This window comes from Arachis stenosperma, chromosome 6 (genome assembly GCF_014773155.1).
Source record: "Arachis stenosperma cultivar V10309 chromosome 6, arast.V10309.gnm1.PFL2, whole genome shotgun sequence".
Taxonomy (NCBI): Eukaryota; Viridiplantae; Streptophyta; class Magnoliopsida; order Fabales; family Fabaceae; genus Arachis; species Arachis stenosperma.
In genome coordinates, this window is record NC_080382.1 from 15,913,766 (window position 1) to 15,985,854 (window position 72,089).

General features: G+C 30.0%; 4 protein-coding genes and 1 pseudogene across 5 annotated transcripts; 2 read left to right on the top strand and 3 right to left on the bottom strand.

Annotated features, from left to right (window-relative positions):
• Positions 1 to 9,688: 9,688 nt before the first annotated feature.
• On the bottom strand, positions 9,689 to 12,159 carry LOC130935910 (myb family transcription factor PHL5-like). 2 transcript variants are annotated; one of them, XM_057865830.1, is made up of 7 exons: positions 11,651 to 12,159; positions 10,992 to 11,148; positions 10,826 to 10,902; positions 10,693 to 10,732; positions 10,492 to 10,549; positions 10,114 to 10,186; positions 9,689 to 10,002 (listed from the first exon to the last, which is right to left on the bottom strand). In XM_057865830.1, exons 1-7 carry the CDS (start codon positions 12,005 to 12,007, stop codon positions 9,892 to 9,894), a joined length of 873 nt encoding a protein of 290 aa, XP_057721813.1. In that variant the 5' UTR covers positions 12,008 to 12,159; the 3' UTR covers positions 9,689 to 9,891. The 2 variants fall into 2 exon arrangements, with proteins under 2 accessions (XP_057721813.1, XP_057721814.1); XM_057865831.1 differs by having other exon boundaries at positions 10,114 to 10,183; positions 11,651 to 12,146.
• An 8,890-nt stretch (positions 12,160 to 21,049) lies between these two features.
• On the bottom strand, positions 21,050 to 23,245 carry LOC130936087 (myb family transcription factor PHL5-like). The gene is made up of 6 exons (XM_057866072.1): positions 22,401 to 23,245; positions 22,164 to 22,335; positions 21,943 to 22,062; positions 21,617 to 21,683; positions 21,453 to 21,522; positions 21,050 to 21,360 (listed from the first exon to the last, which is right to left on the bottom strand). Exons 1-6 carry the CDS (start codon positions 22,875 to 22,877, stop codon positions 21,232 to 21,234), a joined length of 1,035 nt encoding a protein of 344 aa, XP_057722055.1. The 5' UTR covers positions 22,878 to 23,245; the 3' UTR covers positions 21,050 to 21,231.
• An 8,814-nt stretch (positions 23,246 to 32,059) lies between these two features.
• Positions 32,060 to 38,684, bottom strand: LOC130935952 (probable LRR receptor-like protein kinase At1g51890; annotated as a pseudogene).
• A 12,672-nt stretch (positions 38,685 to 51,356) lies between these two features.
• LOC130933745 (uncharacterized) lies at positions 51,357 to 52,502 on the top strand. Its single transcript, XM_057863362.1, has one exon. The coding sequence runs from the start codon at positions 51,357 to 51,359 to the stop codon at positions 52,500 to 52,502; it is 1,146 nt and encodes a 381-aa protein (XP_057719345.1).
• A 14,099-nt stretch (positions 52,503 to 66,601) lies between these two features.
• Positions 66,602 to 67,653, top strand: LOC130936107 (uncharacterized). The gene has a single exon (XM_057866097.1). It carries the CDS (start codon positions 66,624 to 66,626, stop codon positions 67,269 to 67,271), a length of 648 nt encoding a protein of 215 aa, XP_057722080.1. The 5' UTR covers positions 66,602 to 66,623; the 3' UTR covers positions 67,272 to 67,653.
• Positions 67,654 to 72,089: the final 4,436 nt, after the last annotated feature.

Below are 72,089 nucleotides of genomic sequence, written 5' to 3' on the forward strand. Positions count from 1 at the left end.
GCTTTCCTACAGTCTTCATCCAATCCTTCTTACTCCTTTCCATGGCAAGCTCATGTAGGGTTTCACCGTTGTCAGTGGCTACCTCCCATCCTCTCAGTGAAAACGTTGCCTATGCTCTGTCACAGCATGGGTAATCAGCTGTCGGTTCTCGGTCAGGCCGGAATAAAATCCATCGATTTTTTTGCGTCTGTCACTAACGCCCCGCCTGCTAGGAGTTTGAAGCACGTCACAGTCATTCAATCATTGAATCCTACTCAGAATACCACAGACAAGGTTAGACCTTCCGGATTCTCTTGAATGCTGCCATCAGTTCTCGCCTATACCACGAAGACTCTGATCTTACGGAATGGCTGGCTCGTTTGTCAGGCGAGCACTCGGTTGTCAGGCGATCAACCATGCATCGTGTATCAGGAATCCAAGAGATATTCACTAAGCCTCGTATGCTTGTAGAACAAGAGTGGTTGTCAGTCACTTTGTTCATAAGTGAGAATGATGATGAGTGTCACGGATCATCACATTCATCAAGTTGAAGAACAGGTGATATCTTGGAACAAGAACAAGCGGAATTGAATAGAAGAACAATAGTAATTGCATTAGTACTCGAGGTACAGCAGAGCTCCACACCTTAATCTATGGTGTGTAGAAACTCCACCGTTGAAAATACATAAGAACAAGGTCTAGGCATGGCCGTGAGGCCAGCCTCCCAGTGATCAAAAGATTCAAAGATCTCAAGATGAAAATACAATAGTAAAAGGTCCTACTTATAGAAAACTAGTAGCCTAAGGTGTACAGAGATGAGTAAATGGCATAAAAATCCACTTCCGGGCCCACTTGGTGTGTGCTTGGGCTGAGCAATGAAGCATTTTCGTGTAGAGACTCTCCTTGGAGTTAAACGCCAGCTTTTATGCCAGTTTGGGCGTTTAACTCCCATTTAGGTGCCGGCGTTTAACGCTGGAATTCCTGAAGGTGACTTTGAACGCCGGTTTGGGCCATCAAATCTTGGGCAAAGTATAGACTATCATATATTGCTGGAAAGCCCAGGATGTCTACTTTCCAACGCCGTTGAGATCGCGCCAATTGGGCTTCTGTAGCTCCAGAAAATCTACTTCGAGTGCAGGGAGGTCAGAATCCAACAGCATCTGCAGTCCTTTTGAGTCTCTGGATCAGATTTTTGCTCAGATCCCTCAATTTCAGCCAGAAAATACCTGAAATCACAGAAAAACACACAAACTCATAGTAAAGTCCAGAAAAGTGAATTTTAACTAAAAAATAATAAAAATATAATAAAAACTAACTAGATTATACTAAAAACATACTAAAAACAATGCCAAAAAGCGTACAAATTATCCGCTCATCACTAGTCCACTATTAATAGGACCTTTTGATATTGTATCTCTACCTCATGACACTTTACACGTTTCTCATTATATCTTCTACAGCATGAGTCTCTAAACCCCATGGTTGGGGGTGAGGAGCTCTGCTGTGTCTTGATGGATTAATGCAATTACTACTGTTTTTCATTCAATCATGCTTGCTTCCATTCTAAGATATCACTTGTTCCTAAACCTGATGAATGTGATGATCCGTGACACTCATTATCATTCTCAACTATGAACGTGTGCCTGACAACCACCTCCGTTCTACCTTAGATTAAGTAGATATCTCTTGGATTCTTTAACTGGAATCTTCGTGGTATAAGCTAGAATTGATGGCGGCATTCAAGAGGATCCGGAAGGTCTAAACCTTGTCTGTGGTATTCTGAGTAGGATTCAAGGATCGAATGACTGTGACGAGCTTCAAACTCCTGAGGGCTGGGCGTTAGTGACAGACGTAAAAGAATCACTGGATTCTATTCCAACCTGATTGAGAACCGACAGATGATTAGCCGTGCTGTGACAGAGCGCGTTGAACATTTTCACTGAGAGGATGGGAGGTAGCCATTGACAACGGTGAAACCCTACATACAGCTTGCCATGGAAGGAGCCTTGCGTGTTTGAAGAAGAAGACAGTAGGAAAGCAGAGGTTCAGAAGACAGAGCATCTCCAAAACCTCAACCCGTTTCCCATTACTGCAGAACAAGTACTTATTTCATGTTCTTTTGCTTTTTACAATCAACCCTGATAATTATTGATATCTTGACTAAGAGTTACAAGATAACCATAGCTTGCTTCAAGCCGACAATCTCCGTGGGATCGACCCTTACTCACGTAAGGTATTACTTGGACGACCCAGTGCACTTGCTGGTTAGTTGTGCGGGATTGCAAAAGTGTGATTGCAATTTCGTGCACCAGAGAGCAAGTTACAAGCCCAATGCAATATGGAGGAGGGCTTGAGGAAGAAGGCGCAGGAGAGTTATTCGAGCTTGTTCAAGGACCTCGTGGAGGTGAGAAAGGACTTGTTGAATTCTCGGAATGCTTACGCCGAGTTGGAGGATTCTATTGCTGAAGGAGCCGAGGAGGCCTGGAGGATTTTTAAGGAGCAGGTCGGAGTCCTTGCTCCCGACCTGGATCTCTCTCCTTTTTGGATCCCGACAAGGTCGTCATTGATGGTGCCATAGTTTCTCCTCCTGCTCTCGAGGTTGTCTCTGAGTCAGATTTGAAGACTCGGGGGCAGAGAATCATTGAGTCCCTCCTCGTCTAAAGGATGCTCCGAGTTCCTCAAGGTCTCACAGAACCTCCTCTCCATCTCCTACGGACACTTCTCTCCCTGGTCCTGATGGCGCTCCGACTACTCTTCCCGACTCTAGTGGTGATGTTCTCTAAAAAATTTGTTGGCTATATGAGGGCCCGGCCTGTGGGTCCCCTCTTTTTTAAACTCTCTTTTTTTTATGTTTGTGGTGGTGACTTGGTTGACATTTTCCTTGGTCTCTTAAGGCCGTAAACAAAAAATACTTAGAAATACATTTTTTGGATAAGGGTTTAAGTTTAACAAAAAATACCCTTTTTTGGATAAGGGTTTTAGTTACCTTTTGGTGTGCATGCTTTTCTGATTTTGGCGTTTTTGAAAAACCCCTTTGATCTTTTGAAAACCTTTTTCTAGGTTGTCTGTCCCTTTTGAGCCTTTTTGTTTTAAGGGCTTAGGACAGCCTTTAACTTTGGCTTTTTAATAGGTTTTTCGATCTCTTTTTAGTATTCCTTATACTCAATTTTTTGATTCATTGAGTTCCTATGACTTAGGTTATTTTTGCGATGCGTTTTTTTCTCCTACTCGGTTTTTCATCTCGACTTATGAGTCGGAGTGTCTCCGAGTTTCTTACGATCAACCTTTATAACCTCTTTACACCGACTTGTACCTTGTTGTTTTATCCTGACGACCATCTAGGTCGGTTCATGGGATTTTCACGCTTTGTCGAGCTTAAGTCGGTGCGTTTCATAGAAAGAAAAAACAGACGAGAAGGAATTTATAAGAGATATTGCAAAGGATCTTTATTTATTTGGGAAGGTACCTTACTGCTACTAAGGGTTTTTAATAATCTATTCCCCCTTAGTCTCTACTGTGATGCCTCGTTAAAAACTCTTCTTCAGAAAAAAACCCTTTGATTTTTGGGAAAAAATCGTGAAGTTGGGAAAAGAGTACATCAGGGAGTAGAGTTCGCATTTAACTATAGTACCTTTTCATGTTACAAGCATGCCACGACCTTGGTAACTCGGTGCCATTTAGGTCGGTCACCTTATAATAGTCTTTTCCTAGGACTTCCCTAATCTTGTATGGTCCCTTCCAATTAGCGGCGAGCTTTCCTTCCCCAGACTTGTTGACTCCTATGTCATTTCTGATTAAGACCAAGTCGTTTGGGGTGAAGCTCTTTCAAATGACTTTTTTGTTGTACCTGATAGTCATCCTTTGTTTCAATGCTACTTCTCTTATCTGGGCTTGCTCTCCGACTTCGGGGAGCAAATCAAGTTCCTCTTTGTGCCCCTGTATGTTCCCGATTTCATCATGGAGGATCACCCTTGGGCTTTGTTAACTGATTTCTACTGGTATCATAGCTTCTACACCATAGACAAGTCGGAAGAGCATTTCTCCAGTGGCAGATTGTGGTGTCGTCTGGTAAGCCCACAACACTTGGGGGAGCTCCTCTGTCCAGGCTCCTTTTGCATCTTGTAGTCTTTTCTTTAGCCCTGCCAATATGACTTTGTTGGCTGCCTCAGCTTGTCCATTTGCTTGGGGATGATGTTCCACCGAGGTGAATTGGTGTTTGATCTTCATACTGGCCACTAGGTTTCTAAAGGTGGAGTCGGTAAACTGGGTTCCGTTATCTGTAGTAATGGAATAAGGTATTCCATACCTTGTGATGATATTTTTGTAGAGGAACCTCCGACTTCTTTGGGCTGTGATGGTGGCTAATGGTTCTGCTTCTATCCACTTTGTGAAGTAATCTATTCCCACGATTAATTATTTGACTTGTTCTGGCGCTTAGGGAAAAGGACCTAACAAATCCATTCCCCACTTTGCGAAGGGCCATGGAGAAGTTATACTAATGAGCTCCTCGGGGGGAGCCACGTGAAAATTTGCGTGCATTTGGCATGGTTGGCACTTTTTCACAAATTCTGTGGCATCTTTCTGCAAGGTCGGCTAGTAGAATCCAGCTCGGATTACTTTTCTAGCTAGCGACCTGGCTCCGAGATGGTTTTCGCAGATCCCATTATGAACCTCCTCTAGTACTTCAGTGGTCCTTGAGGTCGGTACACACTTCAACAATGGCGTTGATATTCCTCTTTTATAAAGGATATTTTTCACCAGAGTGTAATGTTGTGCTTCCCTCCGGATTTTCTTAATCCCTTTTTCCTCTTTGGAGAGGATGTCGAATTTTAGGTATTCGACCAAGGGATTCATCCATCCGAGGTTTAGCCCAGTTACCTCAAGGACATCTCGTTTGTTCTCCACTTTTACCACAGAGGGTTCTTGGAGAGTTTCTTGGATCAAGCTTCTATTATTCCCTCCTGGCTTGGTACTTGCTAACTTGGATAGGGCGTCTGCTCTGCTATTGAGATCCCGGGTTATGTGCTTAACCTCGGTTTCCGCAAAGTGCCCGAGGTACCCCAGAGTTCTTTCCAAGTATCTTTTCATGTTTGGGTCTTTAGCCTGATACTCTCCATTTATCTGGGAGGTCACCACTTGAGAGTCACTGTATATCATCACTTTTGTCGCACCGACTTCTTCTGCCAGCTTCAATCCTGCAATCAGGGCTTCATATTCTGCCTGATTATTTGAAGCTGGGAATTCAAATTTGAGGGATACCTCTATTTGGGTTCCCCTTTCGTCAGCCAGTATTATGCCTGCACCGCTTCCTGTCTTGTTTGAGGATCCATCTACGTAAAGTTCCCATGCAGCTGGCTTCTCTTGATCTCCCGCGTATTCTGCTACGAAGTCGGTGAGGCATTGGGCTTTGATTGCTGTCCGAGTTTCATACTTCAAGTCAAACTCGGAGAGCTCTATTGCCCATTGAACCATTCTCCTTGCAACATCCGTCTTTTGGAAGATTTGCTTCATGGGTTGGTTCGTTCGGACTCTTATCGTATGAGCTTGAAAGTAAGGCCGTAGCCTCCGTGAGGCTATTACTAAGGAGTAAGCAAATTTCTCCAGTTTGTGGTACCTTAGTTCGGGGCCGTGTAGAACTTTGCTGATGAAGTACACTGGATGTTGTCCGACCTCGTCCTCCCTTATCAGGGCTGATGCGACAACTTTGTCTACTACGGACAGATATAGGACGAGATCTTCCCCAACTAGAGGTCGGGTTAGGATTGGAGGTTGGCTCAAGAACCTTTTGAACTCCTGTAACGCTCCTTCGCATTCTGGAGTCCATTCAAAGTGGCATCCCTTTCTTAATAAAGAGAACAGTAGAAGGGATTTTAATGCTGATCCTGCCAAGAACCTGGAGAGGGCTGCAAGTCGGTCATTTAGTTGTTGAACATCCCTTAAGCAAGTCAGGCTCTTCATTTCCAGTATAGCTTGACACTTATCGGGATTGGCTTCAATCCCTCTTTGCGTCAGCATAAACCCTAGGAATTTTCCGGCCTCCACTGCGAAGGTACACTTTGCGGGATTTAGCCTCATCCCGTGCAACCTTATGGTGTCGAAAACTTGCGAGAGGTCTGTCAAGAGATCAGCTTCTTCCTTAGTTTTTATTAGCATGTCGTCTACGTAGACTTCCATTAAGCTCCCGAGGTGGGGGGGCGAACACCTTGTTCATCAGCCTTTGGTATGTGGCCCCTGCATTTTTTAATCCAAATGGCATGACCACGTAGCAGAAATTTGCTCGGGGTGTGATGAACGATGTTTTTTCTTGGTCTGCCTCATACATAGGGATTTGATTATATCCCGAGTAGGCATTCATGAACGACAAGTATTGATACCTCGAGCTAGAGTCTACTAGAGTATCAATACTTGGGAGTGGATAAGGGTCCTTGGGACACGCCTTATTTAAGTTGGTGTAGTCGACGCACATCCTCCATTGGCCATTTTGCTTCTTGACTAGCACTACATTTGCTAGCCATGTTGGATATTTAACTTCTCTGATGAAGCCGGCTTCTAGGAGTGCCTGTACTTGTTCCTCCACCACTAGGGCTCATTCAGGGCCTAGCTTGCGCCTTCGCTGTTGTACAGGTCGGGATCCTGGATACACCGAGAGCTTGTGGGACATAAGTTCGGGATCTATCCCAGGCATGTCGGAGGCTTTCCAGGCAAAGAGGTCAGAATTGTCTCTTAGGAGCTTAGTCAACCCTTGCTTCAGGGTTTTCCCTAGGTTGGCTCCTATGTTGGTATTTTTCCCCTCCTCTTTGCCGACCTGTATTTCCTCGGTTTTTCCTCCTAGCTGTGGTCGCAACTCTTCTTTGGCCCTTGCACCGCCGAGCTCTATGGTGTGAACCTCTTTGCCTTTTCCCCTCAGGTTCAAGCTTTCATTGTAGCACTTTCTTGCCAATTTCTGGTCTCCTCGCACCGTTGCTACCCTCGCTGTTGTCGGGAATTTCATGCAGAGATGGGGGGTGGATACCACCGCTTCGAGTCGATTTAGGGTAGCTCTTCCGATTAGGGCATTATATGCTGACCCTACGTCGATGACTATGAAGTCTATACTCAGAGTTTTGGATTTTTCCCCCTTTCCAAAGGTAGTATGAAGGGGTAAGAATCCCAGTGGCTTTATTGGCGTGTCGCCTAGCCCGTATAAGGTGTCGGGGTAGGCTCTTAGCTCCCTCTCATCCAACCCTAGCTTGTCAAACGCGGGTTTGAAAAGGATGTTCGCCGAGCTTCCTTGATCTACTAGAGTTCTGTGGAGATGGGCATTGGCTAGGATCATGGTTATCACCACTGGATCGTCGTGTCCAGGGATTACTCCTTGCCTATCCCCCTTTGTAAATGAGATGGTAGGAAGGTCACGCGATTCGCTCCCGACCTGGTAGACTCGCTTGAGATGTCTCTTGCGAGAGGACTTGGTGAGTCCCCCTCCCGCGAATCCACCTGAGATCATATGTATATGTCTCTCCGGAGTCTGCGGTGGTAGGTCTCTTCTATCCGCGTCATCTCGCTTTCTCTTCCCATGATTGTCCGACCTTTCCATGAGATGTCTGTCAAGTCGGCCTTCTCTGGCCAGCTTTTCTATCACATTTTTGAGGTCGTAACAGTCGTTTGTTGAGTGACCATATATTTTATGGTACTCGCAGTAATCGCTGCGACTCCCCCCTTTTTTATTTTTAATGGGTCTGGGAGGCGGCAGCATTTCAGTATTGCAAATTTCTCTGTATACGTCCACTATAGAAACCTTTAGAGGAGTATAAGAGTGATATTTCCTGGGTCTGTCGAGACCGAGGTCTTCTTTCTTCTTGGGCTCCCTCTCCCTTTCTTTTATCGAGAGAGGGTGCCCAGATCGCCAACTCGATCTCTCAGTCTGGCATTTTCCTCCATGTTGATGTACTTTTCCGCTCTCTCCTGTACATTACTCAAAGAGGTCGGGTGCCTTTTTTATATGGATTGTGAGAAGGGTCCTTCCCTAAGTCCATTTACTAATCCCATGATAACTGCCTCTATGGGCAGATCTTGAATTTCCAAACACGCTTTGTTGAACCTTTCCATGTAATCACGCAGAGGTTCTCCGACCTCCTGTTTAACTCCCAAGAGGCTCGGTGCGTGTTTTACTTTATCCTTCTGGATGGAGAATCGCATCAGGAATTTTCTTGAGAGGTCCTCAAAACTGGTAACCGACCTTGGAGAGAGGCTATCGAACCACTTCATCGCCACTTTTGACAGGGGTCGGAAAAGCCTTGCAACGTGTTGCATCAGAAGCATCATCCAGATACATCCGACTTTTGAAATTGCTTAAATGATGCTTTAGGTCTGTGGTTCCGTCATAGAGGTTCATATCAGGGCTTTTGAAGTTTCTTGGAACCTTCGCCCTCATTATGTCCTCGTTGAACGGGTCCTCTCCTCCCAAGGGCGACCCTTCTCGGTTGCCGCGGGAGTCTCGGCTTTTAAGGGAGGATTCAAGCTTTGTGAGTTTTTCTTCCAACTCTTTTCGTCATTCTATTTCCTCCCTGAGGTTTCGCTCTGCCTCTCGTTGTCGTTCTAGTTCCTGTTCCAGTTGCTCCAGACGACCTTGGTGGCCGTGGACCAGCCCCATTAGCTCGGTTGCATGGGGTGACCCTTCCTTTCCGGACTCTCGTCCTTCCGAGGAATTTGCCTTTGGGTTTTTGAGCCCAGATGTGCCTTCTTTATGCTGGTCGCTGGTTCCTTGATGAAGGGTCAGGTCTGCGTCATTATTTCCGGTATCTGGATTTTCTTGCTCGGAATCAGACGCTGTATGTCCATCTTCTGGTGAGTTGTCCGCCATTACTGGTTGATCTCTCGTCTCCCTGGCAACGACGCCAATGTTACGTGGGGTAACCGGAGATAATGGGCTTGACTCGTTAGGTTGGCCCAATCGTTTGTGGAGAGAAACCTTCGAAGAGAATCACGCTCCTAGGCTTCCGTCCGACTTGTGAATATGAGTGAATGGGGGTGGTACCTGCAAAGACACTCCGATGCTTAAGTCAGCAAGGGTGTAAGCAGGTCTAGAGAGTATTGGGGCTTAGAGATACCTGAGGGATGTCAGTGTATTTATAGTGGTGAACCAATAATCACCATTGGAGTAGTTCCACTTTTCAGGGTGTATAACCATCCATTTATCTTAGGGAGGTTACGATATGGCTTCTGGAAGTGGGTAGAGAGATTTTAGGGGCAGTTACTCATTTGAATGAGTGTTTATCTGCCAGCCAATCTTCGTCCCCGACTTCTTTGGGATAAGTCGTGGTGAGAACCGACTTCGTCAGGAGTAGGTCGGTATAGGGCGAGGCTCAATCCTTTGGATTGAGCCTTTCGTTGGGTCCTAGACCTTATCATTGGGTCAGGATATGAACAATTCCTATACCGTTAAATCCCTGCCTAGCTTCTGTGTATATTTATAATTATTATACTTTATGAAAAGTTGCTTCAAAAATATTCCAAAGATTATCATTCTATCATTTATTATTTTGTTGGGCTATAAAAAGTACAAATAATAATATATGATATAATTGTTTAACTAACACATATTCTATACATTTATTTAATTACAACCGGACCATACAATATAACCATGGACTCGGTGTATTAACTAAGATTAATTAGCCATCCAACTTCGATAATTATTATGCTAAAAATTACAAAATAGACTAATAAATTAATTAAACGTGTATCCATAATTAAGCAACCACTATAAAAGGATCCGTCTCTGTTTCACATTTATCTGCAATCCAATAATATTGGTAATTGCATGAAAAAGCATATAGCATGGCCATATGGCACATAATTATAGAGATGGAAAAATAGATTAACATATCAAAACAATTGACCCATCTCACATCTAGTTTTATGCATAATGTCTTAAGGGTTATTTAATTTCTTTCCCACTTTGTTTCTTTCTTTTTGTTGATCTAACATCATCTTGAGCTGCTCTCTTTGCTGTTCAATCAGCATTTGCAAAGTTCGTTGCATCTAATAAGCCATAAAGCAAAATAGCCTCGTTACAATAATAACTAACAATAAAATTAGGATAGATGTATATGTGTTCAATGGCCACTTTTGATCAAGTAATTGATTAATTACCTCCAGTTGTTGATGAATACTCCTGCGGACCTCTTGTTGAAGTTGTTGTGATTCCTCAATTTGTATTTGTCTGCTAGAAAGCCAAGTAATCTATGACTTTATACATATGTATATAGTATGTTTATATGGTTGTTTGCAAAATAAAAATGCTAGGTGCACGTTCAAAATCTGGTATCAAATTAGTTATCATGTATTATATTTTTGTATAAATATATGTTGTTTAATTATTTTATGGTTGATTTTTTGTTGTGCAAGTTGTTTTCAAAGTGAAGGGACTAGTAATCAAATGGATTAGGGGCAACTAATCCGATGATCAATAAATAAAAGTATCATAGCAACACATAACTAGGTTGCTGTAACTCAGTTGATCGATCTTACATTTTGTGTTGAAGTTGATGAGTGACATCTGTTTTATCTCCTTCCTCAAATGATCTTTCTGATAGTCAAGACAGTACATAATTTACACTCATCAGAATATGAGAATTATTTGAGTATTAATTCTATAATATTACGTTTAATTCTTAAGTGTTCTCAAGAAATATGTAACAATTAGCACATTAAAATTGTTGAGTTAGTTACCATGTGAAGCTTTGTGGTGCCATATTGTAGACCTATATTTCTGCAAGATAATATAAGTATATAACTAACAGTTAGTTTAATAGCAAATGAGGTACATAACATATATAGAGCAATAAACATTTAATGAAATTACCTGCAAGTGACTTTTAATGTGTGTAATTGACAACAAATCAGATTTCATCATGTCTAATATAGCCTTAGGCTTTGCCTCTGCCATGAATTAAGCAAGGAATTAATAGTAAGAGATATATAGAAGAAGAGATTTTAGTTGGTGTATGTGTTGAGAATTGTGAACTTACTATGCGGACCACCGAGTCTATTAACAACGGTCATGAATGGCTCATGGAGATCTTTGGTCCATCTTATTCTTCTTTTAGTCGATGATGACGATGATGATGATGGACCTCTCCTATAACCACAGTTGCTAGAACCACTCACATAGTCTTGCTTTTCTGTCTTTGACCGCAATCATGTAGTTTCAGAGCCAAATTGGGAGGTGAATAATAACAACATATTATCATGTTTATGCCCAACAGCTTAACTACTCTCAAATTATTTCTTAATAATTTGTTACCTGAGCCAATTAGTCATGTATAATAGTAGTAAGCTAAATAGTTAAAAAGTGCTAACAGTGGACAAATTCTGTTAAGTGTGTGATTAGTGAATTAATTTGTTAGAATACTGACTAGATAATTAGTTGTGCAATCTGCCAACTAACTATAACTTAAATGGCATAATTTTTTCATACTCATCTAAGAGACTAGGGATTTGAGTCTCCCTATGTTTATTCTAACAAACAAATTTACTAATCAGACACTAACAGAATTTATTCACATCAGCACTTTCTAACTAACTAATATTTAATTCAAGAAATGATTATGTAACTTATTCAAGTCATTAATTTCTACTAATGAAGGAAAGAAGAAAAGGAGGTAAATTTATAAGAAGTAATAAGAACCTGATTTGTTTGAAAGGAAATCTGAAGAGGCTTCTCATGATGATCTGTAGCATCATATTCATGATCATCACCAATGAGTAGTTTACTATGAAGATGATGTTGTTGTGGATAGTGTTGATGGAAGAATAGCACATCATTAGCAGCAAGATCAGAGTATGAAGAAGGAATAGTGTTGCATCTTTCATAAGAGGAATAGCTATCTGCACTACTACTGCTAATACTAGAAGACTCAACTGCATCAACAACTGTTCCTGTTGTTAATGGAAGCTCAAAGTTCCAAGCAGAAGCAGGAACCTCATCATAATAGGGCTCATAACTACTCTGATCTTGTTCCCAGCACTCACCATATTGGTACATGCTTCTTTCTTTCTCTCTCTTTTGCAAATGCTATAGCACTTGGTTTATGTGTCTTCTTCATCTCTTCATTTATATCCCCAAACAAAACCTTGTTAATAAAAAAAGTAATTTATATCTCTATGTTTCTCTACTTTATTTATAATGTATGAGGACATAGCTTTGTCCAAGTGCATAGAGAATTTCCGAATGTACAAGGACAATTTTCTTGTCTCAATTCAAACATAGCTTGTGGTTAGCTTCATAGAGATTCCAATAGTCACCTACATCATATATATACTATAGTCTTAGTTTATTTTATAAGAGATTCACATATACCACTTGCAATTGTTTAATCAATTTTGTGACATTGTGACTCAGCACAAACAATGCATTGAGTTAAGAGCCTCCTATTTAAAACAACAAGGAGAAAACAAGAAGATTAAACTGCATAATAACGTAGTATATGTTGACATGGGAACAAGATTCCTGAGCAATTTAGGTCATGTTTAATGTTTCCTGTTCTTGTTAATTAGTTGTTAAGATAAAGATTCTGTATTAATTAAATAGGAATAGGAATATATATGTATTTATATCGACATGCAAAAGTGGAATCATGTCCAATAATTAGCTTAATTAGTAGGTTATTTTAATAAGAAATGCTATTTATACACTAAAATCAGTCACTAAAATTAGTTATCAATATATTTGTGTATAAATACATGTATAATTTAATTTATTTTTAATGTATATTTATATTTCAACATGTATTTTATACTAGTGGCTGATTTTGGTAACTGATTTTGGTGTACACATAACATAATCCTTCAAGAAATAATAATTAACTTTTCAATGAATTAAAATAGGGTTATTCTATGTATACACCAAAATCAGCTACTAAAATCAGCCACTAGTATAAAATACATGCTGAAATACAAATACATATTGAAAATAAATTAAACTACACATATATTTATACACAAATATATTGATAACTAATTTTAATGACTGATTTTGATATCCAAATAGCATTTCTCTTTTTTCAAATACTTTTTATTGGTTATAAAATACCAATCAAAGTATCATTATTAAATTGATGTGGAACCAACGAATGGTGTACATTTGAAAATATAAAAGAAGAATCTAAAAAGAACATATTTAATCATTTTAATGTTTGTATCATTAAATTACTTATTCCAAAAATATTGATCATTACAAAAGATAGTAATTTACAAATAAAAGAAACTGATAAAGTCATTTTTGTATATTGGCTAGGAGAATTTTCCTTTGTTACAAAAATCTCAAACTCAAGATCGAATTTCTTTCAATTCCCAACGTACATCTTGAAAGCTTATTTCTTATTTTAACCTGGTTCACTTAGCAGTGAAGTCATATTCGAAAACCTTCACCCAACGAACAAATCAAAAGAAGGAATAAAAGAGTAAAAGACAGTCTCATACTAGAATTAGATCACTTTGTAACTTTATATATGGTAATGCTGGAGAAACAAAAAAAAATCGTGAGAACTTATATTTAATTTTTATTAATTGTTACAATAATTAATAAATGTTAAATAAGATAAGTTCTGATTATTTTTAACTAATTTAGTTTAGTTACCAAATATTTCTGTTTGATATATTATTTCACACAAAATTAAAATTCTCAATAAACATCAGGCATCACCACTACACCAGCCAAAACCTTTATGTTATTTGAAGAATAAACTATAAAAGAATAACTCTAAAAAATTTAATTGCTGAGTAATGTTAGAAAGACAAAAAAAAAAGTAATCAAAATTTGTCTCAACATTACAATAATTAATAAAAATTAAATAAAATAAGTTTTGACTGTTTTTGACTATTTTCTTTTATTATCAAGCAATTCTGATATATTAGTGACAAAATGATATTTAGTGATTTTTCAACAAATAAATAAAAATCTTGGTTTAGATTCAAATTTTGTTTTATTTTTTCATACACTTTTTAAATAGTTATTCAAATTTAATTCCTATTAAGTGCACATATCATTTGTCAAATAGAAATTTTTTTTGTTATTTATAAAAATAAATATTTTTTATTATTTTTGTAATTTTAAAATCTTTAAAATATTTTTGTCGATCGATATTTAAATTTTTCGAAGATATTTTTGTTGGTTTACTCATATTTGTAATACATGGACACATTCATCCGGCAAAGCTAAAAGGGGGAAAAAATATCAAAAGAATATTGATCAGAATTGACTAATTGAGCATTAAAATTTAAAAAAACTTTTTTATAATAACATATGGTTAGGATGTCAATATCATATTATTGATCTCCATCATATACAAACTGCGCTACTGTCTACTTGGGGGCACCAACGGGATAAGATTCATGCAAAAATTAATAAATATCTAAAATAATAATAATCATAAGAAAAATGGTGAAGAAAGAGAGCGATACAATCTCTTTCATGAATTTGGCACTTTAGGAAAGCCAAACTATAATCATCATGAAACAACAGAAACATGTGGTTTAATTCATTATAATATCCTGAACTGTATTTCGTATCGGACTTGCTAATTTGCTATGCCCAAAGTCATTGCAATTAATCTCTAAATAAATTTACAAATGTCAAACAAACAAAAAAAGTAAATTATTACAATTTAATTAGCACCATAATACAAGCGAACTAATGATTGCATGTAGCATATATATCATCCATGCTAAATGTAATAAAAAGTCAATCCTGAAATCAATCATTTATACTAAATAAACTCTGAAATACAAAATATATATTAAAAAATAATAAAATAATATATATTTATATATAAATATATAACGATTGATTTTATAATTAATTTTTAATAAAAATATTATTTATACACTAAAATCAATTATTAATATATTTATATATAAATATACGTGTGATTTAATTTATTTTTAATATATATTTTTATTTTAATATATATTTTATATTAATAATTAACTTATAATATATATCAATTAGGAAGAGTTTCTGGTATGCCATTCACTTTATTGGAATTTCAAACTTTCAAGTACGGACCAGTAGCAGGTTGAAATTTTGTTTTCTGTACCGGGCTAAATTACTAAAATGTACGTCCTATGGGTGTTAAAAAGACAAAAATAGGCAGCCTATAGTATATATATATTTTTTGGTGCATTTGTTATCGGCTTATTGCTATACACCCAAAATAATAATAATAATAATAATAACAACTTTTTTTCAATTTTTCCCTAAAACTTCAACTGTCCCAATCTATTCGTTGCGGTATGTTCAACACTAGTAGAAGATTTAAAGTAATTAAGAAAGCCAAAATTATTTATTTATTTTAAATATTAGAATTTTAATTTTGTTTTTAGAGAAAATATTCTTAAGTATTTAAAAATGTGTAATTTTATAATTTTTAAATGATATGAATATTAATTAATTTATAAATATGTTTTAAGATAAATAAAATCAATATTAGTATTGGTCTGAATTGGTTTATTTGAGTAAAAACAGTATATGTTATAAAAAATAAAATACTTTTATTAAATTTTAAATATATTTGGATATATCTTAAAAAAATATTTTTATTAAAAAATAAATTATTTGATTTTTCAAAAGCCAACCATACTTTGCTTTTAAAAAAATAGAAGCAAAAGACATTTTTAATATTTTTATTTTTTTAAAGTCTATTCAAATATAAAATAGTTTTATTTATTAAAAAATAAAAAATAAATATTTTTTAAAAAATCAATTCAAACTGACTCTTAATGTGTTTAATATAAAAATAAAATATTTACAAATTATGTATATTTCCTAAAACTTAATGCTTTAATTATATCTTTAAATTATATATCTTAATTTTCTAAATAAATAACTATGTAATATTATAAATATGTATAGATAGATGTATATCTTAATTCATGTGTTTAGATTACTTTTTAATTTTTTACATATAGTGTACAAAAGAATTTTACACAATCATCTAAATGTATGAATTTAATTGGATGATCATATAAAATTATATTATCAATATATTAAAATAATTTATTAGGGGTATAAATAGAGTAGGATATACTATACCATAAATCCACACGATTTAATTTTTTAATTATTATTCTAATACGTTATAATGACCCCAACAGAATACATAAGTTATATAACTAATTATTTACCTATTCTGCAGAAAATAATAAATTGAGAATAATATAGTAAATTTGTTTTTAAAATTTTTTGATCGAAAAATTTAATTTTCAACAAATTTTAATTATTAAATCAGTTACTAAATTTATTGCATAAATTAATTTTCATCTTAAATTCTGTAACAAATAGACAAATTAACTTTCATTATTATTTAGAAAAATGTTACAAAATTATCAAAATTTATTATTTTTTATCATTATTTAGCTATTGGCTCAATTATTTTAGTTTAATCTTTTTAATCTAATAATCTAAAAACATATTTTACTTTTAGATATTAATGACTAAATGATGACAAAAAATATTAAATTCTGATAGCCTTTTAGTATTTTTTTATTAAATAATAAAAATTTGAATATATATATATATATAGAATAAATAATTTAATATAAAAATTAATTTCTTTTAACAAAATAAAAGTTTAAACAGTGATTTGATAATTAAAATTATTAGAAAACTAAAATAATGTTTCATAAAAATTTTCTTAAATATCGATCCAGTCATAAATTAATTAACACTAATTTACTATGATTAAGATTAGTAATTTTGTTCAATCTAAGGTAGGGTATGCCTAAAATAAGCACAACACTTATATATTTATTAGATGTGCCATATTTATATAGACCATTAGATTTTATTAGATGAAAATCAAAGGCTAATATAAAAAGAAGAGTATTGATGGACTCTAATAAATACAGAATATCTTAGTATATAAAGAAATACTTTAAATGGCGATACTTTAATACACAATACTTTAAATAGCAACTAAATCTTTTATTCTTAAATAATTAAATATAAAATATATAAATAGAAAATACATGAATATTTTTTATTCGTTAAGATTAATTATTATATAATTTTTTTATAATATTAAAAAAATTATATTAAAATAATATTTTAAACTGTAACATAAAAATATAAAATAATTAAAATTTGAGTAAAGTATTGTTTTTGTCCCTAACGTTTGGGGTAAGTCCCAAAGTTGTCCCTAACATTTCAATCGTCCTATTTAAGTCCCTAACGTTTCAAAATTGACTTAATGTTGGCCTGCTGTTAGGGATCCATTAACAGAATTGATGGCGGAACAAAATTGAGACGATTTTGAAACGTTGGGGACTTAAATAGGACGAAAACGTTAGGGACAAAAACGATATATAAAAATAAATTTTAATTTAATTTTATCTTTCAATAATATTAATTTTTTACTGTATATAGTATTCAATTATTTTATAATTACATCTAAATAAATTACATTTAATCACATTACTTTCATTTTAAATCATTTTTTTATAATTTTAAAGAATTTTGATACATTAAAGACAAAAGGTATAATTTATATTTTATTATATATATATATATATATTATTTTTTTCTTTTCTGCAAGTTTATATACTAGTCATTCTACAAACATTTCATGATAACTAAAAATCTTTAAGAGTAAAAATTATAAAAAAAATTAATTTATTTAAAATGAAAGTAATATGATTAAGTATAATTTACTTAGATGTGATTAAAAAATAATTGAATACTATGTATAATAAAAAATTGATATTATTAAAGGATAAAATTAAAATTTATTTCTATGTATCGTTTTTGTCCCCAACGTTTTCGTCATATTTAAGTCCCTATCGTTTCAAAAATGTCTCAATTTTGTCCCGCTGTCAATTCTGTTAACGGATCCCTAACGGCAGGACAACATTGAGTCAGTTTTAAAACGTTAGGAACTTAAATAGGACGATTGAAACGTTAGGGACAAAAACGATACTTTACTCTTAAAAATTTATTTTTATATTACTTGACAAATAATTAGATTGTTATATTCAAAATTTATTAACTAATTACTTTTGTTAAAAATATTATTATATAATTGTTCATACCCTAACCCAATATCCAAGCCCAGACCTAAACACCTTAAGAAGGCCCCATCAGTAAGGTTGGCCTTCCCCTGCAACTGACATCCGCATAGGAGGTTGGTTCCAACGCTAGGAAGTCGGTAAAGAGTGTTAACTGGCAGATAACACTCATTCAAATAAGTAACTGCCTCTAAAATCTTTCAACCCACTCCCCAAGTCAAATCTCAACCTCCCTAAGATAAAGGGACGGTTATCCTCCTTAAAAGGTGGAACCATCCCAACGGTAGCTATGGGTTTACCATTATAAGTACACTGACAATCCTCAGGTAATTAGAAGTCCCATACTCTTAAACTTGCTTAGACCCTTGCTAACTTAGGTATCGGAGTGTCTTTCCAGGTACCACCCCCGTTCCCTTGCACATACATAAGTCGGATGAGGACTCTTGACCGGGAGTCGGATCAAAAACCTCCTCATTCACCCGATTGGGCCAACCTTGTGAGTCTAGCCCATCAATCTCCGGTTACCCAACGTAGCAATAATATATTTTTTTATCAAAATATTTTAAAAAATAATTTATTTAAAATATTATATATAAGTATATAACACATAGAGATATTAACTTTTTTATTTTTTTTAAATTAAAAAAAGCATAATAAGTATTAAAATTATATACAAGTCGAGCTATTGCAGAAATATAATTACATAAATGCAACGTGAACCACCCTAATCACATCTCTATGTAAATTAAATGAGTCAGACTAGATTTAGATTTTTATATAAATCAAAACAGTCTGGTTCGATTTATACATATTTGCATGTTATCCTAGTAAATCTAATCAGGTTGTTTCGATTTATGCATGCGTGCATGCTATCCTAGTAAATCTAAACATAGTGATTAGATTTACACATGCATAAATCAAAACAGGGTGATTAGATTTATATAGAGAGCTAAATCTAGTCTAGGTCATTCGATTTACTTAGAGAAGTGATTTGGGAGATTCATATAACATTTTTTAATAACCATATTTTTTTATTCATTTGATAATTTAAATAATTATCAATAACTTTATACTATTTCACATACGGTTTCTACCTTCTTCGATTCTCCATATTTATAGTTGCACTAAATTTTCGTATCTTTTTTTTTTTGTTTTAGTTCAGTTTAAAATTTTAAACATTATTTTAGATTAGTAACATACACGAACAAAAAATTATTAATTTCTAAAAAAATCGATGTAATTTAAAATTGTTCATTTGAAATTATTAACACATTATTTTTATAAAAATCAACACATTTAAATTAGTATTCAAGCAAAAAAAATTAGTATTAAAAAAGAATAAAAAATTAAAAATTTTAATAAATTTTATTTGAACATATATAATTAAAAATTTAAATGTGTTGGTTTATATAAATATAATGAGTTGGTGGTTTTAAATGGACAATTTTAATTCACTAATTTTACGTCAATTTATATATTTTTCTAAAAATTAGTAATTTTTTACGTGTACACTAATAATTTAAAATTGATGTTTATCTTTATTGTAATTTGAAACCATTTATTTTGAATTGTTCAGTACAAATAAACATGAAAAAGTTATTAATGGGATCAAATATTATTTTCTCCAAGAGAACCTTATTTAGTTTATTTAATGGGATAAAATATTATTTTGGTTCTCAATGTTTTGGCCAAATTCTAATTTGGTCCTTAACGTTTCAAACGTCATAATTCAATAAAAAAAATTTAAATCTCCTATTTCAATCCCAAAAAATATTTAAGCATGTTTAATGTTGTCCTACCATTAAATTTGACACAAGCAATTCGCATATTGAATAGCCAATAACATTCGATTTCAGTATATAAGTAATATCGATCCACCAACGGTCACTAATATAAAAATTTTTTCTTTTAATTTTGAAGCGTTCATAATTGATTATTAAGATTTAAATTTTGTACCAAAAAAATGAGAAAAATGTTATAAAAAGATTTTGACTATATATATTTTTTTAATATATAGAAGAAGATATGACTTAATTAGTAATATTATTAACGTCTGTATCAGTCATTTTATTAACTATTAGTGTTAAATTTAATAGTAAGACTATATTAAATCTGTTTAAAATTTTTTGGAATGAAAATAGTATTTAAAATGTTAAAGACTAAATTAAAATTTGTTCCAAATATAAAAAACCAAAAATACTACTTTATAAAGAAAAGAGAGTGTGGCACGTTTTTTTACTATACTATATTAATACTAAATAGATGTATAAGACTTAATTCCATTTGTTATCTGTGGGTCGGATTTCTCAGCCTAAATAATAAACCAAAAAAAAATAAAAAAGACTGTAAATTTAACAATTATAGTTTCAGAGTTTATAATCTCATAAAATAATGCTAGCCAAAAATCATATAAAAATGATGCACTTAAAAATTATTCATTATCCTTAAATTAATATAAGAAAAATCATGTACCAAAAAGGTCTATTAACTGTTCAATAAAGAAATCAGCCAAACCAAAACAAAAGGTCATGACAAAAAAAAAATCGAAAACATAAGGTAAGCCATCCAAAAAACCAACGACTAAGCCATCAAACTACGCCACCAACAAGAGAAGCTTGTGTCAAGAGGCAGCAGGATGTAATTTCCATAAATCATACCTCGTGGAACGCAAAATTTGATACACATCTCACAATGCTTTCCATTATAAACACATGTTAAATAGAAAATCACAACCCTTTGTTTAATTAATTATTAAATCCAATGGACACTTTACATGGACCATGAGAGTTCCAAAAAAGTGCTCCGGACCATTTGAAAACTTTCCTCTATGCAGACATAAAAATTCAACTATTAAATTAATCATTAATATATATATATATTAAAATACAAAAATACATTTTATAACATATAAAACATCGTATATATTTATACATAAATTCATAATAATTATTCTAATAACTGATTTTTATGTGTACATAGAATTTTTGTACACATATAGGAAATCCTGCCGAACAAGCTAGTAAGATCAAACTCAGAAAAAGAAAAAAAAAGTTCTCCATTTAGAGAACTTAAAATACAGTATGAACTTAATATACGTGCCATGATTAACTATATTTTTTTTTTCTCCCTTAAGAAAAATTTGAAAAAACAATAACCACTTTTACATAGAAATTAATTAAAGCTATCGATAAAATGACTAATCTGAATTTATGTATCATCTTTGGTTATTATATTCTGACAACTCAAAAGTTCATTCGTTGCTTTTTGCTGCTCTTCAAACATTTTCTTCAACTGCCTACCTTGTTCCTCGATTCGCAGCTGCAACTTTCTCTGATTCTGGATCATAAAAAGAGCATTCATAATTAGAAAACTAACATTATATATAGTAGTATTAAGAGAAAAAACATATATAATATTGATATATATACCTCTAATTGTTCATGAAGAAGCTTTTGAGCATCTAATTGTTGTTGAAGTGCTTCTCTAATTTGAATTCCACTGCAAATTTAGGAAGCGTTTTAAAAATATAACCATTTATATGTCTCAGCTTAACCGTTTTATTTGGATTTTAGGCAAAACTAAGCGGCATTACCTCTTCATATCAAGATGAAGATGTTGATGTTGAAGATTCTCTATGTGGATTCTTTTGTCAGATTTCCCTGAAATAGAAAATAGTTTTTTTTTTTTTTTAACTAAGTATTTGGAGTGAGCATCATATAATTTGAAACTACTATAGTATGTAGATTCTGCTATTCTGCTATTTTGCTTTGAAGATATGAATAATGATAAATATACTATAGATTCTCATGTTTTTTTTTTTTCTCTGAATTGTGATTTCTTATACTTGAAACTACATAATACAGAAACACAAAAGAAAAAAGTGAACAATAATTAATAAAGTTAAAAAGATAAATATACCATTATGAATTGGGTCAGGCATGTACTTAGCAATTCTATATTTCTGCAAATGGCTTTTGACATGAAAGATTGTTAATCCATCTGAGTCCATCATCTTCAATACAGCCTTTGGTGTTGCCTCTGCATCCAATAGAAAATTCATCATCATCATCATCATCAAAATCATCATCTATAGACTATAGAGTACTTGAAATTGATAAAAATCTAGAAAGTTAACTTACTATCAGCACCACCAAGGCGATTCACACATTCAACAAACTTTTCATGAAGATCCTGAGTCCATCTTATACGCGTCTTACTCGATATGGTTACCCCATTAGAAGCAGAGTTTGCTGATACACTTCCTCCTGAAGAAGGTGTTGGAGACCTATCTTGATAAGAATTGAAGCTCACCTGTTTAAAAGGTAAGTTATAAGATCCACAAGAACAAAGAGAACAAAAGAGAAATGAATACATACTATATTATCTTGATTTCCTTTGTTAGGAAATGGTGAAGCCATGGCATCAGTGAAGAACTTCTGTTGGTGGTGGAACTTTCTGGATGGAAAATTGTCACATGGGATTTTGTTGAATGATCTAAAGCATTGATTTTTGGTATTGAATTGAGAATTCACCATTGCTTGCAAAGTGTTTGAGAGATCAAATTTGTCCCTTTGATACAAAGGGAATTCCAAATCATTATTATTGTTATTCATCTTAGAGAACTGAGCCTGAGAGTGTTCATATTCTGCAAACCCCATGCAGAGTTCTGCTGCATAGAAGGCAGAAGCCGGCGACTCGAACCGGCTCATGATGGTGGCAGCAGGGCCTATTTGTGGCGGCAGTGGCGGCCGTGATCCTCCTCCAACCATGTTCCAAGACTGTATGGTATCAAATAGTCCTCCTTGGCTTTGTTGAATCATTCCTCTGCAATAATCAATCTTGTTCTCATTCATTGACACAATAAAGTTTGAGGCTTGAGGTACAAGATTTGAATGAATCTAATCTAATATCTAAATGTCTATATGGAACCATGCAAGGTCATCCATCACTTGTTGTATTGTTCCCAAAAGAGGATAAGAATGAACATAATTAATTCATTGACATTATCAAAGTACATAAACATTAAAAATGAGTGGAATCAAACAAAGTGGTTTATTTTGTCCATTATTGTTTTCATGCAGATTCAAGATGGAGTGCAAGGCTCTATTATTATTCCACTTGACTATTGCCTCCTTGGTCTTGTCGTTTCAAAGTTTTACTAGGAGCTTTGTTTAATAAAGATTAAAACTATGTACTACTTTGATCATCTTAACATTGGAGAATAAAGTTATCTGTAGTGAATTGAAGTAATGGGATATATAGATTCAAAAGCAAGATATATTTAGACTCTAGTTTTGTTTTCATGTATGTAACTTTAACCTTAATGGGATTTCCATTACCGAAAAGTTAAAACACTTAATTAGCACATTAACCTTTCTTTTTTGGTCATATGCACTCAGATGCTAATTCTTTTGTTGCTGCTATATCCATTTCTTGGTGAACAATAATAATGCTTCACAAATACTAGTGATTACTAAGAAAGAAAAACCATTTTATGACAACTCAAAGGTGCAGATACACATAGCCATGAAAATATATGAAAATTACTAAAGTAATAATGTAAACATTAATTGAATTTATGATTTCTATCATACAGAAATTTCACTATTTTAATTTAATAATAATTAATTTTTTTCTTTTTTATTATACTAACTTTTCACTTTAAAAATATTTAATCTAAATTATTATTATTGTTGTTGTTACAATTTCATGTCTATCAAAAATATGAAATTGAGATTTTTTTTTTTAATTTTAAACTAGTTTTTGAAGTTAAATTAAACGCTCTTTAATTCCAATAAATTATTACCAACTTTTATTTTCATAAAAGAGTATGCAATGTTATTTGATGATAATGATGTTGATCTCGTGACATTTACATATGATGACAAAATAATAATTTTACTTTTCATGAAAAATTGACTTCATTGAAAATATCCAAGGTTTTATGGTGCCAACAAACATTAACTTAAGTGGCATCTATACTTAGTATGTGTTTATCCAAGGTTTAGTTAATATATGTATTTTAAAGATATTATCAATTAAATTTTTTTTAATAAAAATATATAAAATTTTAATATATTTATTAAAAAAAGTTTCAAAAACTTTTATTAATAATAATTTAACATGTGCCATAATGTTAGTTACCCAAATTTATATACTTGCCGAGCGGTATAATAACAAGAATAAATTAACTGGAAATCCCAATATAGTATCTGCCATTTAAATGTTTAATCGTTGTTATCATAAATAGTAATCAAGTTTAGCAGTCCAACAAAGTTTAAACAGTATTAACTTGGTGGAAAAACAACAAAATAAAAACAAGTTGAAGAGAATTAATTAATTAGCAGGTATCTAGTATCTTCATCAGTAGCATGACTTTTATCGAAAATGGCTGTAATATGAACTTTTATAAAAATGTTATGACTATTAAATCAATTATAATTTATTTGTATATGAATATATGTGATATTTAATTTATTTTTTAGTTTAAATTATAAGTTACTTTGTTTAGTTTTTTCAATATATATGTATAAAATTAGTAATGGGTAGAGTAGGATAGGGTTTAAATTTTACCCTAATCTTATTCACAGGTTCAAAATTTTTTTAAAACTCTACCTTACTCGTACTCTAAAATTCTAAATCCTACCCAAATCTATCCGCAGAAAAAAAAGTTTAAATAAATATAAAATTCAACCATTCCAAATTTCACACATATTAATAAAATTAGAAAATAAAAAATTAAGTTTAAATAAAATTAAAAATAATAAAATTTTAAAAAAATGCAACATAAAATTACAAATAATATGATCATCAATTAGTTTAGTGATTATTTCAAGTTTTTATAAAAAGAAAATTGTGATAACAAGACTCACTTTCTTCACTACATACATAACTTTACATATATATTATATAATATATTAAATGTGCGAATATGATAAACAACTCTACTTGAACGAGTTGGTCCGAATTGAATACATATTGCCAGTCCTATATATGTATGTGTATGTTTTTAAAAGTTTTAGAAACTACATTTAAATTTATTCTCCGTTCATTCTATTTTAGAATTCAAGCTAAGTGTACATAACATATACAAAACATGATTGCTCAATAGAAAATAATAAAAACGAAGGATTAATAGTCTTTTAGATATTTAAAAGTGAAGAAATAATTATTAGTGAAAGATGCATATACGACCTATAGATAATTATTATTCACAGAATATATATATGCAACTCTATGATTCTAGCAGTCGTTACTTGTTACCAATTGAGATTCTATCTACTTGGAAAATTCCGGAGTTTATGATTCCCATGCATAGTGATTAGTGAATACTAAATACTATATATAAAGATATAATCAATAATCGCATTATACAATAAGTAACAACTATTGTATTTTGTCTGTTACTACCAATCTACCATATATGCCAAATATAAATGATTTATTTTCTGGCATGCAGCAACCGAAAATGTCATTATCAAATTCAGAAGTGGGGGAATCAAATTAATGGGCTTAGCACGCAATGGGGTTAAAATTAAAGGATGAATAACAAAGCTTCATGAGAAAAAAGTTCACTATGCATGGACTAATTTAGAACTCTTAAATCCATTCAACCAAAGTGCAATTAAGAATTGAACTTAATTAATTTGTCCATATGAAAAACATAAGCTATAATAATAAAAGATTCATCATCAATAATATGGATAACATAAGCTATAATAATAAAGGATTCATCATCAATAAAGAAGCCAAAATATTAATCTGAATTTCTCAAAATGTTGCTGCCCAAAAAGACCAACCCTTGATATATATAATTGCTACTTTACTAATAAATCTCCTAGCCTCCTTTTTCTCTTGCATTATGATTAAGAACCTTATTCCATGTCTTAATAAGAGCATAAACGAATCATTCATTAGAAAGCGAAAACACTTTGTATTATAAAGTATTTAATTTATATTCTATTAATAAATTGTATTAATGTATTTTATTTATTATTAATAAATAAACTTATATATCTCGATCTGACATGATGTTCACAAATATCATACTTATTAAAAATTTAATTATTTATATATATTTTTTATCAGTTTAATTCTTTTTTAAGTTATTTTATAACATAATATCAGAATTTTTATAATTTAAAAATTTAAAAATGATATAGTGACTAACAAAATTGGTATAAAACAAATAAAAAAATTATGGAAAAATTCAGACAAATTAAAAAAAATTACATAAAAAATATATTAAAAAATAACTATTCATATATCTACTTCTATGAAATTAAATTTTAGAAGAGATGGTTTCAAATAATATTCAAAGACTAACATTATTATTCTTTAACGAATGATATGATTACGGACAAAAATGAGCTAGCAAGCACAATATATAATGCTTAGTGTTAAAAATGTAAATGTTGTGTTATACACATGCTGCTTCTGTTTCTTGACATATACACCAATTAACTTTGGACACTACATATTGCTTTGCTGAATATGTATGGAATATATGCACTACTACTGCGCATTCATAAATGTCTATTATCTCAAGTACTACTATAACTATGATATATTAAAAAAATAATTATAAATTTATATATTTTTCCTACAAATTAAATTAAATATAATGATGACTAAATAAAGTACCGTAAATGTGAAGACTGGAGAGTATGAATAAGAAATATTATTTCTGATCAATGCCTTGGCCAGTTGTAAAGCTGCTAGCTAGCAACAATTTTTCTGTTTTCCATCAATTTATTTATTTAATTATGGTCCATGATGCACACCGACATAGACAAGGATACGATACGATACGAGATATGTCGACATGCGAATTTTAAAATCTTATAAGACATAGGGTTACGCATACATATAAAATATAAAGTATTTTTTAGATAAATTATAATAATATTTTAATATTTTATTGATATTAAAATATAAATTAATTTTTTTAATTATTTTTAACATCTTATTTTATTTATATTAAATATTTAAAATATTTTTTTAATAAATAATAATAATATATACTATATCTAAATTTATTTAAAAAATATATGTTAAGAATAAGATTAGATACACTGACACGTAATGATATTTAAGTGTGTTCAAACGTGTCGGAAAAATTTTTTTTATTTTTTATTAAGATACGGTTATCAGACAAACGTCAGTAAATATCATATTTAAAATGTGTCCGACATAAAGACACAGTAACTCAGTGAAGTGTCGGTATTTATAGATTATGATTAACATTTTAATTAGAATAAAGTGACAATTAAATGTTTAAAGATTTTGATTTTGGATTAATTAATCTTAAAAAATTATTAATTAAATTTTTTATGATAGTAAACAGTAAATATATATGTTTTTTTCGTCATATTTTTTTTGGAAGGACGGATTAGTTTGAGATCGAAATTTTTAAATACTTGATTGTTGTTTTATTCTTTTAATTAAAAGAAAATAAAGAGTGGTTGGAGAGGATGTGGAGGTTCGAAAGGGTTCCATTAATTCTTTCTCACCTTATTCTAATCGATCGTCAAGTATATCTATTAAGAATTTAAGGGAAGAAACTTCCCATTTTCCAAACATGGTAAGCATCTTTTCTACATTTAGAATTACATTACTTACAATGTAATTGTTATAATTAATTTGTTACATTTATATATGATATGATTTAATAATCCAATTATTCTTTTTGTTTGAATATGGTTCAGATTAAGCTAAGCATTGACATGAACAGCCAAAGAATGAATTAAACAACATACAAGCCATGAACCCAGACAAAGAAGCGAAAGTTATATCAAAGATATAAACAACAATATAGGGTGGAAGACAACTAAAAAATTCAAATTGACAAGCAAATAATTAATAAAATAAGATTACTTAACTATCATCGCTTGCATCCGATCAGATATAGTTGTAAATCCACACTAAACAAAATAAACTGACCTTTTGAACCTTCAAGGGTCGTTTTTTAAATTTCCTAGCCTTCTTTTTTTTGTGGGGAGGGGGGTGTGGAATAGGAGTGTTCTTCGCAGCAGTTAAAAATTCAACACTAATTTTATTTGCGGTGTAGTTTGAATTGGATGATTTTTTTCAAAAAAATCTGATCTGATCCGATCCAATTTCAAGTAGTTTGGATTGGATTGGATTGAATTTGCGGTTTTGTAAATTAAAATATATATATATATAACAAGTCTCAATATTAAATTTTAAATAACAAAAAATGACATAACAAGTCTCAATAATATTTTAAAAAATCAACGATAATATAACACAGTAGAAATAAAATTATAAACTAGTAATAAACAAATCACATTTTGAACAAAAAATATTTATTGAATAATAATAATACATGAATAATATAAAATGTATATTAAATTGAACATGTTATAAATATAATTGTAAATATAATAATAAAATAATAATATTATAACACATAGTGCGGTTTGGATGAAATTGAATCGGTTATAAAAAGTAAATTCAAAATTCGATCCGGTTCAACGATTTACAAAAAATAAAATCCAATCAAATCCAAATTAATACGATTTTAATCTATTTTCGGTTTGAATTTGATTGGATAAGCGATTTAATTTGGATCTGTTTGGATTTGAACCGCCCTAACTATAGTTGTTTCAATATTGCATATTTTAATAAGGAAAAAGTTTTGAGATGGAAGTTAAAACGGTTAATAATGACAATTTATTAGTTGTTCCTAGGCATTTTGTTGCTAAACTAAAAGTAATGCGCCAGGGTTTTAGGCAAAATAAAATATTTCGATTTCTTAGAATTTTGAGGAAATTATCGATATGTTGGCTCATTCTTAAATGTTTTTTAATTAATAAAAAATGTTCCATTCATTGTTAATTAAATAAATCTTAGTTTTTTACTACTTTAACCTAAAATAAATTGTTGGGATACTTGCTAAGTTCAATTACAACAGCAATAATTTTCAGAAAATTTCTTAGGTATTATGAGAACAAATAATTTTACTTTGATCAATTAATTGTCTTCCACATCAATATTATAATTAAGTGTATTATTATTTTTAATTTAAATTTAAAAAATATTAGTAAAACAGAAACTAACCTCAAATTGGCAAGATAAATAAAGTAAAGTAAGAACATTCAATTATTCTACACAAGAAATTTTCTAATTTTTATCACTTGCCCAAGTAAACATCTAAATCTTAATCGTTTAAACAGAAGCACCCATATTCAACACATTTAGTTGAAATATAAAAATGTAGAGCGCGAAAAGATTGAAATTGATTGAATTTGGGCCAACAACTATGAAAGTGGCAATTAATTAGAGGCCTCAGAAATGTGTTTTTGTTATGCTTGCAATTTAAAAAGCCCAATTTGTGCCCGACTAAATCAGAAGCTGGATCCTTGACCAAAACAATTCAGAAGCTGGAGCCCTCTGACCAAAAAATATAAATAAATATAGAAGCTGGAGCCTGGAAGTAACTACAGATCCACTAGTAAAACTACTGTCTTTTATTACCAAATAAAAAAATAATTATGTCCCAATACAGTAATTTATCAGTCAACGACACCCCTTATATAAAGTTTACATTTGTAACGAATTAGTTATTGATCTCTCAGACTGTGAAATTCTATGAACAACCAAAAAAAAAATTTTTGTCCCAAAAGAAGAGAAAAAAAAAAAAACTAGTTAAATCAATTTGTACAAATAACCAAGGATTTTAATATGATTCTTTCCTGAATTATACACAAGATAAATTATCTATGAGAATTTTTGTAGCCCTTATGAGTTATGAATGTATACTAGAAATATGCCTGATTTAAAATGGTAAATTATGGTGTAAATTTTTATTGATAAATTATAGCAGTTTTTTATTGAATACTAATATCATTTTTATCTATTTCATAAAAAAAACATTTTTATTGGATTTTAATATAATTTTGTTTACATTAATAATGCACAACACTTTACTTATTTTTAAAATATGTAATTCAATTAATATTTTTAGACATGTGATAACTATTGGACATTTATAAAATATTTTTACATTCAGAATGCTACAATAATTGAGTTAAATTATTGCACATCAACTACTAAAATATTGAATTAATATTTTTTATCAGTTTAATTTTTTTAACTACTAAATTATTAAAAACTTAATCATTTATGTATATTTTTTATCAGTTTAATTTTTTTAAAATTATTTTACAACATAATATCAGAATTTCTATAATTTAGAAATTTAGAAATCGATTCTTAGTGACTAAAAAATTTGGTATAAAATAAATAGAAAAATTATACAAAAATTTAAACAAATTAAAAAAAGTTTTTGCATACAAAATATATTAAAAATAACTATTTATATATCTACTTTTATTAAATTAAATTTTAGAAGAGATGGTTTCAAAACAATATTCAAATACTAACATTATTATTCTTTAAAGAATGATATATAAAGATTACGGACAAAAATGAGCGAGCAAGCACAATATATAATGCTTAGTGTTAAAAATGTAAATGTTGTGTTATACACATGCTGCTTCTGATTCTTGGCATATACACCAATTAACTTTGAACACTACATATTGCTTTAATTTGCTGAATATTCATAAATGTCTATTGTCTCTAGTACTACTATAACTATGATCTATTAAAAAAATAATTATAAATTTATATATTATTTTTCCTTCAAATTAAATTAAATATAATGATGACTAAATAAGGTACAGTAAATGTGGAGACTGGAGAGTATGAATAAGAATTAAGAAGTATCATTATTTCTGATCAGTGCCTTGGCCAGTTGTAAAGCTGCTAGCTAGCATCAACTTTTCTATTTTCCATCAATTTGTTTATTTAATTATGGTTAGCATTTTAATTAGAGTAGGATGATAATCAGATCTTTAAATATTTTAATTTCAGATTAATTAATCTTAAAAAATATCAATTATATTTTTTATAATAATAAATAATGAACAATAAATAGTGTGATAAAATAAAATTGTTCATATATATTCTTTTGTTATTTTTTGAGTTTTTATATAATATTTATTGACTACTCTCTATATACTACGATCTAATCAAAACAGGTGAAATGTTATTTCAAAAGTTATTATTTACGTGATGATTTTTTATAAATAAACACGTCACAGTAATTAACAATACATATAAACATTATCGCTAAATTTTACACGATAAATTGATAAAAAGATATAACATGTCCATCATTTACTATCCTAAAGGATCAAATTAATACTTTTTCTTTAAAGACCAATTAGTTTGATATCAAAATTTTTAAATATATAGTTGTTGCTTTACTCTTTTAATTAAAAGAAAATAATGAGTGACTGGAGAGGACGTGGAGGTTCGAAATCAACCCCCTCTTTTCACACACCCGAAGCTAGAAACATCACTCTTTTCATTCAGCCTGTTTGACATAAAGTATCTGCAAGAGAAGCTAAGAATTTCATTCAAATGGTTAGTCTTTGATGAAAAACAAAATACAGACCAAGTTGAAACAATTAAAGTAGTTAAGCACTTGTGATGAACTTTAGTAAGAAGTTCCGCCTATAAACGAAAACAAAATGATATAGACTAAGTTAATAAAGGTGTATCATCATTCATGATAGACTGTGTATATGATATTGATGTACGTCATTGTATCTTTAGTTACCTCTGCCTCGAATTGCTGGTACCCTTGAGCTGAAGGGGAGAGTATTTTGACAGCTACTTGGATGTTACGTGATCTTTATTCCATTTAATTTTCTGCTCATTTTGCACTACATTCGAATATCATTTCAGCAACTTTAACTTTATTTATTTGATACTGTACTTGAGCCATTCACCATATTACTTGAATGAAAAGACTCAAAGAGTGATGTATATTGCTTTGGAGTTGTTCTACTTGAGATGATTACTGGCCATCCTGCAATCACTAATTGATGTCTCCTTTCGTAATTCTAGTGGGGAGAGTTCACTGTTAAGGTAGCAATTATATATACCAAAGTTTCTGTGATAATCATCGATTGTTTGAATGCAATTAACTCCTTTGCTTCATTAACCATGTAGTTCATTGCATAAAAGATACATTAAAAAAAAGAGAAAGAAAACCAACAAATGATTGATCATTAAAAAGGCAGAAGGATTGCATGTAAGTTCAAGTTGACATGGAGAATGACAGTAACACTCTTACTTATTTTGGAACAGTCAACTTTATAAATCACCCAACTTATTATTGTCGTAATACATCACTTTCCACTTGCAATTGTGCCTTGATCTTATTTAATATTACCCTATTAACAAGCTTGATCCTAGACAATCAAGCTCTTAATTACCTGGCCTGAGGAGTGGATTCATTTTGTACATTCACAAAGACTAGTTCAACCGATGAATCTCCATTACTTTTGTTGCCACCACCACCATATTTTGTTCGACTTAATTCCATTTCCAAAGCATTCTTGAGTTCAATCAATACCTCACTCATGATTGGTCTTTCATTAGAGCTTTGTGACACACAAGCCATTGCTGTTTCCACAACCTTCCAGGTAGAGCTACAGTCAAAGTCTCTCCCTAACCTTGAGTCAACAATGCCATGGATATCCCCTCTCTCCACCATCGAACTAACCCAATGACTTAAGTGAGTTTTCTCATCATCATCATCATTATCTTCTGCCATTCTTATTGCTGCTTGACTTGTGATTAACTCCAAAAGAACAACTCCAAAACTATAAATATCACTTTTCTCTGTTAATCTGCTTGATTGGTAGTAACTGCAATTTTTTTTAAAAAAAATTTACAAATGTTAAATTGTACAATGCATTTCCATCGAACTTTATGATTAGTATCAATCACCTTGTATTTTCTTGGAAAATACTGACAAATTCTAGATAACTAATAATTTTTTTTCTTATTTTTGTCTTACTTTTTAACTAATACTAATAATTTTTTTTATGCTAAAAGTGTTATCTCTCTGACATTATCCAAAAATAATTGGATTACTTACTTGGGGTCCAAGTAACCAGCGGTGCCGGCAACAACAGTTGAAACATGACTGCCCCCATCGATTGGGATAATCTTTGACAAACCGAAATCAGATAATTTTGCATGCAAGTTTTCAGTCAACAAAATGTTTGAAGCTTTTACATCTGTGGATTATAGGTGGCTTGCAACCATTGTGTAAATATTCCAATCCTGATATCAAATGTACCAAAAATGTATTAAAAGAAAATAAAAATAAAAATCAGATGTAGTTTGAGAATTAGTTTCCAACCTTGTGCTGCATCTACCGCTATACAGAGCCTGTCTTTCCAGCTCAGGAATTTGGTACCTGATGAGAGATATTGACGTAGGTTTCCATTAGCCATATACTCGTATATGAGAGCCTTATTGCTTCCTTCATTACAATATCCAACTAGGGAGGTCAAATTTCTGTGATGAACTCTCATTAGAAGCTTAACCTGCAGGGAATAAGATGATCAAATCCAGAATGATTAGTGTTTATCTATTTTTAAATGACCATTCACATAATTAATATAAAAAATAAGTACTAATATAACTTGGCATAAATGTGATTTCCGTTCACAGGTATCAAAATTAAATTCATTCAGTAATTAATTTACTTACCTCTGCTTGGAATTGCTGATAACCCTGAACTGAGGATGGAGAAAGCATCTTCACTGCAACAGGAGCGTCATCAACATATCCCATATAAAATGTTCCAAACCCACCTTTACCAAGGATTTGACAGAAGTTGTTGGTGATTTTAAGGATATCAGAGTATGAATAAATTTTATTCTTGAACTTGAGTGATACATCATGGTCTTGCTTGATCTCCTTTGGAGTCTTTTCTACTGCCACCAATGTCAAGTAATAAATTAACATGCAAGTATATGGATTTTGCAGTTAATGTAGTGAGATTCATATCTATTACCTTTGGTTTTTCTCCTTTTATTAAGAGTCCAGACTATAGCTGCGGCGGTCACGGCCACTAAAACGACTGAAATCCCAATAGCTGCAGCTACTAAGAATGGCTTTGTCTTCTTTTTCTTCCTTTTTACTTTGCATTCTCCAGATTCACATAGTAGATATGGATTTTGATCAACACTATCATAGAAGCATGCATTATGTTTAATTAACTCCCCACTTAATTCTTAAGAGTTGCAGAATTATATTTACGTGTGATTAATCTTAGTCTACTTTAAAAATTAATATGATGTCAATAATAATTACATAAAAAATTATGACTATTTTCAACATGAAAATATTTATTTGCGTGACTTGAAATAAAATAATTTTAATTTGATATGAAACATTTTTTAAGTATTTTTTAAAGAAAACTATATTATTTACACAAATTTAGTGTATATATATATATTTTGTCAGCATAAAACAAATTACGAATTCGTTTTCTCAGTATTTAATTGCTACTGTATTTAAAAGGTGATGTTTAACTTTTAAAAAAATTAAAAATTAATATTTAATTTAAAAAATAAAAAAAATAATTTTTAAATAATTAAAATTTACTCTAAAAATATGTTAAACAAAAATTAGACACCAATTTATAAGTACTATAAAATTAATCTTATTTTTAATATAAAAAAACCTTATAAAATGTACATTAAAAAATATGTATATAACATTTTTTAAATAAAGTTAAAAGATGAAAAGTATCCAAGGAAGATTTCATGAATAAGATTCATACTTGACTGATAAGATGGTAAAGATGTAAGTTTACAGATTTTTCCTTTAATAGGATGAGAGAGAGATGGATAAAGATAGGACCCACATTTTAAATAATAATAAAATAATAAAAAATATCTATAAAAGGAATTTAAATTCTCTCTCTATACCACTTCAATCTTTACACTAGAGTACCCCAACCTTTATTAGATTTCGCAAGTAGTGTTGATGGTAATGAACCACTGAGGTTATTGCCCGCTAAGTTCCTGCCAGAATAGTAAAACTGCTATAACATTCTTTTCTTTTTTTTGTTCGGCATTTATTAGATGAGCTCGAGTTAAAAAAAATACAATCATAATTTAGCATGTATAATTTAGTATTTATCTATCTATTTTTAATATATAAAAATAGATACATAAACTTATCCACATTATTTTTAAAACATTTTTTTTATTAATATTATATCAGCAACATCGCTTACTTGACAAAATATTAGAATCAATCATTTAGTTTTTGCCAAATCTATTATTATTTTTAAATCAGTAAAAAAAATACAAAAATTTATAATCAAATTTGTAACCTACAAAGACATTGAATCCATATCCATATATTTATATATATTTATATATCTCACTGTTATAACAATACAATAAATTTATAACTCCAATAATTAATTTATTAATGTCTATAAATAACTCATTAAATATAATAAATATTCATATTATAAATGTAATAATAATATTATTAATCATAATAAATTTTACGTTACAAATATTCAAATTCCATACTATTTGAACTACTTATATAAGTCTCTTATCACAATTCCTTCAAATGATATCAAATTTAGTTCAAAAAATTTATTTTCGAACTACACAACATCTCAAACTTACTCAATGGAACATCATTCTTTGGACAATATCACCAAATAAAAAGATAATTAGTTTATCAAAGTTCGCGTGATTCATCAATGAAAAACATTAATATCCACAAATTAAGAAGAGTCTCTTTGCTTAAAAATGATTATATTAAATAAAAAGGTACAAAACAAACATATTTATTATATTTTTAAATTGAATTCACGAAAAAATACTTTAATTATTTTTGCTTTTTATACTTTTTATATTATTTTGTAATACTTTATATATAATTGTATTTTAATATCGTTAAAATTATACTTCTTTTAATATGCTATTCATTATTTTTTTAACTAATTATGAACTATAATTTACTAATATTACAGCAAACGAAAAGTCTATACTATACAAATTTTAAAAATAGAAGATACAAAAGATTTGTATAGGCCAATTAAAGGTATAATGAAAGCAAACTTTTTACTCACAATTGCTGTAAAAAAAATCAAAGATCTAATTTTGAACATTTTTTAAGACTATTTTGAATTTGCATCACTTGAGACATTGTCTGACAGGTAATTTCATTTTATACTATTTCAATTATTCTTATTAAAAATAATTTATTAAAAAAAATCTACACATTTTTGTTCTTTTTATTGTAGATGTCATTGAAAAACTACATCAAAAGATTAAGAAGAAAGAAAACCATACAAATTTAAGACACATCTTCAGAAAAAAACATACATGCAAAGATGGAACAAATAACATAATTGAAAGTGCATACAACGCAACAATTCATAAAAAATATGACTTCACGAGAACTTCGACAGAAAGAAGAAAGCAACAATTCTAACAATAACCAATAAAGAAAAAGGAGGACAAACACTACATAAGAAAACTAAATCCATTAACTAAAATAAATCCAAAAATCGAACTACCAAATAAAAATATCACTTTATACAAATCTAATATCCAAATCTTTTATACTACAAATTATTTTAAATAAAATATTTTTCAAATTTAATTTTAATTTATACATATTTAATTTAATTCTACAAAACATAATATTTTTAATATTTATTATATATTATTATTAATTTACCATCCGCACATTGCGCGACTTTCATTCTAGTTAATTTTAATAATAAGTAATGGATGCTATAAATTTTGATGTTTTTTTCTTCTTAGCATTATGGTAAAACAACTTACAAGATCTTTAAGTTTTGTAGTTGGGAGAGAAACTCCGGAACTTGGCCATTCAAGTCGTTGTTTGATAAATCCCTAGAAAAACAACAAATAATTTGACAACACATAATATAATTAAGAATATCTGAAAATGATTTAAATAGAAGCAAATTTTGTATTTTGTATTTTTTATTTAGATGATGAGATGAACTCACAACTTTTCCAACACAGTAAGGTGTGAAAAGGAAGGATCTATAGCTCCTGTCAATCCACTAGAAGATAAATTCCTGCATGAATAAAAGACAGAGACTCAGGAAAAGACATTTAAAACGTCAGATGATTTAATATGTTTAACGTAAGCGTTGTTAATTATCTATAGGAAGTGACTTACAAGGCAGTAATCCTAGGGGATTCATTTAGATGACGAGTACAATTGAGACCGTCCCACTCCCACATGTACCCTGCAGGGCCGCATGGATCTCCTTGCCACTCTTCTCTTGTCGTCAAACCATATACTGACTGGATCCTTGTGATTGCATCCACTAATAGTAGCAGTATTTGTTATTTTTAATTTCAAATAACATTGGGTTGAAGAAACTAGGATATAGATTTAACATATACCATCTGCTTGGAATGTATCTGATTGGTAGAATTGAATTAATCCGTAAACTTCAATGGCGTTGATGATGGGAGGCAGGGTTGAACGCGACGTCTTGTGAAATGAAATATTAATTGCGTTGGAGACTACGGTGATTGTTTTTGTTGAGAGGTAAGGCGGCACCAGATTTTCGTAGAATGGTTTACCGTCCACAAAGATGTTAAATTCCCTTGTTTGGTTGTTAACCTCCATGAAGTGCATGTATATGTAGTATTCATCACTTATTGTAACTTGTGGCCTCCAGTTTATCTTCAATGGATCACTTGCATTTGCCGGTGTGATGGCGGTTCTCATCACAGCTTCAGGCAACTGGTAATCGTTTTGGCTAAAGGCTTCAGCAGTTATAGTACTTGAATTATTCAATTGTACCCATTCACCTTGTTGTATGTAGTATATCCAGGAACGATCATAGGGATCGTCCTCGTACCTGTCAAACAAAAATAACTGCACGTGAGTTTCCATTCTAATTTAATTAACCAGATAGAAGATGATTGATGATTCACCTGTTTGAGTAGTTGTTATATGAATAACCTAAATTCACATGGTAGTAAGTAACCAGTGATCCATCAGGTGGAGCAGAATAGGTGTCATTTTTCAAAGGCCTCAAATCTATGATTGAAATGAATGGCGTGCCAAGGCCTGTATTCACCAAACAGATATTTATGTATTCCTGTGAAACTATATGTATAATCTCTCTGATACTGTACCCGCCGGGGTTACTGTTGGCTGCTCCAAAGCTCACTGTATCCCACTTGTTAACTCCAAGATACACATCAAACACTGGAAAAGTGTTAAGCCCGTCGTAGTTTCCGTAACTAAACTCAAGGCGGATAAGATATTTGGAGCCCATTGTAATGTTATTTATTTTGTAGCAGTTTCTTCTTCCTTTCGGGAAGCTTCTGAGAGTCCACAGTTGTTGTTGTTTAAAGAGAGTTGTGAAGTCAGATTTCACTGATTTAGGTACACCACTGCTTATGAAACCGACATCTGAAACATATTGTATGTCTGTCCAATCAGTAGAGTTAGACATGGCAGGTGCTCCACAATCTATGCTGATATATCCTAAAAAACACACAACATATCATGTAACATACAATTATTCATATATATTGCATTCAAAATGTATGTATGTATGTCAATTATATTATTAAATTAAACCTGATTGATCCCGAGCTTGAAGCACAACTGCATGAACTAGAAAAGCTAGCAAAGCAACGTTCAAAATAGTCCTCCACATGTTAGTTTCTACTTTCTAATTAATCACTACCTTCTTTTGGCTTTGTATGTCTCTAGTTATCTATAGTACACATGAACGAACCTATTTTTCTATCATAAAATATATAGACATCTGTATTTAGAGATGTCAAAATAATATCATTTCCCAACGTACACGCTAAACCCTAAAGAAGTGTATTTAATTTTTGTGATGTATATATGGTCAACTTGTATACAAGCTAAGTCTCTCCATGGGACATGGGAGTATACTAAGTCTATATAGCAACCTTTTTGTTTTTTGTTTAATTCTTTTCTTTGTTTTCTCTTTCAGTGTGTTAATAGTTAATACTTATAAATTTGAGATTTTTTGGTGACTTAAAAGAAAATAAACAATAATAAAAAAAAAATAAACAAAAAATTGTTTAAAAAAGACAGTCTCGTTGAATACTATTTTCAAACTTCTTTTAAGGTAACAGAAGCTCTACTTGAAAAAAAAGGATTCTCATTGCAGTCTTTGCCATTATGGTGTAAGTCTTCTCTTATTATAAATCATTACATAAGAGAGGTGGTGGGTTAAACTCTCACTTCCTTCACTATATACATTTGTGATTTGCTTCAATAAAAAGTAATTAGATAAGATTCTAATTTTCTACAACTGTAGTCAACACGCTTTAGAAGTCATCCTGGTCATTGCATCAAAATACCTATATGCCATTATTTTTTCTTTCTTTCTTCTCTTTCTTATTATATTAACTAGCGGCTCAACAGGCACTATCCTATCTGTTCAGTCATTTTTTTATTATTTTTAAGAGATTAATTTTTAATTTTTAATTTAACTTTTAAATTTATAAATTTAATAAAATAATTTAAACATTAAAAATAAAAATACAAATTTTATAAGTTATTTAACTTTTAGAATGTATAAAATTTATAAATTTAAATTAAATAAGATATTAAACAAATTTATTATATTGTTATTACGTGTAACAAAATTAAAATAAAGATTTTGAAACATTATTAACAACTAACTATTTATAAACACTATTAACTTTATTTATTTATTTTTAATAGTATTTAGTTTAAAGTAGAGATAAAAATTTATATTTAAAATACTCTTTATCTTTATACATAATTCTAATTGATAAAAAATATTTTTTACTTTTATATTTAATTTTTAAATTATCTTTAATTTTTTTAAATTATTAATTTATATTTTTTTATATTCCTTCACTATATCAAACACTATTCTTTCTCTTACTATATATTATTCTCTATACACATATCTGTCATTGTTTTATCGTCACTATTATATTACTTTGTTCTCCTTTCTACCTTTTTTTTCTTGTTTTACCTTCTCTTCACCCGATCGTTATTAATTATCACCAAGTATCATTGTCGTCACTTTTACTTTTGTCTATTACTTTGATTTATAACTATCTATTCTGTTAACTTTTATATGTTCTTGAAGTTTTGCTAAAACAATTAAGACAAAGTATTTAAAATTTTTGTCCAAATTATCAAAATTTGATGTCAGTAGTCCTAAAAAATAACATTAAAATATATTATTTTTAACTAAAATAATAAAAAAGTATATAATTATAAATTTTTTAACTAATAATTATAAATTTAAGTTGCAGTTTAATATAGTATCTTGAAACATTGCAATCCATATTTGGTTGCTACTATATAAATTTCACATTTATTTTATTGTGTACACTAATTAAACTATACTTTATTATTTTATTTTATATTTTTTAAAATAATGCCATCGTATTATAAGGATGAGATTATTTTTCATAATCTAATCCGAATCTTCTTATCATTTTGTTCGTCATTGAATACTATCCATAAAAAATAGTTACTTAAAGTGAAATACTATATCAAATGAAATACGATTTTGAACAAACTCAATTTTATTATTAAATAATTTCTTAAGTTCAGAATATTTTTAACTTTTTATTATCTTTTAAATTATCTAATACATAAAAGTTATATTTTTTCATTTATCTTGAAAGTTAAAAGTTAAAGCTAAATAATATTAATTCTTTTATTAAGCACAAAAATAAACATTAAGTCTAAATGATATTAATTTTTTTATTAAGGTTGAGGAACTTCATAAAAAGATAATATTAAGTCTTATGTTCTAATATATGAAAACATGTATTGTTTATTATATTATATATTATCTTTGTACCACATATCAAAAGGTGAAAATCTATATCTTTCTTTTGTTATATTTTTTTTCTGTCTAAATTAGTTTGTATATTATTAAGTTATTTCTATTATTTATACAATATTTTTTCTGGTAGTTGTCTATTAATAAATATTGAATTAAAAATTTTATTTATTGTATTTCAATGTGTTTATTTCAATTAGACTCAATAAATTATCAAAATTTAAATTTATTCTCTTGAACTACTTCTTGATCATATGGTTAGAATCGTTTAAATAGAAGATTGATCTTTAGACCTTAAAATTTTTAAAGTAAAAGAAAAATATAATAAAATAAATTAAAAAACTTGATAGAATAAAATAATTTTTAAAATAAAAAAAATATATATATATAATAATAAATTAAAATTTACATGGCCATGATATAGAAAAATAAAGAGAAGAAAGTAAACATAAAAATTAAAATAATAAAAAATATATAACACAACTCTTATCTTACCATACTTAAATATTATATGTTAATTTAATAATCAATAAAAAAATAATATTATCCAATGTAAAATAGATTAAAAATAAAAAAAGAGATTAACAAAATCAATTAACAAAATTTTATCTTAGGTTATCAAATTATTTAAAAAATCAATTAACAAAATTTTTATCTTGCTATATTTATTGTGTTATGTCTTAATCTAATAATCAATAAAAAATAATATTATCTAATGTAAAATAAATTAAAAATAAAAAATTAACAAAATATTATTTTTCACTCTATTATTAGTAGTATATTTTTTTTGCATCTTTTATATGCCAATCATGTGACAAATGAATAATATTAAATTAATCAATCTTTTTGCAATATAATTAAATATCAAATTCAGTACTTTATATAATTAATAGTTTAGATAGTTTAGAAAATTAATATCTCAATATTTTTAACAACTCTTGATAGGTACGAATTTTTTTGCGTCCTTTATATACGCTAATCAAATAACTTAGCTAATATGCAAAACAAATGATACTATGGTAGAAAAATTTAATAATTTAATTTAATTTTAAAGTACATATACTCAAATTTCAAATATAATACTCTACATAATCAATAATTTAAAAAATAAAAAAATTATTGCAAAACAATTTAAAAAATAATAAATTAACAAAATATTTATAAGACTTTTTCATTCCATCATTGATAGGTAAAGACATATAAATAAAAATAAAAACACATATTAGATAAAAAAAATTTTATTTTACATCAAATTGATAACATAAAAAGAAATTGTTTCTTTCTACATCAAATTCATAACAGAAAAACATAACACTATTTTTTACGTGAAAAGTTGGGAATCAATTAGATAAGTAAACTAAAGAGAAGAATGACTGAAATTATAAAAGGATAGAAGAATGACTGAAATTATAAATTCGATGAGCAAACTGAAAAGAAGAAAAAGTGTAAGTGAAAATTACGAGTGAAAGTAGTAATTACTATATAACCCGATGAAGACAATGAAAGACTACAGAAGATGTTCAAGAAAGAAGAAGGGCAACAGCAAGAGAAATACAAAAAAGTGCATGAAGAACAAAAAAAGGTAAATTTTTTTAAGAAATTACAAAAAATTAGAATAATTAGAGTGAAATTAAACTATTGGTGAGATTATAGTACAACGTATTCAAAACAAAAGGATATAAACTAAAACTAACATATAATTAAACAAAACATGAAGATTGTGAAGAATGTGAAGACATTAATCTTCACATCCATCTATTTTCTAATTTATTAATAATTTACAGACAGTTTACATTTGTTATTGGGAGATATGTTATCATGGTTACAGGAATAAGAAAATTATTTTTATTTTAATAGGAGGTTATTGGATTTTTTGAAATAAATTTTATAACTATTTTGTCCTTATAATTTACTTTATGAAATAGTGTTAGAGGATAAATATAGTCCAAAAAAATTAAACACCAAAATTATGATCAACTCTTTGTATTGACTTTATATATTGTTATAGATATTCTACTGAACTTGAATTTGACTAAAAACTAGTGGTGAAATATTTTTTTCATTTTAACTAATGATGGATTAGTGTATGTTCTTCACTATTATTATTAAAGAAATTAATTTACTCTTAATTTTTATATAATTAAAAAATAATTTGTTCTTAAAAAAAAATATTGAATTTACTGTAAAAAAACCGATTTTGTTGCTCGTAATTAAAATAACTTATTTTATTATATATTTATTTGAGTAATAATTTTTTTAAAAACGTTAAACATTCGAATCAAAATTTGACGTGACCTAGTATTTTAATTTAGATAGTAAAAATATTTTTTTTAAATTATTAGATAATTTAATTATTCAATTTAAGATTGAACAGCAAGAAGGATATTACATCAAGAAGTGAAAAATTAACGAAAATAATAATCACTTCACTAAAACATAATTTCCGTCTCTAAAATAATATAAGAGTTCATCCCATTAACTTAAGCTTTCTCTCGTATATATTTGTTGTGATGTATATGTTCACTAAATGTGGTGTATAACCACAATTTCTAGCTAGCTATACCAATGAATATGAACAACCACAAGATAATATATGAAAACAAGATTATCTCCGCGTTCTTTGTCTCATTCTATATATGAAAACAAGATTATATCCTGTGGTTGTGGAAAATCACAAGGAACAAAACAAGTTATAAATTAGTCCGACTTGTTATCGATCATGATAAATCTGTGGCCTCTATGCATGCATGGATGGACTTCTTCACAGCGTAAACATCATTAGAATAGAACAACATGGATTTATTTCTGGTTATGAAGTTTATTTAAAGCCATGCAAGGCTCAAAATCATTTTCCCATATCCTGGCTCTCTAAGACGTGTGATTTGGTCACATGTTTAGTCCAGGTCAACATGGAGGTATTATATATTTTACGTTTCTTTTGATGATATACCTTAACATATATACTGTAATAGAATTTAAACTCAAAATTTTATACATATTAAAGAAATGTTATGTGAATAAATATTTTTTTTATTTGAGTGTTTAAGGGTTTTTATTAGAAAAATATTAGTTTTTTTAATCTTAGTTTATTGTATGTAAAATCAAATGCTGTGAAAAACACCGCTTTCTTTAAACTAACGAATATTCAAATATTGTGAAAATAAATATATAAATTTAAACAACATAAATTATATCAAAACAATACCAAAAAAAATATTTATATTCATAAAAGTTGTAAACACTGACAACATTACTCATAAAAAAACCAAAACAAACTTTGTATTTATGAAAGATGAATATCATTTGACAAAAATAATTAATAAAAATATTATTTGTATACTAAAATTAGCCACTAAAATCAATCATTAATGTATTTGTGTATAAATATATATGTAATTTAAATTATTTTTAATGTATATTTATATTCTAACATGTATTTTATACTAATAACTGACATTAATTAATGCTAATTTTAATATACTAGCATAACTCAATAATCAACTACTGAAAAAATTACTTAAATTTTTCCTCTCTCACTATTAAACCATTTCCCTGCTGTCTTTTTCAACTTCTCCTCTCCTTTTTTTCTTTTTTTTTGTTTTCTAAATTTTAGACTTTCATAATTTGGTCACCACCATTTTAATCTCCTTTAACATCGCCACACTAATACCTAAATATTTTTTTAATTAATTTAATATTTTATTGCTAATATTATATATTTTTTATATATTTCTACAATAATTAATTATTTTTTATATATTTTTATTATAATTAATTATCATCAACATTAAACTAGTTAAATAACTAATAAAAAAATTATCTAAGTAACAACCACTAACTAGACACTGCCAGCATTATTATTAACCAAAAACTACCAACCAATTTAAAATTGAAAATTGAATGGAACGAATATATATTGAAACTATACATTTTAAGTATCTCCTTTGAATACAAGCATGTTAAAAGGAATTAGTAACAATAAATAACATGTTATTTTTTTATTAATCAAATTATTATAATTTAAAATAATTTTAAAAAATAATTTAAAATTATAATTTTAATTTATTTGTAATAATTACATTTATTACAAATAGAAAATAAGGATTATTAGAGCCTTAATTGCCTTAATTATATATCGACATTATATATTGCTATATTAAAAGATAAGTTATTATTATTTTCTGGGCTCTGGCGATCAAACAACACACTTAGAAGTTAGAAGATAGAGAAATATCGATAAATCATCTAAGTAAAATAAAATAGGAGTCACTTAGATAAAGACGCTAAAAATATTTTTTTATAAAGATATTTTTTAATAATTAAAATTTAATATATATGATCAATTAAATCGTATTATTTTTATCAAAAGACAAATTGATTTGATCGAAAAATAGTAAATCAAATCTTGAACTGGTCTAAATTAATATTATTTTTTATAAAAAAATGACTACAATACTCTATTATAGAAAATGACTAAAATACTTCTATTATATATATTAATTTTGAGAATTCTAAATTTTTGTCCTTTGTTTTTCTACCGTAAGGTTAGGATTTAGAATTTTTAAAATGAATATATATATATAAAAGAGTATTTTAATCATTCTCTATAATATTGTAATCATTTATTATAAAAAAATAATATTAATTTAAACCAGTTCAAAATTTGATTCACCATTTTTTCGGTTAAATTAATTTATCTAGTCTAATTTTGATAAAAATAACATAATTTAATCAATTATATATGTTAAATTTTAATTACTAAAAACATCTTAAAAAAACGTTTTAAACGTCTTTATTTGAGTGGCTTCCAGATAAAAATGAATTAGAAACTTAGAATTGAATAACAGGCCAGGACGACAATTGATTTTCTAATAAAAAGCAATTACACCAAGGTGAAAACTTAGGTATCCGGACTAAATTATCATCTAACATCTTTGACCATCAACTTTGCAATTTTATGTGTAAATGAAACTATGAAAGACTCTAGTATTAATATTCACTAATATTAATATCCTACCATAATAATGATAACTTATATATTAATATTGTATTTGTAGTATATGAAGAGAGAAAGAGAAAGAAAAATTTTATATTGTACGCATAGAGAGAGAAGAAATGCTTTATTGATGTGTATAAAAAATCTCAGCCTATGCTCTTATTTATATATGTGCAAGATTTTACTTTTTCAAACTATATTAAATACAATTATCCTTAAGAAATTATATCTTATAAAAAATGGACATCCACATAAAATATGATAAGGCATTCTTATCACAACAAAAATAAAATATTTTGATTTCTTAGAATTTTGAGAAAATTATTGATATGTTGGCTCATTCTTAAATGCTTTTTACTTAATAAAAAATGTTCTATTCATTGTTAATTTCTTAGTTGTTTACTACTTTAACCTAAAATAAATTGTTGGGATACTTGCTCTGTTGAGTTACAACAGCAATACTTCTTAGAAAATTTCTTAGGTATTATGAAAACAAATAATCTTACTTTTGATGAATTAATTGTCTTCCACATCAATATTATAATTAGGAAACAATTCTGCATCTATGTATTTTTTTACATAGTTGTTAATCAAGTAATTTCTTTCACACGCGCATCCCCCATCCCTCACTCATTTGTCATACACGCACTACACATAATGTGCTGCAACCTGAATCTTCTGCTGTAACGTAAATCTTTTTCTTATTCTCTGCTCGCGTTCTTCCTTATTGATCTGCATTGCTTTTGTCGTTCTCCTCTGATCCCGTTCATCTTCTCGTTTTCTTATTTCAATCCGGTTACGTTGTATTTATCTTCTTTCTATTCTTCTTCATTTTTTTCTTCGATCTGCACTTTGAATCGAAACAATAAATGACTCAACTTCAAATAAGTTGAATGGAGAGTGATTTGGATTACTCTTCTGAAACGAATCAAACTGACAAAGTTTGGATTATTCAATTTTGAATCGAATTGAATGGAATGCAATTGCTAATTTGAATTGAATTAAATGAACGGAAGTATACTGAATTGAATTGAATTGAATTGATAATATGTAAATTGTAGGCAGAGTTATTTGAATTTGATTTTATATAATGGATTATGTTTCGTTCACTCAATACTATACAATTGTTTCACTATGAGTACTGTGTTCGATTCACCATGAGTACTGCGTTCGGTTCATTCTGCACTATTCAAAACTCTTCTTCCTTACCTTCTACTGCTTTTTCACCAGAGAGAGAAGGAGGAAAAAACAAAAAAATACAGTAGCAACAACAATAAAAGAATGACGATAAGGAGAAAACACATGAAGAAGAAGGAACGCGAAAAAGGAGAAGAAGGAGGAGGAGGAAGGCGAAGAAGAAGAGGCTCAGTGCGTAAACGAGCGTGAGAAGAAAAAGAAGAAGCGTGATGGAGAAGAGAAGAAGAAGAGAAGAAGCGTTAGATAAGAGTGATTTCGTGTGTGTTGGGCGCGTGTATTTTACGTTTCATTTAATGGTATTGGGTTTCTTTGGTGTTGGGCCAACTTGGTTACATGATTACATGGATGTGTAGCATCCCTGTTATAATTAAGTGTATTATTATTTTTAATTTAAATTTTAAAAATGAAAAAGTATATGGAACCAACTCCAAATCAGCAAAAAATAAAACAACTTAATTAATTATAAATATAGTAATTAGTTTTATTTATTTATGATTTAAAATATTAGTTATTAAATGTTTCACCGTACTCAAATTAGGAGGAGATACATTCAGTATCATTGCAACGTAAATCATGGAAACTGATTCAATTAGCTTCCGTCTCTTCAGTCTCCTTCTTTCTACAAATGCCTAAAACATGATAAATCAGAAAATAGATTCAAAATCATCCAATTTACAAACATCCTAATGCCTAGCATAAACACCAACCATCCACGTAGAAATTTTGAATTTACCCAAAGACATTTGGCTGGTTTTTGGCTGAAATCATCTTGTTTCCTAGTATTACTGTTAAAAAATATTAGTAAAAATATTAGTAAAACAGAAGCTAACCTCAAATTGGCAAAATAAGTAAAGCAAAGTAAGAACGTTCAATTATTCTACACAAGAAATTTTCTAATTTTTATCACTTGCTAAAGTAAACATCCAAATCTTAATCGTTTAAATAGAAACACCCATATTCAACACATTTAGTTGAAATATAAAAATGTAGAACGCGACAAGATTGAAATTGATTGGATTTGGGCGGACAACTATGAAAGTGGGAATTAATTATAGGCCTCAGAAATGTGCTTTTGTTATGCCTGCAATTTAAAAAGCCCAATTTGTGCCCGACTAAATCAGAAGCTGGATCCTTAACCAAAACATTCAGAAGCTGGAGCCCTCTGACCAAAAATATAAATAAGTACAGAAGCTGGAGCCTAGAAGTAACCACAGATCCACTAGTAAAACTTCAGTCCCATGTTACCCAAAAAAAAATTCAGTCCCAAAAGAAGAGAAAAAAAAAACTAGTTAAATCAATTTGTACAAATAACCAAGGATTTTAATAAGATTCCTCCCTGAATTATACACAAGATAAATTATCTATGAGAATTTCTGTAGCCCTTATGAATGTATACTAGAGATATGCCTGATTTAAAATGGTAAATTATGGTGTAAATTTTTATTGATAAATTATAGCAGTTTTTTATTGAATACTAATATCATTTTTATCTATTTCATAAAAAAAAACATTTTTATCGGATTTTAATATAATTTTGTTTACACTAATAATAATGCACAACACTTTACTTATTTTTAAAATATGTAATTCAACTAATATTTTTGGACATGTGATAACTATTGGACATTTATAAAATATTTTTACACTCAGTATTTACAATAATTGAGTTAAATTATTGCACATCAACTACTAAAATATTGAATTAATATATATATATATATATATATATATATATATATATATATATATATATATATATATTCCAACAAATATCTTTATTGCTATAGGAACAAGGATATTTTGGCGCACATAGGTATTATTAGAGAGAAGGATTTGGCTTGCCTAATAATTATTATGTGTCTTAATCACAATGCAAGCGTGTAAAGATCAACTACTAAATATTGAATTAATATATATATATATATATATATATATATATATATATATATATATATATAATATTCCAACAAATATCTTTATTGCTATAGGAACAAGGATATTTTGGCGCACATAGGTATTATTAGAGAGAAGGATTTGGCTTGCCTAATAATTATTATGTGTCTTAATCACAATGCAAGCGTGTAAAGTGCAAGTAAGCTTCTGCCTTATATGTTGAAAAGTGATATGATATCACACTGGATCATATGTTTATTATTATATATAACTTTATTGGTGGTGACAGGAGACACGAATAGGACTACGGTTCAATTATTAAAGATCTCTATAGCCATGTATATATGAACGAAAGGCCATATTTTATAGTACTTAGTTAGTTCCAAGTTGACATTATAATGGCGAAATAGTTCCCTAGCTATGTGCAAGTAGTGTTATTAGGTTTGGTGGAAATTAAGTGGAAACACAAGACTAAAAGCTATTGTTTATATTCTCATAGTTTCATGTAAGGTTTTAAGGATAATAATAATATTATATGGAATTAAATAAAGACAAAAAAATATTGGTGTAATTAGTGCAATTTGTCAATCCGGTAATAAATTTATTGGTGGGGTTATGTCTTTGTTTATACAATCTTGGCTATTTTTTAGACATAAATATTTTGAATGGACCGAACATTTTTTAAATTATTCGTCAAATAAAAAAAAAAAAAGTCAATTTGTACATGGATCGTGAATCTCGCTCCTAAAACGAACTTAATAAAATTTACATTATTTATGATATTTATTAAAGATATAACTATTTGTGTTATTTTTTATGAATTTTAGTTTTTAAAAAAATAATTTTATGATATGATATTAAAATTTTATGTTCGAAAAATTTAGATTCGAAAAATTTTGTTTACAAATTTTCTAATTAAATTACCGATCACAATTGTGCTTCTAGTACCTTCTAACAATTTGCTTATGTAACACCCCTTCTCAAATTTAGACTATGCATATCTAACCGTCTTAGCTTGCTTTCACATACATGAAGCAAGGCGATGTGTGATTGACTGTCACAGTAGATGACTATTAGCTTAGTTTGTTCGATTAGAAACTCCTTAAACATGTAGGCGAACCATTATGCTTTCCGAATTACTGAAGCGAATGTCCTATTTTTTGCTCTTTTAAAAAATGATAAAAATCTCCAAAAAAGTTGAATCTTGTATTTTACATATCAGCAACTTAGAGAATTTGTAAATTAAAATCTAATAGAGTGATCAATAATTCAATATATATTTGGCTTCACATAAGGATGTCCTAATTTTTGTTCTTTTAAAAAATGATAAAAATCTCCAAAAAAGCTGAATCTTATATTTTACATCTCAGTAACTTAGAAAATTTGTAAATTAAAATCTAATAGAGTGATCAATAATTCAATATATATATATATATATATATATAGTTGTAACTATAATTAAGGTTGGTGATTTTTTTTTTCTGTGATATAAAATACAAGATTCAGTTTCTTTTTACATTTCTTCAACTTCTTTTTTTTTCTCTTTTGTGTTCTTCTACTATTTTTTTCTCAATTCTTCTTTTTATATCCAACCTCACATAATAAAATTGATAAGAATTGCTCTGCTTCGTTTACAATTTTTCATCATAGTACAGTAAATGTAGAAAAAGTAGAAATTTTAATCATGAGATTAAACGTAAAAAAAAATTGATTCGATCTTATATTTTATATCTCAAAAAAAAAAATAAAATCACTAATCCTAATTACAATTACAACTACATATATATAATAATTATTTTATTAGATTTTAATTTATAAATTTTTAAATTATTGGTTACAATTATGTTTTTAAGTATTTTTTAACAACTTGCTTATGTATCAAACTTCTTATTTAATTTAAAAGGAGAGTGTTTTTTCAAAGAGTCGAATAAGTAATTGACTTCACCGTCCCAGAAAAAAAAAAGCAATTTGACTTCACATTATATACTATAGTTTTATGTTTCATCCGTCCCTATAAGCTCGAACTCTAACGTCATAAGTTTGGTTTGACCAACTGCACAACAAAGCAATAAATCTGCAAGCTATATCTCAGAACCAACAAACCACCACACCCTGATCTTCGGGACACAGACTCACAAAATCGTTACACTACCTCCTTAAATAGGGGTTAAGTCCGATCAATAACACACATTCAAAATTCACTGCTCATAATAATCGTTCTTAAGTTATATTGTCTACGCAAAAACTAACTTAAACATTGGAGACCCTTTTGCAGGTACTTCCCACTGCTCGGACAATGCTTACACCGGTGGTGCACCCTCAGCAGAAATAGCCACGCAAGAATCTTTGTTGTTGTCTCCAACCAATACCTCGACCTGAGCATCAGACAAGAATATTTGGCGCCCACCGTGGGGCCCAAAAGATTAACTTCACCCCACCCCATTATTCTAATTTATATCTATCTCTATTCGCCTTGTACACATTTTTCTTTGCAGGAAGAGAAGCATGACTGATCACTCAGAAACTCAGCAACATTCCCGAACCAATGCCGACCTCATGGCCGCTAACGCCGCCATCCTAGCGAAAAATCAGCGAATGGCCGAGCTGTTGGCTGCAATGCAGAACAATGGGAAATGGAAGGTCGATAGCAAAAAGACAAACGCCGACCAGCACGAAGAGCATCAGTCAGAGTCCAATGCAAAGACAGGGGAAACACACCCCAAATCCGGAAGACGACGAACCAATCCATTTTTCAAAGAAATAATGAATTTCAAAATGCCTAAGAACTTTACACTCCCTATGAGTCTAACACCATATAAGGGGATCGGAGATCCTAAAGTTCATATCACAAAATTCGAGTCTATGATGTTCCTCAATAGTGACTCTGATCCCACCCTATGCCGATCTTTTCCAACCTTTTTAGATGGAGCTGCCTTACTGTGGTTTTCTAACTTGCCTGCAGGATCTATAACCAGCTTTGACGAGTTCGCCAAGATGTTCATCAACCATTTCGCGGCATCCAAAATTTATGTAAGAGACTCGGACTACCTCAGAATAATTAAACAAGGGCAGCACGAAAGCCTTAAAGACTATATGACACGTTTCACGATGGCGGCCATGGAGATCCCCGACCTCAACCCAAAAGTACAGCTGCACGCGATAAAAAGTGACCTCAGGCCTAGAAAATTCCAGGAAGCTATCGTTGTGGCAAAACCAAAGATGCTGGAGGAATTTCGAGATAAAGCAACTGGACAAATCGAAATAGAAGAGTTCCGTGAAACTCGGAGAAACGAGAGACCACCGTCCAGGAAGGAAGAAGAAAGGCCGTATAGGTCCCAAAACAGAGATCTCAAAAAACCTTTCAAGCTAGTTCCGAAGTTCAATTCATACACCAAGTTCAACACTAAAAGGGAAGACATAATCAAAGAAATCCTTCACAATAAACTCATAGAACCACCGAGCCAAGCAGGTACGTACCAAGACCAGAGGTACATTGACAAGACCAAACACTGTGCCTTCGACCAAAAATTCGGCCATACCACGGATGAATTTATGGTGGCTAAGGATACATTGGAAAGGCTAGTGCGACAAGGTTTGTTGGATAAATACATCGGGAAGCAAGTACGGAAAGATCCGCCGACTTCGGACTAGGTAGAACGCCAAAAAATAAACAATGAAAAGCCTCAATGGCAGAATAGTCAACCACCCAGGAAAATCATCAACCACATCTCAGGAGGATTCGCATGCGGCAGAGAAACGAGCTCGGCCAGAAAAAGAGGTTACAGAACAATGTTAACAATGCAGGACGAAACACTATCTGATGCATTTGCACCCAGAATCCTTGATATAACATTCACGAGCACGGACTTCGATACCAACACTCCCAACTTGGACGACCCTGTCGTAGTCTCGGTAACAACGGGGGACCTCCTAGTCTAGAAAGTCCTATTAGATCAAGGAAGCAGCGCTGACGTCATGTTTCTATCCACCTTCAAGAAGATGCAACTAAACGAAAAAGTACTACAACCATCCTCGGGCGAACTGGTCGGATTCTCAGGAGAGAGAATCCCCTTAACAGATTATGTGTGGGTGAGGATGACCTTAGGGAAACATCCTCACTCAAAAACTCTGGACATACAATATTTAATTTTTTATTGCTTTAGCCCTTATAATATCATTTTAGGTAGACCATCTCTAAAAGCTTTCGAAGCTATAGTCTCCACTATTCACTTATGTGTTAACTTCTGTTTAGAGACAAGAACCATAGCAACAGTACACTCCGATAGGAAAGAAGCAAGACAATGTTACAACACAAGCCTCAAAACGTAGCAGACACGACCAACGAGGATAAACTCGGTATACAACGCCAACGACATACCAGATCTTGCCGAGCTAGATCCAAGAACCAACCATGACCAAAGGCCCACACTAGCAGATGACTTAGACAAGGTAACATTAACAGAAGACAAAGGTCAATACACTAACATCGGCTCCACTCTACCTGCAGGATACACACAACAGGTAGCAGACCTACTCTGAGCCAATACCGATCTATTCGCATGGACCCCGACTGACATGCCAGGGATACACCCAGATGTCATGTGCCATAGACTGGCTTTGGACCCCAAATCTCGGCCAGTCAAACAAAAGAAGAGACAGGTCAGAAAGGAAATAACCAAAGCAGCAACAAAGAAAACACAGAAACTGATAAGTGCAGGGTTTATCTGAGAAATACAATTCACATCATGGCTGGCAAATGTCGTGATAGTCAAAAAGAGTTTGGGAAAATGGCAAATGTGCGTGGACTTCACCGAATTAAACCGAGCATGTCCAAAAGACTCATATCCCTTACCATGCATCGACAAGCTAGTAAACAATACCTCTAGCTATCAAATACTAAGCTTCATGGACTCGTATTTGGGCTACAATCAGATACTCATGCACCCTGCCAATAAAGAGAAGACATCCTTTATAACAGACTAAGACAACTTTTGTTCCAGGGTCATGCCGTTTGGCCTCAAAAACGCAAGCGCAACCTACCAACGACTAATGGACAAAGTATTCTAGGGGAAAATAGGGAGAAATATGGAAGTATACATGGACGACATGGTGGTTAAATCAAACACCGAGAAGGAACATCTGACCGACCTCAAAGAAGTATTCGACCGGCTGAGAGAATACAACATGCGGCTCAACCCAGAAAAGTGTACATTCGGAGTTCAGGGAGGAGAATTTTTAGGATTCATGCTCACTCAAAGAGGTATAGAGACAAACCCCGACAAGTGCGACGCAATCCTAAACATGAAATCACCATCAACAGTCAAAGAACTGCACTAACTCACAGGAAGGCTAGCCGCCCTATCAAGATTCCTACCAGCAATGGCAACAAGATCAGACCACTTCTTCAATACACTACGAAAATAAAAAAAAGTTTTAATGGACAAAGCAATGTGAAAACGTATTTGCTGAGCTCAAACGGATACTATCATCACCTCTCATACTGACAAAACCTAAACCTGGTAACCCGTTATATTTGTATCTTTCAATATCTAATAATTCAATTTCATCCGTGCTTGTAACAGAAACAGGTCGGCAACAAAATCCAGTATATTATGTCAGCAAAATTCTATAGAATGCAGAAACAAGATACCTGACCGTAAAAAAAACTGGTCTATGCCCTAGTAATCACTACAAGACGATTAAGGCACTATTTCCGAGCCACAAGATCATAGTACGAACAAATCAACCGCTGCGATAGGTGCTAAGCAGGCCTGACCTAGCAGGAAGACTGACCAACTGGTCTATCGAACTATCTGAGCATGACATATAATACCAGGCTCGGGGCCGTTAAAGTCGCAATCTTTGGCAGACATTGTAGCAGAATTTGCCAACACCCCAGATGTTCGCCTGGAGTGGTAACTATACGTGGACGGAGCTTCCAATGAAGATGGGGGAGGAGCTGGAATCGTACTCCGAGATAACAATGGAGTAACGACCAAGCAATCAATAAAGTACATGTTTCCCTTTAGCAACAATGAGTCCGAATACGAAGCATTCTTGGCCGGCTTACGTTTGGCAAAAAATTGTGGACTGCAAAATATCAAGGTCTATTGCGACTCCATGCTGGTGGTCTAACAGGTAAATGACATCTTCCAAGTACGTGAACCTTCGTTAGAACAATATCATGCACAGGTTAAACAACTAATTACAAAATTTAACAACTTTCAAATAACACATATTAACAGAAACGAAAATCATAGAGCTGACGTCTTATCTAAATTAGCTACAACAGGAAAACAGGAAGATAAGACCACACTGTCACAAATAACACTAGAATATCCAAGTACTTGTAACGACTTTGTTTTAAGCTTGTTACAGACGAAAGATTGAAGAACTCCCTACTTCTCCTATTTGAAGCTCGGAGAAATACCTCAGGGAGAGACAACCCAAAAACACTTCAAGAGAAAGGCCAGCTCCTTCACTATTATCAGCGACGACCTATACCGTAGAGGATTTTCAAGACCTCTACTCAAATGCCTAGGTGAAGAGGAAGCCGACCTCACCATGGCAGAAGCACACGAGGGGATCTGTGGTACACACATCGGAGGCCGAAGTCTAGCAGCAAAAATACTAAGAGCTGGATACTACTGGCCGTCGTTAAAGAAAGATTGCCTAGAGAAGGTTCGCAGATGCAACAACTGCCAAAAGTTTGCTCCGATTATACACAACCCGGCCGAGATGTTACACACAACAGAGGTCGGTTGGCCATTCAACAGGTGGGGAATGGACATACTCGGGCCTTTTCCAATTTCGAAGGGACAGGTAAAGTTCCTTCTAGTAGCAATAAACTACTTTACAAAATGGATAGAGGCTCAACCACTAGCCAAGATAATAGCGGACAAGGAAAAACATTTTATTTGGAAATTTACAATATGCCGATATGGATTAGCTATGGATATCGTTACTGACAATGGTAGGCAATTCACAGATAGAAAAATAGCCTCCTTCTTATCTAATCTGAATATAAAACACCACTTTTCCTCGGTCGAGCACCCACAAACTAATGGGCTCGCCGAAGCAGCTAACAAAGTCATTTTGTAGGCGCTTAAGAAAAAGGTAACATTAGCGAAAGGAGAGTGGGCTGAGCTAATACCTGAGATACTTTGGGGATACAACACAACATTGCAAAGCTCGACGAACGAAACAGCTTTCGAATTGGCTTTTGGATCCGACGCCATGATTCCCGTAGAAATATCCCAAGGATCCATAAGGACAAACTACTTCGAAGACGCCGTGAACAACCAAACAAGACAAGCCGAACTGGACATGATAGAAGAAGTAAGAGATGAGGCAAAGATCAGAAACAAAGCAATGCAACAAATGATACAGAACAAATACAACAAAAAGGTCAGACCATGAACACTACAACAGGGAGACCTAGTCCTTAGACGCTTAGAGGATGTTCAGAAACCACCAGGACAGGGGAAGCTCGCTGCCAACTGGGAAGGTCCCTTCTGAATTGCCAAAGTACATGGCCGAGGATCATACTCGCTCCAAACCCTAGAAGGAGCCGACCTGCCAAACACATGGAACATCTCTTCATTGCGACTCTATTATACTTAGTCGCTCATTAACGCTTGAAGCTCGGACGATACTCTTTTTCCTACCACCATGGTTTTTATCCCTAAGGAAAGTTTTACTCGGGGAGGTTTTAACGAGGCCAACCACTTCAAAGCATGACATATGTAATCCGGTTTTATGAATTACCATTTCAAGTTATGAAAATCGTGCATTCAATCGCATACATTTTAAACAACTACAACAAACACCAATACTTTCTAAATCGCAAAAGTCGGAACGAAAGCTACAATACAAACTTTTATTCACGAATTGTTTTTTTAGAGCTCGGAATAAAAGTCGACATTCAATCACAGATCAAACAAGTCACAACCGCATCAAGCAGTCTCAAACCTGGACTTCCTCTCCAGGATCAATATCAATTCGCCGTTTCTAACTATCCCAAAGAAAACGGAACTAACAACCACTAAGTACTCAAAGTGAGAAAAATACTTAAAACAAATCATACTTCTTTAAAATTTGCTTGCCAAAATGCAAATTAAACATAAACTGTCAAACAAGTTTTTCAAAACATTACCACAACAAAAAAGGTCAAGTCAGGGATTAAAGCTACTCCTGAGGTCACTACAATAAGTACACAACTAAATAAGCCATTCAGATAAAATACTACTTGCTACCTTCGGCAACATTCTCTCCCAGAGCTTCATTAGGATCATCATCGATAAGCTTCCCTTTGACCATTATCATGGTCACATCTAGCTTTGAAACGTCAAAATTCAGAGAAAAAATAGAGATTTGACTAATACACCGGTCAAATCCCACAGCAAATATCTTCATAACTTCGACCTCAAGCTCACAAACTTGGGCCACCATCTTATCTTTCTCCACCTCGGCCTGGGACACCTGAGTCTGCAAAACACGAACCTACTCACGAATGGTCTCTATTTCCTCCTCCTGGTCCTTCACTTTCTTCGTCTTCTCGGCGATAACACCATCCCTCCTAGAAAGCTCTTTATCTCTTTCAGCAACAGTCTTCTCCAACAAAGCAATCTTGTCCATGTGCTCCTTCTCACCGACACCCAGCAGCTCAGTAGTGCGACCTATACACAACATCCTAGCAGCAATAACCTACAAAAACAAATGAGTAAAAACGTGACAAACAAATATGAAATACAAAGAAAAACAAAAAATACCAAAAGCATACTTGCATATACTGACCACAAACTTCCATACCAGCACCATTAAGCAAGTCAACATCACCAGGGAACTGACCAACCTTATCAGCTAGCTTGGAAACAGGAAACTGGTCACTCTACATGGATCTCGAGTCTGAACCACGGGCAAAGCCATACAGCCGCATCTACTTCGGCCTTTTATGCTGAACAATAGCCCCCTGAGCAGCCTCAGCAGATACCACCTCCAAGGACTTATCCGACCCAACCCTTTTTCGTTTCACAACCTGAGAACTAGATTGAGCAGCTTTAGGAATAACAGTCCTACTGGAACCGCCTTTGTTGCCCCTTTTCTGCTCCAACAATGTCCTCATACGAGAAGAAGAAAGATTCGGAACTCTGCCACCTGAAAAAATAAAAAGCGACATAAGACCAACAATGAACAAAATACAGGAAACAAACAATTGGGGGTCACCTATATATCTCAACAGAGAATCTTTGTCATCCTCAAATTTCAAAAGATCAGGAATAGATAACAACTTCCCTGGAGCAAAGCACTCAACAAGGTAATCTAATATTAAATCCTCCTCTGAAGTCCTCCTGACAGCCTCAAGGACCTGCATAGGCTCAGGACACCAATATAAAGGAAACCTCTCGGCCAGTTCATCATCTAAGTAAAACGGGTACTTAGTCTCTTTTAAGCGAACCTTCACAAACAATTCTTTAAAATTTTTAAAAGAGGATTTATACAGAACAAACAAGGAACGCCCAGGATAATTGCTTAGGCTCACCAACAGGCCCTTCCTCACACTTTTCGATTGAAACAGGGAAAAGAACATATTTAATGTAGGCTCCACTTCAAGAAAGCTGAACAAACACTCAAATGCACGAAGAAACGCCCATGAATAGGGGTACAACTGTGATGGAGTGCAGTTAGGCTACATCAGCACATGGCATTCGAAACTCGTGAAAGGAAACTTCACTTAAAGCTCATTTAGAATGGAGCTATAAACGTAAAAATATGACCACTCACCTCTCCTCTCACAAACCCTTTCCTCACCACTGCAAGGGAGAAACTCAACACCGATACGAGCACCCCTTCTAATACAGTTAACAGCATCCAAAACAGACAAAGATTCTACACTATGAAACAAAGAAGCACGATATTTTACATCTGCATATACCAAATGGTACCAGTCATCTTTTACTTCCACAACCTTATCTTTCTTCATAATGAACAGGCAAACAGTAAAAGAAAAAGAGAAAAGATGAGAATGTACCTCTGGAAAACATCTTCAGCAGTAAATAAGGAAAAAGACAAATTTTTCTTTCAGTAAGAGAAGGTAATAACCACACAACTCCACTACCCTGCGATCAAATATAACAAACCACAGGATCAAAAAGACTCTTCACCTGCACCAACGAACCAGATTCATCATAAGGAACTTAACAAACAAACATTTATTACAAACAATTTTTGAGACACGCAAATATAAAACAAAGCACCACGTAAACAAGTTAAGCCTGGGGGCTTAAAAGGTGCAAATCTAGCTATACCACTCATGAACCTTCAACAAGCTTAACTCACTTCCGTGACACTCGAAGTAAGTTAAACTTGGGGGCTGTGATCCGTCCCTATAAGCTCGGACACTAACATTATAAGCTCGGTTTGACCAACTGCACAACAAAACGATAAATTAGCAAGCCATATCTCAGAACCAACAAACCATCACACCCTGATCTCCAGGATACAGACTCACAAAATCGTTATACTACCTCCTTAAATAGGGGTTAAGTCCGATCAATAACACACATTCAAAACTCACTGCTCATAATAATCGTTCTTAAGTTATATTCTCTATGCAAAATTTTGGAGGGGCCGAAAATTTAACATAAAAATTTAATAATAATATTTATATTAAAATAAAATTTATAAATATAATTATTATTTAAATTTATTACTAATAAGATAATAAATAAATAATTCTACAGATAAAAAATACAAAATAATTTATAATGGCATTTTTTGAGTCTTTAGTGACTTAAAATCTTCAATAATTAAATCAGAACTAAACTTTTCAGCAATTTATAATATTTATTGAATTTTTTTATCAATTTATACAAATACAATAATATCAATACTTATTAGATATTCTAATATTTTTTATCATATAAAAAAGTTAAATTAAATAAACAATAAAATATAAAATAATATTGAATTAAATAAATAAAAAATATCTAATTTTTTTTATATTTGGATTCAAAAGTAGGAGTGTTGCTTGTTAAATAGAGAGCTGCGATGATTTTTATTTTTTATTTTATTAGATAATCTTTTTCTATTCTTATCTTTTTTTTTGTAGATAACTTTTTTTATTTTGATTTGATTGTTAGATGATTTTTTTATTTTTTTTGTTAGATAACTTTTTTATATGATTTGATTTTATCTTTTAATTTTGATGTGCTGTGAAAACCAACAAAAATCCACTTAATTCAGTCCAAATCCAACATATTTTTAATTTTAAAATTAAAACTATTGTGCAATAAAAATAAGATAGATGAGAATTAAACTTGAATACTTTAAGTCATAATAAAATATTTGAGTCAATTAAATTATTTTTTATTTTTTAAAAAAATATTATTAAATTTTTATAAAAAATTTGAGAGGGAGTCGTAGCCTCCCATGATCTCAACTAAGCTCCGCCTCTCTTTATATATATATATATATATATATATATATATATATAAAGATTTTTCAAAAATTTTGATGCGTTTAATTACATCTATTTATTTACGATTATTCACGAGCATAATCGCTGTAATTAAATCATAAAACTGTGTTACTACATTAACAGTATGCAATTAAATTTTATACATATTCTTTTTATTTTAAAGTAATTATTATATTAATAACTAAACTAATAACTTTTTAACTTGGATAACATGTATTTTAGAATAATACTATGATGCATTATACCTTTTTCATAAAAAACAAAAATGAATGATTTCTTTTATAATAAAAAATTAAACATATTTTCAACAAATTTAATAAGGATAATCATTTTTCATTCAATTTTAACTAAAAAAATTCCTCTAATTAATTCGATCTGATCCGATTCAATAGTAGAGTTCGAAGAGAGTGAGACTACTCCGGGCACACAAAATGCATTATTATGTGAATGATCACTCTGAAGCTACTTTCATGTGCCCAAAATGAGAATATCGAAAATGACGTGAAATTTTGATTACATATCATCATATCATATCATGTATGTGTATGTAGGGTTTTGTTTTTATTCCCCAAGGTAAGCATGACAAATCATCCTTGAGTTCCAAAACTTGGAGGCTTCCAATGATTATTATAAGAACGTAACCACGGTCACACTTTATTATTACCATTTACCAACTTTCAATCATAGTTGTAAATGACATCACAACTAAGGTGTATATTATTTTAACATTAGCATGTCATGCACGACCAAGTCTCTTAAATAAAGCATATATACTAATAATCTAGTTAGCTACTTAGCTTGCATATTAAAAATATAATTATTTATGTATTTTTTATTAATTTCAAAAATTAATAAATTTTTTTATTTAGTCAATATTTTTAATTATTAGACTAATTTTTTAGATTAAATATTACTAATTAATTATTAACCAAAAATAATAAATTTTATTAATTTTTTAGTATTTTTATTAAGAAAAAAATTTATGATATGATTTCAAAAATTTTGTGAGTTAAATATCTAGAATTCCATTATTCTTAATTCCAACAAAAAATTTTAATTTAAGACAAAAAAAAAGAAATTATACGTGCATATTATATATGTCTGTATAGACTAGTTAAATATGTCAAATTATCTAACTGTTTTCAAATAATAATTTTACATGAAGACTATTATTCTACGTATATGAGTTTTTAACTAGACTAATTTCTACACATATTTTTAAAGAAAATAAAAGTTCTCCGGATCTGATTCTTAGCTTGTTCAACTGTTGAAGTACATTGTATATAATTTAGTTAGGTCATATATATCATGTATTGATTTCCTTTTGTGGATAGAAAATAAGCAACCAATATGCATGTAGGAGTAGTATATATTTTTCTGGCAAATTCGTCATGGTAGGTTGTGGGGTGGAAATTAAAGGAAGTTCTTGGAAATTTATTAAATGAAGATGTTTGAGTTTGACCTAATTATTGTTGCACTTGGTTTATTTGGACAGCACAAGTTAGTTGAAATGCAGAATTGCATGGGAGTTTCTTTGATAGTGATGGTTGATACTCATATATATATATATATATATATATATATATATATATATGAGCGAATATATTAAAGCTAAGTTGGGAATATGGGGAAAGTCTCACTCAATTTATTTGTAACTTTCGCTACAAATTAATATAAATTGAATTAAACTAAATAAAGTTGGGTATCCTGTAGAGGGAGGTTAATTTTCTCTTTTACAAAGGATTCTCTCTGCACTTGCACTTGCTTCATGTCAGAAAAACACTACAAATTTATTTTATGGTAAAGAAATTTAATGCTAATTTATTTTATTTTAAATACAAACTAAAGGTGTTTTGTCTAATTAAAATACAAATAACATCATTGAAGAATTTATTAATTACTATTCTACATTTGTTGTTTTTTAAACATTCATGTTATTTGTAAGTAAAATTAACCAAATTTTTTTCTTCTTATTATAGGCTAATTTTTTTTTATATGAACAAAAATATTGATCTTTTTATTAGAAATAAGATTATTTAATATAATTATAAGTGGATAAATTTTATAAATAATAAGTTAATACGTGAAAATATGTTATAATATATAAAGATGTGTTGTTTACGTGATAATATCCTGATCAATATGCAAAAACATATTAAATATATGGTGGTATTTTGACCAACATACAAAGAATATATTAAACACATGTCAAATTACAGTAACACACCCTTTATATGTTGTTTTAAATATTTTTGCATATTTATAATAATATAATATACTATAAATATTAATATTTAATTAAAATATTATTTTTTATTAAAAATAATTTCTACTCTTATTATACATCTTTTTATTTTTCTTCAACTGACTTTTATTTTATAAATAAATTATTAGATCAACTTAATTAAAATTAATTATCAAAATAAGTTGATCAAATAACATTACCGAATGTATCTGACCTTTCACATTTATTTGAATGGCATATGATTTTCATTAATAATTATCCTGATTAGATATACGATTTAGTAGATTTGAATAAGCTAATTCTTTTGTTGTTAAATGATAAAATCAAGGTCATATCTCTAGAGATAAAGACAAGAGTGGTTTTCCAACATAAAAAAAACACCATGCATACAACTAACACATGTTCTAATTGGTGAGTAAATTTGCTTTTATCCCTATTTGTCAAGATGATCTTATCGCATAAGATAAGAGGATACAAATCCTAGTTTTGATTTTGATGCTCCACACTAATTAATTATTTATCTTTCATATAATTTTATTTTCAATAGTACATACTGTATGTCTATGTGGAGAGATACATGTACATAGAACAGTCTCTTTCATAATCAATATACAAAGTCTCACATATTGTTTTTAAGCTAATAATAGAGTGCACGTAATTTCGCCAATGTCTTCATCAAATCCAAATTATATATTCAAAGTCAGTCAAAGACCTTAGTTTCATAATAAATATAAGAAAAAAATATAGATTATAGGGGGACATGTCTCAATATTAAGATTTGAGAGATAATCCTGGGTCGGCAGGTCAGCATTCTACTGTAAAAGAAGTGGGAAAAGAAAAAAAAAGGAAAGAAAGAGAGAAACAAGGTAGCCAAAAGAGTCACAGGAAAATAAAGAGTGAATAAGCAATCTCACCCTAATAATTTTTTTTTAAGAATTGCGAGGTTTTTAAACAATTTTTTTTAGTTCTTAATATTTAATTTTATAAAATTAGATTGTCTTTTTATTAATAATTTTTCTTTAAAATATATTTATGTGTTACATTAATCACTAATATATTTTTTATTTAATTTTTATAAATATTAATATTTTTTAGTTTTACATAATAAATTTAGCTAATATATTTAAAAAAATAATAAAAATAAAAATTAAACGGTTTTGATAATTATCCTTAAAAGATAATGAGATTCCCAATAAAAAATAATTTGTTAATAATTTTAATTAATTTTTAATAGATAAATCAACCGTTTAACATGTCATGTAAGGCAAGTTTATTCCATTAATACACATAGAAAATATTGATAAAGAGACTAATCAGTATCATAAAAATAAATATTAAAAATGAAAAAAATATTTATTTTTATTGAGAATATCATTGTTTTTCGAGATAATTATCAAATATCATTTAAAATTTTTTTCAAAAATTAAATAAAGAAAGAAGTTCCGATATTGCCTAATTTAATTTCAAAAACTATACGAGGTAAACAAAAATTCGATGTTTATACACGTTTTAAAAATTATATTATTAAAAAATATAAAACTTTACAATAATATTATTATTTATGTTTTTGTTATGTTAGTTATTATTACTATTTTTTGCTGCTATTAATATTTGAAAGCATTACCCAATCTCACATGGTTCAAAATTAAAAAATCAATAGCTAATATAAATATGAAATTATTCTCATATTTCAAAATTAAAAATCTATAGCCACTTATTTCGAATTCTTTTATTGCAGAAGATGCAAAATCATAATCCTTATAAGTGTATTGTTAGTTGATTATTAATTATTAACGTGTGAACCAATTATCCATATAAGATTAATTAGGATGATAACAAATTTTGCTATCTACCTTTGCCTACTTTTTGTCAGATTTGTTTTTAAATATATAAATTGTATTGTTTTATTTTCGTGCATGAAACGGAGCCATCCATTTACATTGTATGTGTCTACTTACCACTCGATTTTTAGTTCTTTAATTTGAAGGGAAGATAGAGACAAGAGCTCGTTGATACTTGATAGCGCATGCATACTTATCAATCCAGGTTAATTACTTTTCATTTTGATTTAAGTCGGTAACTAACCCCACCTTAATTAATTGTCATATAACACATGTTATTAATTAAATAGTTTTAAGACTTAAATGCATAAAATGATTTTAATTAGCAAACCCTATCATATTTTTCCTAAATCATTTTTAGTAAAAGTATAAAATTATATATTCTTACTATTATTATTTATTATTATAATTGTGCATGTGGATTATTGTTAGTCTAATATTATCGTTGTATTTTAATAGATTCTATATAATTTAATTTTTTCCTTTTTTTTCTTATTTCTTATTTTTTGTTACTGCTACTTTTTTATTTTTATTTTATTTTTTATAATTTTTTTGAAAGAAAAAAATCAAACAAAAAAATACATAATATTATAAAATTAATAAAAAAAAGAAGAGAGGAAAAAATATAGTATCAACACCAGTAATAAAAAGAATGACACGCAAAGAGAAAAGAATATGAAGAAAAAAAAGAGAAATGAAAAGGAAGAAAAGAAAGACCGCTAAATACAAATATTTATAAGTAAATTTTGTTGGGTTAAAATTAATTTGTTTAGATTTATTTGCCAAAAAAAATTGTATATATAACGAGATGGATTAATTAAATAATTTTAAGACTTAAAATGCATAGAATGTTTTTTATTAGCAAATCCTATCATATTTTTCCTAAATCATTTTTAGTAAAATTATAAAATTATTCTTACTATTATTATAGTTGTGGATGTGGATTATTGTTAGTCTAATATTATCGTTGTTATGCTGATCTATTTTCTTACGTCAACCAGTGACACATGTTCTTCTCAGAGTGATACTAATACTACATAAGCTAAGGCAAAATAATTAATTAAAGATCTACGTAAATAAGGTATCAAAGTACGTACGCATATACCATAAGTTCCCAACTTTGGATTCAGACTAAATTTACTAGTAATTTGAACGAAAGTTCTTAGCAATAAGCCATTAAGACCACTACTTGTCTGTGTTCTTCAAGCATTAATTAGATTAAATGAATCATTTATTTAATTATAGTTCTTCTGCTACGTACTAGTAGCTATTAGAATAATCAATAACTAAATAATTTTAATACGGTTCTTAATGCGCTGGCGATTCTTAAGCCTTAATCACCGTTCTCGAACGGCTTAACAGTACTACGCTATATATACAATAGATTTATGGATTTTTAATTGAAATAAAATAAAAAAATATTATTTTTTCAAATCTAATTTTTTAACTTTAATTTTTTAAATATAATTTTTTTTTTGCATTTAGAACAAGTTTTCTGTATCCCAGAAAATTCTATAATTTATATAGAATTTACTTGACCTCTGTCAGAACTTCTATAATTTTTTATAGAATGCACCTTATTTCCTGACGATTTTTAATATGCTTTTTTGTATATATTACAATTTACAACTAACAAAATTGATAAATTAGTCCGTAATTAACTCACTACTGTATTTAAGTAAAATGTCGAAAATTTGAATTTCGACCTAAAAAATACTGACAAAAAAATTAATAATACTAAAAAAAATTCAAATTTATTTTATTTGATATTTATTAATTCTAATGACAATTAATAAAAAATTAATAAAATAAATTTTGACTGTTTTTATTTTATCTTTTTTATTATCAAGTATTTAAAAAAAATGTATATATTCATCAAGTGGCATAGATCACAAATTAAACTAAACTATATCCAAAAAAATTTGAACCGGGCAAGCGGTATCTTATCCCAAGCAAGCATATCCAGAAAAGAAAAAAGAACAATGGCATGCTATTACTGCATTTTTTTACTATTTAATTCTTTTTATTTTTTCCACAGGAAAAAGATAATTAATGGCATAGTCCTTTAAATAAACTAAAAGCGAAAGGGCAAAAATGGAAATAAGGGAAGACCATTTTTCACACCTTATATATATAAATAAGAGAGAGCATAGTGTTATATGTATGTATAGTTGTATATCCACCTGCCACAAAGAAAAAGAGAAAAAATGTTTAGCCACTCATCAAATGTGAGAAGCAATAATAATAATAATAACAATAATCTTCAAGTATTCTCAGTGAAAGCATCAACACTACCATCATCATCATCTTCAACTACTTCAACCTTAAGCTCCATGAAACTAAAGAGAATCATCCACACCCTAATAGTCTCCCACATGTGTAGAATCATTCGTGCACTATCTAAGGTCAAGGAATTTATGCTTGACATTCTCAATAACCCTACCAATAATATTATTCACTTTCCCTACACTTCTTCTTCGTCGCAAAAAAAGCGCCGCAATAAGATTATAATGGGGTCTTTTAGGCTTCATTATAATTGGTGCTCTTCGAAATCGTCACATGTTTTGCCGGTTCCTCAACGGGTCTATGAAGGGTTATGCTGTGAAGAATCATCAACAACTCAGAGTAACAATGGTGGTGAGGATTGTCCCGATTTGCAACTTGCAGGGTATTTAAGGTGGCTTGAGGAGAAGAAGGTTCAAGAAGGTGAAGAGAAAGAGAAAGAGAAAGAGAAAGAGATGAATGAGATTGATGTGTTGGCTGAAATGTTCATTGCGAATTGCCATGAGAAGTTCAGGTTGGAGAAGCAAGAATCTGATAGAAGGTTTCAAGAGATGTTAGCTCGAAGCATGTGAATTGAGAAACAAAGAAAGAGAGATGAATAATAATGTTGTGTTTTTGGATCCATGTTTTGCTAATTAATTTTCTTGCTTTTGCTATATACTTCACTTCACTACTTAATTACTCACCTTGTTAATTTCTTTATTTCCTCTATCTTCTCACATTGGAATTTGGGTTGTTAATGATTAATTGTTATGATTTGTGTGGGAAATAGGGTTAATTAATCATATGTATCTGATCTGCCTTTTTTGTTTGCAACTTTAATTTTCAAAAGATGGAAGGGAGGGAGATCAGAGAAGGGTACATCACTAATCAGAGATGGGAACTTGTGCAATATAATTCTCTTCTCTATCTATGTCTTCACATACCCATCATGCTCATGCCTTTAACTTTTTAACTTGCAATTCTTTTCTTCCTTTTTTTTTTTAATTATAAATTTTCATAGCACTTTGCTAGTTTGTTGTTTCATATTAAGATATCTACTTCTTCGTCTTTGTGTGAATTTTGCGTAATTTTTGATAGCATGTCGTCAAATTATTATTTTTTAATTTAAATTAATAAAAAATATATAAATAATTATATCTCTAATAATGTTTTTTACAATTTTTTTTTTCATAAAAAAAACTATGTGGATCTACTTAGCAATTCTTTGCTGTAGCAATGCAAGAGTTATGTTCATATATGACATATATAAAGGAAACTATTATTTCATATCATCTTTAGAAATCTTAGCTTATAAATTTGGTCATTCGTAGATATAATAATTTAAAAAATTAATTTTGTTAGAGAACTAATAATTTTTTAACAATAATAAAGAGAAATAAAAATACATTATTAACCAAAAAAAATTCTATCAGAAAAAGTGTTTGATAAGTATTTAATTTTCAAATGTGAACTAAGTTTTAGGATATATGGATTCTCTTAAGCAAAAATAAAAAAAAATAATGAAAAAAAAAGCCATAATAGATTTATACGGCTCCTTGTCTTCCGGACGTATATATAACTAAATTGTGGGGAATACATTTTATCCATTGTCAAAACGAATTTTGGCATTGCATGCTTGTTTCTTAGTGCATGCTTGGTTGCTGCCAAAAAAAACATAAACATCATGTTTCTTGTACATATATATTATTATTATTATTATTATTATTGCCATAGTTGTATTAACTACATAATACATTGTATGAAATATTTTAAACCTAGCATTTTTCTTATTCTTTATGGTATTTATTTAGCTGCCCCTAGTTTCATCTCCTATTGTATAATTTATTGGGAGAGTATGATATTTTAACCCTTGAAGCTTCCTACGGAACTTTCCTACCGTATCTCATGCTGATTGCACATATCTTAGGCACATGTCAGTTTTAGTCCACATGATATGAATTTATGACCATGGTTTTTTTTGCTACCTTCATTTTCATAACAAGTTTTGTTTCTATATGCCACTTCTTCAATTAAGAGTGGACTCATTCTCACCTACTCCAACCTTATAGTCCCCACATATATTTTACCCTTATTCCTTTTTTTTTTTTTATTATTTGGGGTAAGAAAAAGTTGAAAAAGGAAAGCGAGATAGTATTAGGAAAGGTACAAATTAAAATATGCTTTATGTACCACACTAGGCGGAATAGAAGAAGATACAGTTCTTCTTGGGGTTCATGGTCATGAATAGAATCTTATTATTAATCTTAATTAACACTGATTTAGATGATAATTATATTAAAATAATTATGATGGTCCCCTGTTAGGTATAGATAAGTGCATAGATCATGATGCACGCATCCAAACTCGCTACAGGACAGCTAGACATACATAGGTTAATTATTGAAACAAAAGATGATGATATATAGTTATAGTAGTGATAGATCCAACATATATAGTACCCTTTTCATCCAAAATCATGTTTTGCAAGTAAAGTAATAATATTAAATGAATAAGCTTATCGAGTTTAATTTGATGCTGTATGTGATATAGTAAAATATTTTACGTAATCATTAAATTATATATTCGTTCTTTTGAATAATTATTTATATAATTACTATAAAATATAATTATTTATATAATTAATATAAAATATAATTATTTTTATTAATATATTATATATAATTAATATATGTATAAAATTATTTCATATTATTGATAAATTAAAATTAAATTATAAGTTTCTCAACTATTTTAAAGGTTTTTTTGTGATGATAATTTAAATTGGACTAAATTTTTATAATGGTTCTTGATATTCACGATTTTTATTATTTTAATTTTTTAAATTTAAAATTTATTATATTGATTTTTAAAATTCAATTTTAGGTATTATATTGATTTTTAAACTCTTTTCGGCGTTGAATCAACGAACAGAATACTAAGACTAGCACGTTTTTTTTTATTTTAGCTTTTAAATAAGGCAAAAACAATTTTTTTAGAGAATGAAAGAAAATATAATGATTTTTTCATCATATAAACCCTTTTTCTTCTCGTTTTTATCTTGTTTAAATGCTAAAATAAATTAGTCATGTGTTCAACGTGACAAATTAGAATCAATTTAGTACTTAATTTGTTAATTGGGTACTGAAAAAAAGTCTAAAAATTAATATAATGTCCAAAATTAAATTTCAAGAATTAATATAAATAATTTTAAATTAAAATAATAAAAACTGTAAATTTGAAAACACACTTGAAAGATTTAGTCTCGGAACGTGTTGTCTCTTACTCGAATATATAGATTAATGGAAAAAATATAACGTTTAGGAAGAAAAGGAAGAAAAGTGAAACCTTATAACCTTAAAGGAAAGAGCACATGTCAATGACAATGGCACAAGTCATTGATGTCATATGCTGATGCATTTAAACCAATAAAGGTGACAATGTGACATCTTTAATCATATCATTCAGCTTAATTAGCTAAGGATGGAGGACGACATTTATTTTCATTCCTCTACATATATAGCAAAATTGAAAGTTCTACATAAAATCTTAATAAAGTTCTTACTATAATTCACATTAATTAGTAAAACTACTCTATATGATTGATGATACTACTTTAATTTGTTCATGGTGCGTCACAAATTGCATATGCCAGCTGCATTCGTGTTGGTGTGAATAATGGTTAAATTTGTCTTTTACTTCTAATGAATTAATGGTGAACAAATTTTTTATCCTCTAGCTAGTGGATGGGTCCCTGAAAATCAGAAGCATGAATTTCCACTAACTAATTAACTTTTAGTATAGTTAATTAATTGCAAGAATAATTAATTATTAATCTTAATTTAAGATAGGGGTCTAGGACTTCCTGTCTAACTCATGTTGGATCTTGAGCTCCATGTAAGCAACAGATACGACAATAATAAATAATAATAATTAATACAATTAGTTAATAAATCTATATTTGTGGAAAATAAACTAATAAGAAAACAAATATTTGTCTGCTGGTTGAGCCATGTTATGCTTCCGCTGTCTTAGGAAAACATCAAGTACAATAATTAAGTAATTAATTAGATATTTAATAATTTGCGTAATGAAATATCCTCGAGTAATATATCAATCTTGAATCTTATGCGTAACATGATGATTACACTAATGTTAATACAAACGTTGAAAAGGAATCTTTTATTAGAATTACCTTGATAAAGACGATTAAAATGTTTTTTTTTTAAGATATTTTTTAAAAATTAAAATTTAATAAATATAATCGATTAAATTGTATTATTTTGTCAAAATTAGGTTAGATAAATTAATTTGACAAAAAATAGCGAATCAAATTTTAAATCGATCTTAAGTTATTTTTTATAAAAAAATATTAATTTATATTGGTTCAAAATTTAATTTATTAATTTTTTGACTAAATTAATTTGTCTAGTCTAATTTTATAAAAATAACACAATTTAATTGATTATATATGTTAAATTTTAATTTTTAAAAAATATCTTTAAAATTTTTTTTTTTTGATATTTTTATCTAAGTGGCTCCAATCTTTTATATATAGAGAGTTTAATTTTCATGCACTAATAATATAAAATATTTTATCGAGTCATATAATTACAATCATTCAATTAAATAATCATTCATGTAATTAATATAAAAAATAATTATTTTTTTCTAATATAACGTTATTTGATTTAATACACGTGTAAAACGATTTTACACCTAGAGTAGTTAGATCAAAATTAAATCCATACCTATATATATAGTTTCAATTTGATGATGATGTTATTATGATTTTGATGAGTTAGTTCAAGCATGGAGTTAGGGGAAGTGAAGACTAGTCAATGAGAATTGAGAATCCTTTTGCAATGACGTACAGGGTTCTTAGTACACAGTAAAAGAAGATGGAATTGATGCCTTCTTTCTTTTTATTCTTGTGTATGTGTTCCCCTTTATTCCAAAACTTGTTTGGCTTAGCTTGCTTTATTATTAGAGAGACATGGATATGGAAAAAGCTTTAATAGAGTGAAACCCGCTGCCTATGGTCTCTTTTAATTTAGTAGAAACTCCCTTTAAACATAAAATTAAAGTGAATATGCCTGCCTCCAACATCTTCCCATTTTATTCCAAAGATAGGATCGATCAAATCATCTAGAGAATAATAATGTTTCATAATCTATACAATTTCAACCTTAGTATAAGATCCAATTCAATGATAATAAGTGGACGAAATATTATATATAAAATATATGTTAATATTATTCTATACAAATAATTAATTTGTAATTGATTTTTTATATACATATATTTTAATTTTATAAATATATATCAATTAATGGATGGAGCTAAAGATTTATGGGTGTGGAATATTATGTTAATTCAAACAAGAAGTTGGACCTTAGGGCAGGGGATAT

Coding starts and splice junctions, on each gene's coding strand:
- LOC130935910 (XM_057865830.1), bottom strand. CDS start 12,007: ATGTACCAATATGGTGAGTGCTGGGAACAAGATCAGAGTAGTTATGAG. Junction 10,903..10,991: donor TAGACTCGGTGGTCCGCATA/GTAAGTTCACAA, acceptor AATTCATGGCAG/AGGCAAAGCCTAAGGCTATA. Junction 10,187..10,491: donor CATCAACTTCAACACAAAAT/GTAAGATCGATC, acceptor TTGGCTTTCTAG/CAGACAAATACAAATTGAGG.
- LOC130936107 (XM_057866097.1), top strand. CDS start 66,624: ATGTTTAGCCACTCATCAAATGTGAGAAGCAATAATAATAATAATAAC.
- LOC130933745 (XM_057863362.1), top strand. CDS start 51,357: ATGACTGATCACTCAGAAACTCAGCAACATTCCCGAACCAATGCCGAC.
- LOC130936087 (XM_057866072.1), bottom strand. CDS start 22,877: ATGAATGAGAACAAGATTGATTATTGCAGAGGAATGATTCAACAAAGC. Junction 22,063..22,163: donor TCGCCTTGGTGGTGCTGATA/GTAAGTTAACTT, acceptor TATTGGATGCAG/AGGCAACACCAAAGGCTGTA. Junction 21,523..21,616: donor CTTCATCTTGATATGAAGAG/GTAATGCCGCTT, acceptor CTAAATTTGCAG/TGGAATTCAAATTAGAGAAG.